Here is a 72089-nt window from a genome sequence, read left to right as displayed (position 1 = left end):
TTTTACGGATCATATAAAAAAATAAATCAACAATGAAACGTTGTATTGAAAATCTTACAACGCTGACTTGTAGAACTCAAATAAAATAGTATATAAAAATAGTGGCAATGAGAAAGTGTTTTCTATTTTTGAAATCGACAAATTTCGAGTTTTCTGGCAGATCTTCGGTCATAATCGGAATTTTCTGGTTTTCTTTAAAGCATGACAAAGTATGCGGATGATATTCAGTTTCTGTTACTCATTCAGTCCAGACGCTATTGAAGACAACACCGGTAAGGTTTCAGAATATCGAAATAATATTTTTGATAGTGTTTCCACTAATCATCGATTAAGTGAATCCCACTAAATCCGGTGTATTGACATTTTGAGAGATAATTAAAACGAGAAATGTCTAAAGTAATAATACATCTAAAACTGAATCACATTTGCTTTCCAGTGCTCAAGGCTTAGGACTAATAAATTAAACAAATATAGCAAACGAGCTCCTGGGTAAGAATATAGCTTGGCATTGCGTATTATATGACTAAAGCTATGCTCATTTTGAATTTCATGCAATTCGGTTCATAATTAACGGATATGTCAAAAGGGCCGACATTACCAATTTACGAACTTCATTCTACCAGTTTGGTAAAGAACCTACGTGCAAAATTTCATTGTAATCGATCCATTCGTTTTCGAGATATCGTGTTAACGGACAGACGGACAGACATCGCAAAATTATGAACTCGCTAGGAGTTAATAATTAGATATACGAAATATACAGGGTGGTGCCTAGCGCAACGCAGCATAGGGATTTCAATGGTAATTTCTTTATAGTCAATTACTAGCTCCCCTAATTATTTTAGAGCAAAACTCTAAATACTTTTTTAGGGAAAAAAATACTGCATCTGTTCATATTATTACTTATAATTTTCCATTTTTCAAAACCGTAGAAATCGAGAAAATAAAAAATTACATTTTTATAAATCAGTGATGCTTTGGAATCTTTCAACAAAATAGAAACGCATCGCATCTAAATTATCGTTGTTTGACGTCGAATGATTTTCATATTTAATTCTGTTTCAAATAACCGACGCAATAAAAGGCATCTTGGGGTAATGTTTTTTTAGAGAATGTATACTGAATCTGCATCAGATACTATTTGTTTATCATTTTCCGAACCAGAGTACCTACATAAACGAAGAAAAAAACTGATTTGAAGAAGATTTGTTCTTATATTCGTATTTTCCGCTACTGCAGCCAAAACGTTGAATGTATTGTCGTTTTCCTGATGGTTTTGACGGACATTTTGAACGTTATTGTACTTGCAGTTCTTTAACTAATTTATAAACAAGTATAAATTTAATATACGTCAAAGGTAAATAATGAAACGTGATCGCTGTTTTTTTAGGAAATTCCAAGGCATATTTGATTTATTGTAAAATGAACCTTTTTAATTTGTCGATTTCTACGGTTTTGAAAAACGGAAAATTCTAAGTAATAGTATAAACAGATGCAGTATTTTTTTCTCTAAAAAAATCATATTTACACTTTTGCTCTAAAATAACTAGGGGAGCTACTAATTGACTATAAAGAAATTAGTATTGAAATCCCTATGCTGCGTCGCGCTAGGCACCACCCGGTATATCAATATACGTGCAAAAATCTTACTTTATTTACCACTTACAATAAAGGGTCGAAACTCGCTTAAGTTTTGAAATTCTGAACTCCGCTAGACCAAATCTTTTTACAAGTTTACTTTTTTGGTGGTGTTTAGTTACTGCAGATTTTTCCGCTGGGCAACAAAAAGAAAACACTAAATGGTCATCAATGTATATTGCAAGTGAAATTCAATTTTCAAATATTTTCCACACGCACTTTCGTATGGACATGAAATATTCTTACAAACAGCTATATTTATATTTACAGTAATTGAAACTGAAATGAGGTCCGTGAAGTTGGAGTGTCGACTTGAAAGGAATTAAGTTCCAAGTATCTCATAATTTTGTACTCATTTTGTGCTAATTTGTGCTGCCAATTTAAAATTTTGTGCTCATCAGGTTAATGAGTAATTCAACTTTCTTCTGATGACACTACAACTTCACGCTTGAGTGTCAACATCGATATTTTCAAAATTTTCTTTTACTATAATTTTGTGCTCATTTTGTGCTAATTTGTGCTGCTAATTTAAAATTTTGTGCTCATCAGGTTAATGAGTAATTCAACTTTCTCTGATGACACTCCAACTTCAAGTGTCAACATCGATATTTTACTACAATTTTGTGTGCTAATTTAAAATTTTGTGCTAATCAGGTTAATGAGTAATTCAACTTTCTCTGATGACACTCCAACTTCACGCTTGAGTGTCAACATCGATATTTTCAAAATTTTCTTTTACTATAATTTTGTGCTCATTTTGTGCTAATTTGTGCTGCTAATTTAAAATTTTGTGCTCATCAGGTTAATGAGTAATTCAAATTTTTCTGAAGATACTCACTGTAGTGTCAGTTAGTTGGATATTGCCATCGCCGTTTTTTTGGAAAAAATTTCATCAAATGTCGACATTTTAGATCATTTTAAGCAACTTCTAAATAATAAATTTTTTCTGCCTGTGGGTACGTACCGTACGTACTATGTACAGTGTGGTCCAATTTCGATGGGATTAAGTGGGTAATTTTCTTATTAGCGCAGATAAACGAAAACGGTTTTAGTACTCGTGTCCTTATTTTTTATGCTTATTCCATTACCTTTGCCGGAAATAAGCTGCCGTCTTTTGTTTTTTCACTAGAGAGAAAAAGTGAAAAATGTTGAAGCTAGAACAAAATGGCTTTAGCATTATTCAATCAGTTTTTAATGTAGATAACCAATGTCGTCAGTCGTTTGTTTCTAGACCTTTTAATAACCAACTTTTTATTTATTTATTATTGTCTTTATTTTATAGTGGGCGGAGTGTTAGCTAATTAGCTACTCTTTCCACAAAAAAACTTTTGTTATTATCTTTCAGGCAAGATGTATTAATAAGCAAAATTTATTGTAAAAAGCTTATTCTTGAAAATAAGTATGATGTATTATACATTTTAGGAAAGCTCGTAAAGCAATAAATTTTTTTAAACCATGGTAAATTGTAACTTCAATTAAAAAAAATCAACTTTGAGTTACAACGCAGTTACTAAAAGAATTAGAAACAAACAAATCGTACAAAAGAAATAGGGCTGAATTTGTGTTTATGAACTTATAACATTAATCCGAATTATAATGGAATTTTGTGATAAAATGGTTACCCAATTTTCGTGTATAATTAGTCGTAATGACAATTATCAGGCTGAAGAACGGAATGAAGCCTGTGAATGCGGTATCTGTTTGCACAGCTTGCAATCTGTTTTATTTTAATAGATTTACTATTCTTAAATGTTTTCTATTTTTTTAATGGTAGAACCTAGATTTTAGCGCATTTTTAAACTTATGTTGGAAGGCGCAATTATGACCACTTTCTCCGTCCGTCCATGCGAGGGCGCCACTGCTCCTACAGTTTTCAATATATTTAGTTCGTTCTCCTTGAATTCGGTAGCTCTGTTACCTCATGACGATAAATGTGCGCATGCGCAATATCAATTTTCTTATTTATTAATATATTTTGCTGAAATTTTCACCACCTTTATAGTAAAGGCAAACATATCGCATATGGTAAAAATCAGGTGTGCGCATGCGCAGACTGCACAATGCCCGCATCCTTTTTTTATAGATATTTTTTGGAAAATTTAACCACATTCTAGTAAAGGCAAACGTCCCATATTAGATATGCGCATGCGCAAACCGCCCAATACTAACTTCCTTATTTTTAATTATAGATGCTTCTAATAACGAAAAACATAGGTCACATAACAATGGACTATGGAAGTCCCGAATAATGCATGAAAAATGCTCGCAATTTACTCGCCTTAGGCCCAAACCTCTTTACTTTTAACTTTTATGTCCACAGTAAGGTGCCTTTTGCGGCTTCGCTCTTTTTTTTTATTACTCTCCCTTGAGCTACATCCAGGGGTGTATTTCCCACAAGGCGGACTAGTTGCGCGCCTAGAGCGGCAAATTCTAGGGGTGGTAAATTTTGGAGGAAACATTTTGAGTATTCACCAGTTTTGGTTTTGTTTAGCAAGAAGCATGAAGCGTAGAGACCACAAATTTAAATATCTGATTGTTTGTTGATGAGCGGTAAATACGGCAACCAGGAATAAAACAAGGAAAGGAGTATGTAGCGTTCTTTTCTTACCAATTGATATTCCAAATTTATATTCCTTATATACTTCGAATTTTACTCGTTGATTGTTGAGTGAGAAATAGCAAAGAGGCGCAACTATAATGTAAAATTGCGATACATATTCCCGAAGCTTCCCGTGCCCACAGTCCACAGTGGGAGGGGTGTGAGTGTGTTAGACGTGCGACTCTGATGCTTAAAGGCCACCCAACAACACAAACCGATTGAAAACCAATGAAAGAGCGTTGGACTATAATTCCGGAGGTCGGGTGTTCGAACCTGGATTGAGGTGAATTTTTCATCTGTGGCAGATACCTTAGACCAGTTGCGAGCATTCTGCCGGCTACTCTGAATGACGTTTTTCTGCAGTTTTCCTAATTCGTAAGGTAAATACCGGAGTAGTATAAAACAACTTAATACCTTCTCTGCAGAGGCACCTCTAAAAAGCACTATGCGGGTCACTCTGTAATTGGGCGTAAGCCTGTTGAGGGCCCAGAATAAGAGAGGAATAGTAAATAAATAAATAAACGCTGCTACATCTGCGGAAATCGATTATTCTTTACCAAATTGCCGATGTACTGAAGCATCTTGCAATAAGCCTCATCTAAATTAATCGAGTTGCACCTCTCTATATTTCTCACCCCATCTAGGTATTCCCTCTGTAAACCCGTTTAGTTTAGATGCCAGTCATTTCTATAGTATATTTGTTATTACCATAGTTCTTTGGTTCGCCACTAGAGGTCGTGATCTTCTTTTTTTTCTACATACGCATGTCCTATACTTCTTCCTTTCAGAGACGATCTGGATCTGGGTTAATTGCGTGCAAATTTTTCTCGATACGCCATTACTTTTTACTTGACTTTGTGTCAATCTGTTTTGGCTGTGAACATATTTCTATTGAGTGTTTTTTCTCTATTTCTGATGTGCTGTGGCTGTGCTCCATTGAATACGCTTTGCAAGTAATTAGTGTGAGGTATGTACTTCAGCATTTTTCTTAATACGTTTTTTAGGGTTTTATCTTCCCTCAAGGTTCGCTCAAACTTCTCTCTTAACTTCTTATCATTTTCTCTTCTGGATTACTTTTACGTTATTCTCTACCTGGATATTTCTTACGCAGAACCTGGATGACATCGCAATTTTACCCATAGAACAACAATTTACCTGGACCCGCCATCTTAGCGAAATTGACATTGACAACGTCACGTGAGACGACATTGCATAACCTACTTCGAAAATATTTACACCTGGAGATGTACCTAATTGTTCATTACTAACTGCAAGTATTTGCGAAACCTTTTGGAGAATATTAGCTTTCTATCTTTACACCATCATATTCTTTTTCTATGAATATCTTTACATTCTTTCGGTGTCTAGAATATTATGGGTTTCCAACTTAGACAATACAGTACATGGACTGCTAATTAGCAGTACAAATTAGCACAAAATGAGCACAAAATTATAGTAAAAAAAAATTTTGAAAATATCGATGTTGACACTCAAGCGTGAAGTTGGAGTGTCATCAGAGAAAGTTGAATTACTCATTAACCTGATGAGCACAAAATTTTAAATTAGAAGCACAAATTAGCACAAAATGAGCACAAAATTATAGTAAAAGAAAATTTTGAAAATATCAATGTTGACACTCCAGCGTGAAGTTGGAGTGTCATCAGAAAAAGTTGAATTACTCATTAAGCTGATGAGCACAAAATTTTAAATTAGCAGCACAAATTAGCACAAAATGAGCACAAAATTATGAGATACATGGGACTTAATTCCTTTCAAGTCGACACTCCAACTTCACGGACCCACTGAAATGGCCATCTCATTTTGCATTTTTATTAACTTCAATTCTCATATTTGAACAGTCTTTACAGGGTGGTGACTTGCGTAACGCATCATAGGGATTTCAATGTAAAATTCACAACATGCGATTATTAGCTTAGCTCCCCAAATTATTTTAGAGCAAAAATGTATTAAGGTTTTTGTAGAAATTTTTTTTACGCCATTCAACCGTATTAGTTTTCAATTTTTTTCATATAAAGATGGAAAATTGGAAAAATAAAACCCGCATCTTTTTCAATAATCTGCGATGCCATGGAATTTTCTAAAACAAAAAGATATCCAGTTATCAATTAGCAGCAGTTCGAAATGGATCGACTTGGTTACTGTCTTGCAGTTAATGGTGACTTATTCGAACATTTATTGTAAATTGTTATATTAGGAAACCGTTTTTAGTAATTTGGTCTTTCTTTATGTTGAATTCGCTGTTCTAAATATAATAATTTTTGATAGAATTTGATTGGTTTTATAGCAAACATTCCATGGCATGACGGATATTGGCGTAGTTTTTGTATTATAAAATTCCATGGCATCACAGATTATTGAAAAAGATGGGGTTTTATTTTTCCAATTTTCCGTCTTTATTATGCAAAAAATTGAAAACTAATACGGTTGATTGACGTAAAAAATTTTTTTCTACAAAAAAACCTTAATACATTTTTGCTCTAAAATAATTTGGGAAGCCAATAATCGCATGTTATGAATTTTACATTGAAATCCCTATCATGATGCGTGACGCAAGTCACCACCCTGTATACATACTTAAACACCTTAAAGATTTCACATTCTTTTATCAGGTAAAATCAGCAAGAAAATGAACCTTTGAATTTAAGTCGATATTATGTTACTTGGAATAATGCTTATTGCAGCCACGCACAATCTACATCTTCTTAGGATCGAATTTACTTTTAGAAAGGGGTCGATATTATGATTAAATGATATTAAAAAATTTGAAATGTCGATCATGATATTGAACTCTGCAAATTCGATTCCAAGAAGTGGTAGATTGTGCGTGGCTGCGGATGGTGGGCAAATGTGTCTAATTTCCTACACAAAAACTATAACAAGTGATATACATTTAGAAGTAGACATAGGGATTTCCTATGTCTGACAAAAACTCTTCTGAAAGACGCCTAATTTTATGCAACCAAAATAACTTCTTAAAACAAATGAAGATTTTGGTCTCATATTAATTAATTGGAATATTCCGAATATTATTGTTTTGGCTTCCGTATTTTTATTTTTGTTCGTGTGCAATTGAAGGAAAAATTTATATTTGCAATTGGTATAGTACCGGTAATAGTTTATGGAGCGTAAGAGACTTATTTTCTGTGTTATTTAAATGCGATCCACATAAAACACCGTTAACAACCCTCAATTTTAACGGAGGATATGAAACCTAATGTTTTAATTTTTGTGGAAGAGAATCCCATAAGAAACTGAAGGGAAATAGCGGCCGAATTTAATATCTCTTCATCATAACCTAAAAACATACATACTATTTACTCTCGTTTTTATTAAAATCTAGACTGACAGTGCAAAATGCATGCGAATGTAATTTCGGTTGCATAAAATTAGGCGTCTTTCAGAAGTGTTTTTGTCATTTAAGACTACTTCTAAATGAATAGCACTATACGTATAATCACAAAATTTGCTTCAACGCGCAGCATTGCATTTGATTGGGTATTAGCAATCCCCTCTCTTCCATACTCCTGGGTGAGTCCGTGAGTTCCACCACGATCAACCATTATTTTGTTTTCTGATATTTTAAATATTAGTGAAAATGGAAGGAGACAAGTTGTGTGATGTGTTTTGTTTGTAATGGGGAGGTTCAGAAGGGTGGAGGAGATAAAGTGAATGTTGGTGTGAAGGGGCTAAAAGGTTTAAAAGAGGCTAGTCCGGGTAGGAAATATAGAAAAACAAACAAACTAGCAGGGTAGACTACTTTGGTTATGCATGTCTCCTGCAAAAAGCACTACACAAGGAAGACCTCAATTGAGGCATACCTGAAGAAAAGAGATGAAACATCGGTACCGGACTCATTTGATTTTAAGCACGTCATATGCTTTTGTAGTTGTGAACCAATGCATTTCTCCTAAAACAACGGAAGAGAGAGTCTCGAGTGTAAAGTTCGGGCAATGGGTATGAAAACTCAATCGGCAAACTCAAAGTACCACCCATCATGTTCATCAAGTCAACCCCAACCTTCATTCCGAGAGACCGTTTTTCTATTTTTGGCATTGTATGGAGCGCCCCCATGACGTCAATACACGCCTGGTTCCAGGACGCAGCCAGGATAATCAAACCAGACGTTGCTTCCTTACTACCAACTAAAGATGCAGTGATGCAGCAAGCTAAGAAGGTTTACCACTCTCTGTATCCAAACAAATAAGTGTGGAAAGACGTGTCATTAGCGCTGGAACCGGTCTGCACCGTAAACCCTGCCGCACCTGACTCTATATTGAACAGGGCATTTGATCCTCCAAACCAAGGTTGTGGCTGTCGGAAGACTCGGTCGCCTGCTCTGAATGCAATGAGATATGCCTAGTGCCTCTCGTAACGGATTTTGTCAAAATACGAGCTTGATGGATGAAGTGTGTATTTATATTTCGGTTTTGCTTTTATGTTTAAGTTATTTCAGTATGTTTAGTTATTATTCATTTATCGAATTATTTTCGGTATTTGTTCAATTTCACATTTCATGTTTTACTTCCCTTCCCCCTACCCCTCTACATACACAGCAGTAATTGATCATAAAGGTAATAGACATTGATGAAGACACTGGAACTAAGAAAAATCTTTAGAAGCGTTTTTCATCTTTCAGAAAGTATACTTCCTGGACTTTTTCTGCTTATACATCTATGTATCTCCCAAACTAGCAAAATCTTTTAGTGTCTTTTATCAATCCACTTATTCACTATCACCCCGTTTTAAGTCGTTATAAGATGGATAGCTATACCAATTAGCAAAATCTTGTTATACGTTTTTTTGTAGGAAATTTAATGTGCTTAGGTACATGTTGTACTGTACATATAAGTGGTTATATGAAAAAGTTGATAGCGGCCAGAAAAAAGTGACATAACATTCAAAATTGCGAACTGTTGCGCCCTCCTACAAATGGGGTTTTTGGATCTGCTGTATAGTGTAGAGGAAGGTCCAAAGAACATTTGTGACCAAATTTCAAAATTATAAGGTTTTTTATTTATATATTTAACCTAGATTGACTGGGGCTAATAGGTACATAAATTGTAAAGGTGGTAATTATTATCTAATTTAAATTTCGTATAAAATTTATAAAATCGTTCAACATCAATCAGAAGCTAACGGTACCTTTTCACTCATCTGAAAAATATACCTACAACCAGGAAGTCTAAATGGCTTATTAATAAATATTTACGGCATTCTAAGTATATTAAAACGGAATAAAAGGAAGAAATTTTAATTGTAGCTAAATCGATTAGATTAGATCTAATAGGTCCAAACGCCTAGGAGACCGTTTGCTTCTTATCGCCCTAAAATCGTTAGCGTTTTTTTTATTAAAGAAAAAATAAACTGTTGTTCGTTTTAAAATACATTAATTAGTCATGATTTTTAAATGGCTATCAAAACTATTAATTCGAAGAGCAGGTGTGCATGCGTTTAGGTGTAGTTTGATGTACTGATTACTTTCGGCCGGCGTAGGTATCTAGTTTACGCATTTGAAAATTTAAATATCTGCCGACTAACACATTTTTCCGAGGGGAAATTTTTTGCTTTAATTGCCCACTGTTTTGTACGATGATATCGTGCGTTCTGATCGCGCACTAATCGCCTAATTTATATCATTTTCACTCGTATCGGCGTAATTAAAATATTTCTAAACACGATGGATATGCTAATGTTTAGCCTAGTTATAGGAATAACTGTTTACGCATCGTGTCTACGTTACACAATGAAACGAAAACGATTTGTTCGCGTTCTTTAGGTGAAATGCCGTCACAGAAGCTGGCGGGCTTTACACTTTCCGATAATCGTTTAAGCCGTTTCACACAATGAGTAGTTGTTGGTAAACCATGCGTAACTAAAAGATCGTTAGTTAGCAAAACAGACCTATTGTCACCTTTTGTGCCAACAATAGGGTCTTAAGTACACCTTTATAATGTGACCACTACGTTCTTAGGATGAGCCAGTCCGTCCGTCGTCATTTCAACACCTTTGATTGCAATTCTAAATTCCCAAACGAAGAAAACATTATTCAACTCGTTGATAACTAAGATATAATCAAAGCCAGAAAAGTCCGTAGATGCAATTCGAAGTGTGCAGAAGTATATTATTCTGAGGGTCGTCCCGTATTTCACACTTCGTTGATAATCTTCTGTAAATGTTGACAAATACGGGCGTTTATTGGCGTTATGCGTCTTCGCCATAAGGTCGATTTCGGGCGCATTTACTAATAATTGAGAGGCACTTAAGGTGCTATAAGAGCTTATGAAGCAGATTAGAGTTAAGTACCCCTCGAAGTGCAAACGCGCATTCAAAAGTGGTTCGAACCGAAAGTGAAGTGGAGTAGGTATTCAAGGGATTTTAAGACGATTTGTGAAATGAAAAGCCGTTTTTAGTTTTTGGTTTTCAAAGCGTTTGGCGTCTTTGTATAATTCGGAGTGGTATCGCATATGCAACATTCCAAGTTAAAGCCGTCTATCGTGCCGATTACAACAGGGGCACTTTAGAAAAGGTATTGCATACGTGAAAGATAAACGTAATTTTTAATTGTTTTTATGGTAATATTTTTGACACTATTTACTTTGCTGATCATGCCAATTTTGAACATTTATAAAGATCCGCTGTAATTCGTTATTTCACGAAATACTTAAATAATTATTTTTACCACTTCTTTGGTAAGCGAGAGGAAGTTTAATGCAGGTATAGTTTCGGCATCCCTGGCTAAATCACACTTGGGAACGATTATATGCAACCTCCATCGAGATCCAAGTAATCACAATAGAAGGTGTTGGTTTTAGCAGAATAGTCCAAAAGCGTCCCCTGGACGCAGAGAAACAGTGTTTCTTTCCACTATAGGACTGTGGCTTAGGGCTTGCTAGTCGTAGAGGTTGCAGCGTCGCTTTAAAAAAGAAATGTTTCAGATTTAAACCCTTTGAAAGTAAGTGTCTCAATTTCAATTCTACCCCGTACCTCTACCGGCTACAAGATTCTTTAGATGCCACAGCGGTTCAAAAATACCAACCTACTGATCGGTTATCCTTGATAACTCACTTCGAATACTATACGAAATAGTATATATTAAGTATGGAGAACGGTAAGGGATTTTTACCGTTCGAAGACAATTGTTTGGAGGAGGAGCGAAGCGACGACTCCAATTATTGTCTGAGAACGGTAACCCTTAACGTTCGACGTGCTTATAACATTTTTTGCGGGATCGAAATTAAAATTATCCAACCAATATAACTATGCACTAAGAAATTAACGAGCAGAATAAATCGAAATGATCGAAGTGATATGGCGTACATCACTAGGCAACCAGTTTAAATGTCAAAATTGAAATTAATAATTTCATAAAAATGTGCATGTGTCTGATGTAGTTTACTAGCTTTGCACTTCCTTTATGACTTTATGAGCGTCTTATAGGAAACAACAGCACAAATTGTACGTTTAATGTACCTAACAATAATTAAAGATTAAATGTAATGTAAGACTGTTGATTTTTAAAAAGGCGTCAGTAAGTATTTTTGCTGTTCTGTTTTTAGATCGGTAAGTAATTTTGGCGTCGTCGTAATCATAGCAACTGGTAAATTCTACGTACTGTCATGGAAACACCCATGGTAGGTAAATAGTCAGAAATGACCGATCGCGCAAAAAGGAAGTTTACACAGTAACGAAATGACATTTTCAAACTCTTCAAGGTTCGCTAATTCGAATGCAAAATGAACTGAATTGAAAAGCAAAGTTAGACTCCAGTTCATCCTTAGATCAAAATGTGCACCCATCATTTCCCGTTTTTTACCGTTTGCAAATTTCCTAAAGGTTGTTGTAAACGTTTCCCTCATTTATTTCTAGATCTATACAAGACAAGAACAAGGCTGCAATTTGTGCATAAGTGCCTACCAATATACATCAGATTTAAAAAAAAACTTACCAGTAAATTTTGAACTGAAAATAAACTCGTTCGTATTGTAAATTATTAAACCTCTCGGTTCTTACTATACCTACAATAGCTGTGGTTAGAAGTAAAATCTGTGCCACATAGTATAGTGCAACATATCCAGGTTGTATAACCATTGAGTATCTATGTCAAAAAAATTGAGTGTTGCAGAATTTTTTTCCAAATAGAAGTTCCAAAATTGTTTTGGAGCCGCGCAAATTCTCAACATTTCTCAAGCAGTAACGGAAGCACCAGTTAATTACCGGTATTGACGGGGAAACGAAATTCATGAACCCCCTTTTATAACCTTAACGGAAAGGAAAGTATCAAACGCTGTTGGGTATGTATAAATTTATTATCCGAACTTTGTCGGGGTACACACTTAACTATGTACACTAATATAGATATATATACACCTAACCTAAAAGAGTTTGATTTCCAGCACTATAAAAGCGCTGTTGGGTTATCTCACGTATTACGCACACACACACGCACAATGCACGGGTGGTCGGATCAACTACACGCTCGATGTACAAGGCGTTACCCGTGACTAAGTTCTAGCTTGCGCTTGATGCAGAGCACTGGTGTTGATTGATTGTTCTGGTGCGTGGGTGGATTCTTAACCCCCTACCGTAGAGTACGACAGATGAGTATCTCTCGTAGCGCCACCTTTGCGGTGCGCGTCGCGAGTTACGTTTTGGCGCGTGTTTGAGGTGGTCCTTCGTGCGATGTAAGGGATGACGCCGTGTAATGTGGGTTGTGGTAGGAAGGGGTTTGTGCGTACGTTACACTCCCCCTCTGGCTCTAGCGGCGTCTCGACGCGTGAGGCAGGATTTTGTTCTTTGGTGGTCTTCCTCTCTTTCTTAAGGGTCGGATGGGATCCATCTGTTTGTCCCCTTGGTATGGTCTCAGGGCGGATACGTGGTATTTCCCGAGGGAGGTACCTGGGTTGTTTGGGTCTTCGATGTCGTATGAGGTTGGAGATGTTTGGTGCAGAACGGTGTAGGGCCCGTCTCTCCTGGGGTTGAGTTTACTACTTTCTCCTTTGGCAGCGTTGCTCAGCGTGTGTGAGTTGACGAGGACTTGGTCTCCTGGTTGGAACTGCGGTCCCTTTTGGCGGCTCTGGTCTGCATATCGCTTCTGTCTGTCCTGTTGCTCCTCTTGGACTAGTTTAGTTTGGCGGATGGTGTCCGTTAACTGGATCAGCTGCGGGGTTATTTCCGGGATAAAGTTTTCACTTTGGATGATGCTCCTTTGATCCCGTTGTACGTCGTCTGTTGTGGGAAGTTCTCGACCGAAGGTAAGGAATGCGGCCGTTTGTCCCGTTGATTGGCACCTGGCTGAGTTCATTGCGAACCTGATTGGGGGAAGTTTGGCGGGCCAGTTTGAATGTTCGTCCCTTACTAGGATTGCTAGCTGGGTCTTCATGTCTCGGTTTTTGCGTTCTACCGGGTTGGCTTGCGGGTGGTAGACTGGATTGAGGACTTGTTTAATGTCGAGGCAGTGGGTCACGTGCTGCATCACTGCGCTGACGAATTGAGTACCATTATCGCTGATTAGCCTTCGTGGCGTCCCGAACCGTAGGAAGACTTCATTGATCAGGATGGTGGCGCATGCGGCGGCGTCGGCTTTCGGTAGTGCAAATAGTTCCACCCATCGGGATGCTGTGTCTTCGGCTATGAGAATCCATCTCTCTTGATTGGGTCCAGGCGGGAGAGGTCCGAATAGGTCTACGGCTATAACCTCAAATCTTTGGGCCATGACTGGGGTCTGGAGTAACCCTGCGGGCCTCATATTGTTTGCCTTGAACCTTTGGCAATCTGGGCAGTTCTTGACGTAGTCGTTGACGTCCTTCCTCATGCCTACCCAGAAGTACCGGGATGCGATCCTTGTATGGGTGCGATCTCCTCCGTAGTGTCCTGCAGTGGGCGTGTCGTGGTATTCTCGTAGCACGTCCTGTCTTTCATCGAGTGGGACCACTTGCTGAGCGGTCTCGGCGTCGGAGTCGGGGTTGTACCGATACAAAATCCCATTGGACATTAGGTATCCACGTGCGGTCCACCGTGCATAATCAGTGGGCGAGTCTTTGGGTTTCTCGAAACAGTCTATTATCTTCTTGACGTCTTCGTCCTTTTGCTGTGCTTCCCGTATGTCGTGTGCTGGTCTCGTGGGTAGGTCGATTACGATCGTGCATACCTCGCAGGTAGCAGCGGGATGGGGGGCACATGGCGGTCTTGAGAGCGTGTCGGCGACTACGTTCGCCTTTCCTGGGGTGTATTCTATTGAGAGGTTGAAGGGCTGGAGCGTTAAGGCCCATCTGGCGAGTCGTCCGCTGGGCGACTTTAGAGACATCAGCCATTTTAGAGGTTGGTGGTCGGTGGCCAGAGTGACGGTTTGTCCTTCGATGTAGCCCCGAAACTTGGTTACCGCCCATACGGCAGCGAGGGCTTCCCTTTCGGTTGTCGAGTAGTTCCGCTCCGAGGGTGTCAGCAGTCGGCTGGCGTACTCGACGGGTCGGAGGTTGGATGCTTCTCCTTGCGAGAGGACCGCTCCTAGGGCGTAGTTGCTGGCATCTGTGTGTAGCGTAAATGGTTGGTAAGGGTCGGCCTGTAGTAGGATGGGAGCCGTAGTCAGTAGCTTCCGTAGCTGGTCATGAGCTTGCTGCTGGGGCGTGGTCCATTGCCACGGCGCGTCCTTTTTGAGTAAGCTGGTGAGGGGTTTGGTGATTCCAGCGAATCCGGGGACGAACCTCCGATACCAGGAACACGTTTGCAGAAACGTCATCAACTGTTTGACGTTGTTGGGCGCGGCCATGTTGCTGATCGCTTGTGTCTTCGCGGGGTCCACCGATATCCCTTGGGGGGTGATGAGGTGTCCAAGGTACTTTACTTGGCGACACGCGAAGTGACATTTGGGTCGTCGGGCACGGAGCTTGAATTGTTCCAGTCGGGCAAGTACCTGTTGTAAGTCCTGGATGTGGGTCTCCACGTCGGGTGAGAGCACAATAATATCGTCCAGGTAAGCGAGTACCGTGGTGCGGGGAAGGCCGGATCTGAATCGGTCGATCAACCTCTGAAAGGTTGCGGGTGCGTTTTTTAAGCCGAAGGGCATTCGTAGAAATCTATATAGTCCAAACGGGGTTACAAACGCGGTTTTATCGCGATCCTCGCGGCGCACTAGGATTTGCCAGTAACCAGCACGTAAGTCGAGGGTGCTGATTATGTGAGCGCGGGCTGCGTGAAGCAGGTCGTCCATACGTGGTAGGGGATAGCAGTCTGTCACGGTCACACTGTTTAGCTTCCGATAATCTACGCACACGCGAGTGGTTCCGTCCGGTTTCGGAACTAGGATTACGGGCGCGGCCCATGCGGCGTCGCACTCTTCGATGATGCGTTCCGCGAGCATTTGGGTGAGCTCGGCCTTCAGGACATCTTGTTTAGCTGGGGACAGCCGATACGGGGGTGCGGATTGCGGGCGTGCTCCCTCCTGAAGCACAATGGAATGTTCGCCGAACGGAGTGGGCGTGTCAATTTCGCCGAAGGTTCTCGCATTGGCCTCGAGAAGGCGGTTCAGGCGGTTGCGTTCGGTGGCGGAGAGTTGATGTCCCTCATCGGGGCGCAAATCTAGGGAGGCGATGTCGGCGCGGGGCAAACCCTGGGTTCGTCCCTTCTTCTTCCTCGGGGAGTGGGGAAAGAGTTCGGTTGTCCGGACGCCGTCCATGCTGGCGTACAGGAGCGCGAATTCGGCGTCGTAAACGGACTCCTCTGGCGTAGGCGAAGCAATTTCGCGAGGCGGTGACGCATGGGGGGATCCGAACAGGTGTGCCGTTTTGGTGGCGGTCCAACGAGGTCTGCGTGCGGAGCGCGTGGCAGCATCCTCGTAGGGAATGGACAGCTCCATAGGCAGTAACGGTAATGAAGCGGCGAAAGGTAGATTTGGCTCGCTGGCGAGTGGATATACCTTTCCGGGGTCGCTGGCGAGGCTGTAGTGGCGGGTTTGGAAGTTCAGGATGAGACCTGCATCCTCGATGAAATCCATGCCAAGTAACGTTTTGTTCTGAGCGTCCGGGAGGATCACGAAAGCGGTCCGGATCACTCGGTGGTGGAACCATATTTCCACGCTGGTGGTGAGCACGTCACGGGGTCGGTGCTGTCCGTCGGCGAGCACAAGGTTAACTCTCTGGGCGTAGAATGGATAACCTCGGCTCTGTAAAAGATTGTAAAGAGAAGAGCTGGCGAGACTCTGCCTAGCTCCGGTGTCGAGGTAAGCACTTCCACGGGTGTGTTCTATCTCGATTTCCAGGATGGGTCGGGATCTGCGCGCAGAGTTGAGCGGCGCTGGATCCGCGAGAAACATCCGCACCTCTTCGCGGGGACTGGAGGTGGGCGTCGTACACTTCCGGCATTGACTCCCGGTTTCCTGCATCCGTAGCAGGTGATGCCGGAGTTTCGTGTCGGTGCCGTGGTTGTTGGCTTGGGCGAGGCGAGCGCGGGCGTGGTGTTGTCCGCTTGCCTTGAAGGTTGCGTCGTTTCTTCTCGCTTCCGTTTGCGGCACTCGTCCCTTGTGTGGCCGGGGAATTGGCAATAGGTGCAGCGAGATGATTTCTTGGTGGCGGGTTTGGAGCTACTGGGTGTGCTGGGTTCCACCCGTGTGCACTCCTCCATTTTCCGGATCTCCTGGGTGAGTTCCAAGAAGGTGGCGACTTTTGTACGGGGTACCACTTCGCGGATTTTGTGGTGGAGCAGGCCGTACACCATACTCACTTGAAAATCCTCGTTAGGTCGGGATTCCTGCGGGATTTTGGCTATCAGGGCGCGCTTGCCGCTGATGAACAACTCGGTTGGCTCCTTCTCCCCCTGCTCCGTCTCGAAGAACTTGCGTAGGAGGCGGTGGGTTGGAATGGTGGGGCCGAAATTTTCTTTGAGGAGAGTGACTGCGTCGTTCCATGAGGTGACGGTGTCCTTCACGCCTTGCCACCAGGTCCCTGCTTCCCCTTGCAGGAGCATCGTGAGACCCTTCAGGGCATTGTTCTCGGTGACGCACTCGCACTCCTTGTAGACGGTGATGGCGTCGAGGAAGGCGTGGACGTCTTCTCCACTTCCCTTAAACTTAGATTGGCATTTGGAAAACGAACCTCTTGGCGTCTTGACGGAAGTCCCCTTCAGCTGCTCGATCAGGACTTGGAGTTGCTCCATGGTCATGGAGATCTGTGCTGGGGTGTCTGCCATCTGGTTCCTTGTTTTCGATCGGGTGTGTGGTGAAATCTTGAGGCCGTTGGGTTGGGCGCCAGTTGTTGGGTATGTATAAATTTATTATCCGAACTTTGTCGGGGTACACACTTAACTATGTACACTAATATAGATATATATACACCTAACCTAAAAGAGTTTGATTTCCAGCACTATAAAAGCGCTGTTGGGTTATCTCACGTATTACGCACACACACACACGCACAATGCACGGGTGGTCGGATCAACTGCACGCTCGATGTACAAGGCGTTACCCGTGACTAAGTTCTAGCTTGCGCTTGATGCAGAGCACTGGTGTTGATTGATTGTTCTGGTGCGTGGGTGGATTCTTAAACCCCTACCGTAGAGTACGACAGATGAGTATCTCTCGTAGCGCCACCTTTGCGGTGCGCGTCGCGAGTTACGTTTTGGCGCGTGTTTGAGGTGGTCCTTCGTGCGATGTAAGGGATGATGCCGTGTAATGTGGGTTGTGGTAGGAAGGGGTTTGTGCGTACGTTACAACGCTTATCTTTGCGCTATGCAAAACGACGAAATATCGAAAGCTCCCCCCTAAATCATGGTGTTACCTTATATAGAAATCTCAAAAAATGTGGAAATGGAACTCTAATTTCCCAGGCAAGCGGGTGATAACGTCAAAAAACTAAAACTTCTTTATTTAATATCCAAGCTCCCTGGCGTCCTACAAATCTTGAAATTCAAGTTGATTAAGCGCGTTTTATTTGAGACTAGACAAAATCTAATCAGACGAGGTTTGCTGCAACACAACTGATTAGCTACCGGTATTTATGCTTACTCATGCCGGGATGAATTTTCCCAGCAACCAAGTAATCCCCATTGTTACCTGAAATTTCGGGCCAATGGCCAAAAGTTCTGCGATAATGAAATAAACTGCACGGCCCAGTGGCGGAACTACCGGTGTTCAATGTGTGCGAAGTACACGGGCCCGGGCTCAAAAGGGGCCCGGGACCCGAGGTTGTCATACTCAAAAATAATACCATTGAATTTATAAATACACTGTTCACGGAAAAACAGAAACACGGTAAATGGAACCTATTGCAGCATACCTCTAGCACGGCGTGAGGCCAACTGCAGACTGCAGCCAACGATTGAGTAATTTTTAGCGCATTTTTTAAGAATTAAACAAAATTAATTTTATCTCTCATTGTATTCTAATTAAAGGTCTCAACTAAAGGAACCGTTTTTTTTCCAACTATTGCCGTCCTTTGTTATCAAAGTACGGGCTAGAGGGTGGGGGGGGGGGGTGAAACTAGTTTTATCCTTCATGGTACTCTAATGAAAGGTCTCAACGAAAGGAATTAATTTCTACCAACCATAGCCTTCTTCGACTTCTTATCGTGGTCTGGTATATTCCCTTACACCCTCAAGAACGGATTGTCGGAAGAGGGTACTCACAAAGGGCGATTGAAACTTCTGCAAGAAATATATCTATTGGTGATGTCAAAACAAAAGCTATTTCGGTTAAAAAAATGGCTTTATCTGCACAAGACCTGTGCACAATTTATACTTGTTTAAATTGTACTGAAAATGAAATGTCAATGAAAATGTACTGAATTTAATTTTTTTTGTACTAAAATACGCAGCATAACTTCAAGGGTACAAAAAAGTTAGCTATAAATTGCCATGAGTCATGAGAAAACACTATAACCATTGAATAAAAACACTATTTTTATTCAATGCTATAACCGAACGAATGACTTTCTGAATAGTAAAAGTTAACTGAGAAAGTAAGATTCAATTTTCTAAATCGTGGGGAAATGATAAGCGTAAACGCTGAATCCGCGCTCTGGCTGGTTACCACATATTTTTCCTCATATTTTTCTATGTTAGGAACATAAATACTTATCAATTGGTTTTTTTTTAGCCAAAATTCATACCTAAATTAATATTGTTATCAATACGTCGTATCATAATGGGGGCCCAGCAAAAAATTTCGCACACAGGCCCGTGGCTACGTTGTTCCGCCACTGGCACGGCCTTGCAACTTTTATGCTCGTTTCCGCTTAACATTGGGACACTTAATGAATGAAGCTAACTGCTTTCTCATGACGTGGACTGTCGGATGCTAAAATAAAACATATCTCTACGGGAACAATTAGAAACAGCAGCTGTTTCTCTTATCAGCGGTTAAACGGCTCTAAAAGTTGAAAACATTACTTTTACCTTCTATTTCTCCTAGAAGAAATATATAAATCTAGAAGCTACGGTTTCTTAGTAACTTAGTGCCCCAAATTTATACCACGTTTCGATGCCGTGCGTTCATGTACCGGGTGCTCATCAAAGCTGGTAGGCAGGAAACAGGTGTTCGTTACATAATACGTATGGATTTCTGCGGCGTTTATGTGCTTTTGTGCCGTAATAGTGTGAAAGCAAAAACATTTTTAATAGTGCATAATATTCGGGATTATGTGCCATGGTTTAATGCCACATTTGTTCCGATTTTTGTCGTAAAGGTCTAACTGCTAGAAACAGTTTTGGAATTGCTTATTTTTTGGTGTCTGGGAGATGTGGTTACTAATAGTTAGTGCTGGTTCCTGCCGAAAAAAATTTGACAGAAAAGCATTTAAAATTGGAGATTTTTTACATACTTAGTTTAAATTCCTCTGCTCAAACAAACTGTGGGCACAATTTTAACGCTTGAACGATGTCGTCTATTAAACTCAATAGGTACAAGACTGGCCTTCAATTCTACTTTAAACCTTAATTTATCTTGTGATAGCTAGACGTGCAACTGTAAAGACATTTGGCTTACGGCTCAAACTGGCACAAAACCTGACAACTCCTCTCGAAATTTTTGCCCGATAAGATGTGCTAGGTGTGCCTTTAGCAGAATGAAATCAATCCCATCATGTAACTTCTACTACTTCCTCCGTTCTACTCCTTTCCCCTGTTTTCTTCTGCATCTTCGTTAGGTCAATCCTGGTTCGTTCCCCTTCTTATTAATAGCCTTTTCATTAATGTTCTTCATGTGCCTTCCTCATGCCGTCGTCGTTTAATATTTCTTATTTCTGTTCTCTTATCAAAAAACGAAGCGGGGGGGGGGGCTAGTTTTATCCTTCATGGTACTCTAATGAAAGGTGTCTCAACGAAAGGAAAACCAACCATAGCCCTCCTCCTCGACCTCTTATCGTGATCGGGTATATTCCCTTATACCCCAAGAACGTATTGTCGGAAGAGGGTACTCACAAAGGGCTATTGAGACGTCTGCAAGAAATATATCCATTGGTGATGTCAAAACAAAAGCTATTTCGCTTTAAAAAAATGCGCTTTATCTGCACAAGAGTTGTGCACAATTTATACTTATTTCTTTCTCTCATTAATCAGCGCATCCTTAAACATCTCTAAATTGTTATTTGTAATTAATTAATTGTGATTATTGTTGATCCATCAAATTGATCCACCATTGATTTTAAATAAATGACATTTGATATGTTACCAACTTTATAAATGTATAGTTTTCGGGAAATTCAAACTGTTCGCAGCCATTTTGGATCATCCGGTAGAATGGGAATATAATAATAATAATAATGGCCTTTATTATCTTACTTGCTATAAGATAACCTGAGGGCGCAGTTCAATCTCCAGAGATTGTTCTTCCACTGAACCCTGATGTATATATAGCCTACAATCATTTATGCACTCGTCTATGACGTTTGGGGTGTAAGATAAGTTATACCATTGTATTCATAAGGCATATTAGAGGAATAATAAATTTTATATTGTTCTCATTAGTAAATAAAAGCACCGGATAAATTGGAGACACCTAATTGCTGTAAATTAATAACCTGTGCGATTCTATTATTTTTAATGGGAGAATGTCTTGATACCATCAGTCGTGACCTCTCTTTGAAATTCAATAGTAATCAAATTATAATTACAACAAAAATACTGTGTAAAGGTAAGTATGCATTATCAGTAATAAATTCGGAAATTTAAAAAAATCCTGACTTACCAAAGTTACAAATATTATAGGATAGTGAAATAAATAGGCAATTTGAAATTCCTTGTTTGTTTTGTTATACCCAATTGATATTTATAACGAGGAATAGCAAGAACTACAAGACTATCACAATGAAAAAATAGAAAAGCAAGTAAGTACATGCTGCTAGCCGATAAAACTAGGTGTTGCAATATGCTAGTATGTGCCATATACCTTTCTATTAGATAAACAGACTTAATCCTTATATCTCATATAGCACGCATTGTCCACTGTACATACATTTTTGTTCCATCATACGTACGTATGACGTCTAATGTACGTACGAATAAGTACGTACTTTGCCTGTACAAAGTAGTGCAAATAACGTACCATGTACGTGAAATGTACATCCGTAAATCCATCGCTGTACGTGCTATGTATTTGCAATGTACGTACTTGTGTTATTTGGGATATGACTTACAACTTCGGGTTTCATTTATTGTTACAAGCTTAACCACAATATTATTGTACGTGCTCTTTCATTTTATTATGGTGTGTTCGTGTCATTTAGGAAGGTATGTTTTAAAAATTATCTCAAGAAACACAGAGGCTGAAATTGCACATTTGCTTAAAATTGACGTTTCTGATTGAAGGTTCCAGTAACGTGCTAACTTTTAATTATGTTACTCGTCCATTTTATAGGAAGCTATGAAGCTTGGTTGGTGACACCATTTATATGGACCAAACTAGTACTTATTACGTGTGCTATTGCGAGCTTACATGGTATACCTACGTTATTCTTACATGTTTAAGCATGTGGTCTATTCATCGCCTTGTTTTTGTTTAATTATGACCTAGAGTAACTGTATGTATCTTCTGTAATATCGACAACAAAATTAAAGTACGCGTTAAATAGAAGAAGAAAACGGTGCCAAATTATTGACAGCTTCCTATAACTCAAACCATTTATTTAAAAAAAACGTTTTTGAAAGTTTTATGTCTAATATACACTGCCAAAATTTTAACGGTTTTTTTTTGTAATAAAACCTGGCACAATTCTTATAGGTTGTACACATGAAAATAATGTCTAAAAATTTAATAAGAATTTATGCGTTGCTATTTGTTCGTTCCGTAAGCCTAATATACATATCCAAAATTTAAACCGAACCGTTATCTTGGAAAATTGTCAACGTACAGTCATTGACAGAAGTAATAAAAGGTATCACGTCGGGCTCCACCGGTTTCTTCTAGGAGGAGATACCTTGTTTTGTTGATTCGCATTTCCAAGTTGCCAATACATTCAAATGTTGGTTGCGTATGCTGCAAGATTTACCTATCCGGTGATCACTTTTGTTACACGTACCCAAGATACTTAAGTACGTAGTATGTATGTACGTACATGCATACAGACTGAAACTAAATGTTATTCCTTGAATGTTGCTTACAATAATGCAAAATATCGACATTTCATGAAATTTTGACATGTCCAAAAAACGATAATTGCAATAGTCACCTATCTCAAGCTAGGAAGCAAATAAATGTGTTCGAGCAGAGCCATACTTATAGTTATAGTAGGCTCTGGTTCGAGCCATTGTTTATTATTGCAATATACTAGCTACTCAAATACCTAGAAATTAATTGGATGCGATTTAGATTGAAATCTAAGTTTATTCAGAATTCGTGTATAATCTATAACTTAATGAACGCGTTAATCTGAAGTTTAGCAACCCAGCCGCGATAATAATCAGCTTTATTAATTGAAGGAATGATAAATAAAATATTTAAATAGTACACCAAACGGATTTACCGCACGACGAGTTTATTATGGCTTTCTAATTTGAATTTATTAAAGGGTGGTCGTTACGTTGTTAGTTTTATTTAAAAAATCCAATTTGGGTTGCCGTATGTAAGCAATTTATTTAGCATGTGAAGTTATAACGGAAATTCTTTATAAACAGCAACTCGTTTATAACTAAACTTCCTTTAATTCGATCGTATACAATTGACGAGACCTTAAAAAACTACCTACCTACGTAATAAATTTCAGAGCAACTGTACATTATAAAAAAAATACTCCGACGAGGCAGTAAATCATAAACGATATCATCACCGGATGAGAAGGAAAGGCATCATAATATGTAAACAACCCTTAGCTATAGCGATTTATCGCTCACTATACTGATCATTCCACTTCACAAAGACGTCAAATTTACAGACATCAAGTACCAAATATCGACTTGAAAACCTCAGCCACGATTGGAGGGTGGCATTTCAGATTTGTTAGGGGTAGTTTATGAAGCCGCTCATTGGCTATACCCCTACAGTGGGGGAAAATACCGGAAAATGAAATGCCGAGTAAAGGATTTTACCCTTTTAGAGTTTATTATATGTAAATAATTGAACTGTTACCGTCTCATTTTCAAAAGTGTACCAGTTCCATGCAGGGCTAATTAAGTTTAATCCGGCACTAATCACATTTATGGTGCATAAGTATAAAGCATGCCTAAGTGTTACTAAATAGAGTCATTTGTGCAGGGTGTGCAAAGAAAAAGTAAATTTAGAAGGTGATGACATCCAGGACGACAAAGAAATTACAACTAAATAGGAAAGAGAACGCGCACTACAAAATTGCAGCTTGAAAAGCGTGTAACGTATAAAACGAAAAGATAACCGTTAGTGGAAAATCCAAAGGTGTAAGTGAGAAAACCTTATGGGGAAAACTAATGGTCTGCATGAGAAAGAGCAACAACAGGGGTGTTTCTGTCACAACGGGGAGTGTCCCGAATTTTGCCGCCCTCGTTATGAAGTTTGGTGTAAACATGTTCCACTATAGTATTTGGTCATCGTACTAACCGCAGTTTTCAGAACAATCATATTGTCGGTTTTCTTATTACGTTCACCGCTTATTGAAAAACACTTATCGACGTCATTAAACTACCTAAACTTATAACCGTGCAGTGTTCTTCGCAGTGATTTTAAATCATCGACGGATAATGCTTTGCTAAATTCGCAAATAATGTCTTCAGAATCCGACTTACGTGAAATTGAAGTAAACGTCGTGTCGAGTCCGGAATGTTCGAGCCGCAACGCATCTCCGGAACCCGAAAGTTACCGCATTATAAATCGCATGTCCACCCCTAATAAAACATGTTTTCCGGTGATCAAAACTAACGAAGATGAAAGTGCGAACACTAAAGACGTCTCTAAGGCGACCACTACACAGAAAACTTCAGGATCGTCGACGAACTTTTCAATTTCTAGTATCTTAAGTAGAAATGAGCCATCGAATAAGAAGAACGGATATCCTACTTCACCAACTGGAAATATTTTAGATTCCGCTATTAATTCTAGTCCAGATAGTGCTATGTTATCAAGGTAGATATACTTTTTTATCTTTAATTTAGTAGCCCCGACACCCGTTTGATAAATTAGAAAATTTCCTCGTGGATGCTAAAAATGTTGTCTGTTACCGAAGGATTTAAACGGATCAGGCGATTAGCAACAGCCTCTGGTGCTTATCTTCTCAGATGTCTTCTTATCTCAATCTTATATTTTCCGCAACATTTCCCGGCTTTTCGAGTGTTGTTAATCTTACGTTTGCAATTCTCATTCCATTCGTCAATTAATTAATACGCACTTATCGGGTGTAATTCAGACGTTCACAAGCAGATTAACTGTAACGGTTTTAGGCCGATGTACGGCTGCCTTAAATCTATTTGAAATGCGACGTGGTTTCGCACAAATATATCTAATTCGAAAAGCTGTAACGCAATATCAAAATCTATTTAGGCTTGAAGGCTGTTTGGTGCTGATAATTCGTTTAAATGAACGACGGTGTTCTCCCCGACGGACGAAGTTTTATGATTTCCTTTAAAATTTGTCGTGGACTGTTTGCGAATCGTATCTGAATCTGAAAATAATACATTTCCTACAAACCTCAGTAGGTATCTTTTTTTATATGAAGGCTCCAAGAAATTAGTCCTGTTGCTTTATTTTCCTTTTTGTTGAATGCATTCAGTAGCCCCAAATTAATTGCAATAAATTTCAACAAGGGTTGTCTTGATAGGAGCTTTGACTCATAATATCTATTTGCTTTAGTTTATTTATGTTGCTTTTGAAAATGCTTTCCGCTCTCTAGAAAATATAGCAATCTAAATCTTGCAAAATGATCAGAAAGGGCGAAAATTTAGTTACCCTCAACTATTTCGCCGTTTATGCCGTTGCGTACCGTATGGTTTATAATATTAGCACAACCACCATTACTAAAATTACCTAAGCATATTTATGTCAAAATTTATAAAAACGAACGGAAAAACTTAAAATGGTTCTGAGAATAAGGCCTGTTTTTATAAAGCTAAGAGGTCGTTTCAACCCTGTCAATAATTAAATTAAAACATTAGTAAAACTATTAATACGTATCCGGAAATACTACCCTTAAACATTTTTTAGCGTTTGAAGACAAATGACAATCACTCTCAAAAAGCGCATATGCGTATATCATTTTTATTAAATTCATTTTTTAATTATCATGATAATTTCTTTTTTATTTAATTAAAAATACTTAAAATTAATCAATTAAATTCATTATGAACGTGCCCCCCGTGGTTATTTACTACAGCAATTGACAACTTGTTAGTCGAACTGCTACTTCTTGCAAGTACGTTATTGTACCTACTTCTGGGAGTATGGGATGGCACGCCATCTTGTTGAAAGGATAAGTCGTAATTAACAGATATGTTCAATATCAAAAAGCATGCGTCTACAACATAAATTTTTGCATTGGTACCTACCTACTGCTAGTGAAATCACCACTGAGGCAAATGATGACTCCTTTTTTAACTAAAATTACCCTATTGTTTTGACGTTCATTTGAACACAGTGAAAAACCCTTTTCATCTGAAAACTAGATTTTTTCAATAACTTGTCTGCTTCTGCACCTCCCTAATCTACAAATAGTTTTTGACAAAAATCGTTTTGCCCAATGTTTTATCAAGAATCTCCCTTACCGTCTACCGTAACAATATTTTCATATGACTTACCATATTCGTTCTTCCCCGCCCTGATTTCATTGTAATAGAACCATCCCTCAAATGTTTTAAGAAGTAACTAACTGTGCTCATGTTCTGTTGAAACATTTTTATTTCGATTTTTTTACAATCCTTTAGCGCCTAATTTTTTTTTTACTTGGGGACTTCAATTTTATCTTCAGTGGACAGATAAGCCATTTTTAATAATCATATAACACATCAAAACTAAACACATTAATGTCTGATGACTGTTGTTATGACTGAACCGACGAACACTGGCAGAAGTCTCGAAAGCATTGCGTTGGCAAGGGACATTTTTGGAAATGTTGAGCAAAATGATATTACATACCTATTAGTTAAAAAAAGATCAAAAATAACGAACACATACAATAAAGAATAAAATACTTAGAGGAAATAGGTTCCGAGACAGAAAAAGTCTAGTTTTCAGATGAATAGTAGATTATTTTATATATAGAGGAGCAGTAATTATAATTGTTTAAAATTCGATTGTTATAAAATCATGGCCGACTATAACCTATAACAGATGACGGATTATAGTGTCACTAGATTTGTTTAAAATTCGATTGTTATAAAATCATGGCCGACTACTAAAAAGAAAATCCGAAAAAAATGGTATAAATTCAATGAAATGGGAATCAGTCAGAAAATGTTAAAGATAGCTATAGGAATATCAAAATATGCCAATTTCGATTCTCTATCATATTATGGAATAGTAATTCCATTAAAAAAAACTGAGTTTTTAGTCTTTGAAGTTTCTTAAATAACAATCGAATTTTACACAAATCTAGTGACACTAATCCGGCAACTGTTATAGGTTAACATAAGTTTTTCAATGGGTGACTAGCTACTTCCGGTATTTCCGAAAGTACGACCATCTTGAAAATATTTTGCATCGATTCGGCTTTCAGAGTAACTCGTATGTACAAATTTTCAAAAACCTACTTATTTCCCTTTCCCAAAAACGTTTAACTAACGCTCCAAAAAAGAACACCCTGTAGCGTAATGGCATCATTTACCGACGATGGTACTTTGGCGGTTATTGGTTGGCTTATAGTGAAAAAGTTCACTGAAACTCGTGAAAAAAGCTTATTAAGAAAATTGCCTGGATAAAGAAATGGTTAGAGAAGAGAAGCAAATATTCCCGTGTAAATCTCCTTTTTGAATTAAAGGTTGTTCCTTGGATTGCCACAACTATTTGAGAATGGACGAGCAGAGCTACTTAAACTTATTATCATTGATCACCTTCATTAAGGAAAAAGACCAATTAATGCGGCAAGCAATTTCTCCCATGAGAGGTTTACAGCGACATTAAGATTTGGCTACTGACAGAAGCTGCGAAGACCTGAAATATTCAACAATAATTCCTCCTTAGGCTCTTGGCTATATAATACAATAATTATTAACTAATTACATTAGTTACATTACAAATTGGGTGTTGCTAGCATAGATACAACCCGCACATCTGCGCATGTGCAATTTTTCCCAAAAGCTTTTCAGCTCTTCTTTATGTGTCTAACAATATGTGTACCAAATTTGGTTATAATCAGTTCAGCCGTTTAGCTGGATATCAGAGTACAGACAGACGGATAGACCGACCGACATCGAGATTTCGTTTGATTCGGATTCCTGAAACTTCAAAACGTGTATTTCCGCTAAAAAAGTGAGAGGGGGGGGGGTCATTTTTTACCCCAATGCAATACTTGCCTTACTAACGTGCGGGTGGTATTATACATGACAGATACGTCTATATCTCTTTTTCTGGGCAAACCTGAATCCTTGAATATTACTCATACCTTACTATTTAGACAGGGAAATAAGTACTGATAGAAGGAACAAAAATTCGTTAAGCCGCTTGTGAGCAAGAGGCAAAAAGTGCACTTTCAAATTTGTTTTTTCGATTTTAATAGCCTTTATGGACATTTCATGCTTTAACGAGAATACAACCATGAAATAATTTTTAATTTCTGATCGAATGACACCAATACCAAGTCTGTAAGTGGTGTAATTCCGGAGATGTTGTGACTCAGACAGAGACAGACAGACAGACAGACATCAAGAGCGCAAAAATGCACTTTTTATTTCTTGAAAGTGAAAGAGTGCACTAAAAACTGATGTAAACATAATAAACAAGGACAGTTTAATGCAGATCCACAAGCACCCGCCGCACCGCGCGGGCGCGGAACTCAGTTAGTTTACAGTTTACTTTTTCATGTGCGGACAATAAAAAACATTTTTTCGTTTTAAACGGTAAAAATTGTATTGATTTATACATGCCGTTAATTTTCTAAATTCTAATAAGAAGTATTGAATTGAATTTGTGGACTGTACAGTGCACCGGCAGTCTCAAGCTCAAGGTTTACAGCACACACAGTGAGGAAAGTGTCAGGGGCCAGGGAGTGCGCAGTTCAAACCTTGAGGAAAAACTGTAGGTCTGTGTCTACTTGTAGGGACAATTTAGTTGTTTCCATAACAACACTTTTCACTCCGGAGATAGGAAAAGGAAAAGTAAAATCCGCACGAGCGATAATGGGTGCGTTCACCAGGTGAACCGCTTCACGAGCGCTGCGTAAAACCGGGAATAGACTACGCTATTGTATACGCGAAATGAAGGAATATTGGCACGAATCCTTTAACGTGTTTATTGATTAAAAATACAAAATAAATTGATTTTAAATTTTAACTTGGCGTTCGATACGATACATGTATTGTTGTTGTTTCGAATTCGGTCTTTTGAGAAGAACGCGCAAATAAACAAACCAAAGCGATTGACGAAGATAAGATGGCGATGGAGGTTACGTAGCCTTTTGTGGTAGCGGCGTTCCTAGTTATGGCTGGTTAAACTACAGTTTCGACGAAGGCGATTATGGCAAATATGTTGTACGGTGACATCTTGATTCTTGTTCGAGTGTTCTTCGTTGAATGTGTACATGCAGGTTTAAGGTTTGGATACACAGAAAGCGGTCTGTCGCGGCGGGGAGCGATCTCAGCCTAAGGCAATCGCTAGGTCTAGTTATATTACACCGTGGTGCAACAGAACACCGCCCGCTAGTCGCAACGGTCTGCTTGTACAAAATTACAGATTTTAATATGACCGCCTTGTCGCTTTCAAAGAAATTGGGTGGACAAACCGAAGTTTTTATAGAAAATGTATGTAAATATAGATTTTTGTTTGATAATTCATACGAACATTAGTAAACATGTTTTTAAACAGTTTTAAGCATAGAATCAGCTAGCTCAAGAACTCAGTATGACAAGTAGGTAGGTAAATATCATTTTATTAGGATAATTTCATGCACCCAACACCGTCTTTTCTGATTTTTGCTTTGCACAGCTAATCGCAGAAGCAGTTTTTCTTCGTCCGAGTGCATACATAAAATCAACACACGAAGAATCGCATACGATTTTCAGTAGGGGATTTTTTTGCCACTCAGCTCGCGTTCAGAAGCACAACTTTTAATACGGCTCATATTCAATAGGACCGATGCCTAAACTTGTAGAAACCGGTTGGCGAAGGTTTGGCATCGTTGTTGCTTTTCGTTTTCGAGTTAGATGTCGAACAGACTGACAGACGGACATAACCCTTGCATAAGGGGAATTTTTTTCTTTCGAAAAATTCCCCTAAAATATGAAAACGCACTCTACTGAGAGCGACAAGACTAGACCGTTCGCACAAAGAAATCGCGTCCTATGTGACGTCCCCATATCATAGACCGTCGCGACAGACCGCTCTATGTGTCCAAGCCTCCAAGCCTCTAATTCTAACCTCGGCGGCTCATGTGCCGCACAGAACAAGTGGGAATATATACAGAAACAGGTGAAATAGTTATATACAGGGCGTACTAGGATATTCTCTTTGACGGAGCTTTCAAAGGAATAACCAAAGGATAAATAGTTCTAGTTTGGGGACGTAGATAACATCAATTTTGCCTCTTGAAATGTGTTCTTTTTAAGTTGTTCATACTCCCGGGTTTTGTTTAATATTAAAGAAAACAAGGAATTTTTAATTTAAGATTATGCAGGGCATTCGACGTTGGGTGCACCGCAACAGAGGTTGCACAGGTTTGCTCTTTTTGGAGTCCAGCGGTAGGGGAGGTTTTGTTGTTTATTTGGGGATGCCTCCTTCTTACCAATCACAAAATCACTAGAAACCAATTTGGCAGGCATTCATCTAATCGCTGTGGACTGATAATACTGCGAATTTGGCAGTTCCCAAGTCCAATAGCGTCATGATAACGAACGCATCTGCATCATCAATAAACTAAACAAATATAGAGAAAACGAGCTCCTGGATTTGGCATTAGCATGTGCAAAACCAAATTTTAAACCTGATGTTAGTTTCTTTTAATTGCTTCCATAAATAAGAAAGTTGGCACTGCGCATGCGCAAAACGAAATTTTGACACTGGAGTTAAGTTTGGTTTTATTCCAAGTGACAATGTATCAAACTTCATTTAAATACCCTCATAAATAAGAAAGTTTGCAATCCGGTTTGTAAATGGTCGAGATGCGAAAAGGGCACTGTGACTGTTGATGATTAGGCTTAATTTTTGGAATTGCGTTTTATATGGCTAAAACTATACGCATATCGGTTCATAACTCACGGAGATGTCAAAAGGGCCTTCCATATTTTTTGGGCTACATTGCCAATTCACGAACTCCGATCTACAAATTTGATAAAGAATCCACCTGCAAAATTTCATCATAATCGGTCCATTCGTTTCTAGGAGCTCGTTAATAATGTTTGCTGCGATCAGCTTTGTGACCCAATTAAACGACCATTGTCGCATCCGGAAACCACTGACTTAAAAAACAATAGAGCAACCAATTTATTGATAGAGCAATAAAATTTTGAAGAAACCTGCCCTATAATGAAGCCACTCTGTGCACCATATAATACTCAATACGAATAACAGCGTAACCCTTACACATTTCAACTCTAAACCCTTAATTTAAGGAAACCACTCTTACAACCATTGTAACTATCAAAGTCTAATTAAAATAGCCCCTACACCCATGGCCCTAATTATAAATCTAGGAGATTTTAAGAAAAGTCTAAAAAATCTAAATCTTCTCGCCGGCTTTCGTTTTCGTTACAGATCTCACCAACTATTCAAGTTGGAATTTCTTTTCGAATTTTTAAATTTGATTCGTTACTTTCATACGAAATTTCCTCGAGATCAGAAGTTTCTTCGTACCACCGTTTAGGGGATAGCTAAAGCTCCAAGTTCCATTTTCTATCTGTTATGATTGGTGAGAACGAAGAAGAGAAGGGAGAAACGTAAATTTTGGGACTTCTGGGGGCATAGGACATTTAGGTCGTTCTGTTTATTTAGCCAAATGCTTGTTTTAGTTACATATACCACCTAATTTCTTTTATATACCTACTTAATTGTTACACCCTGCATGAAGACTAAACTTTTAATAATATTATACTTTAAAATATTAATGTTATTCCGATCTATAAACCGTAGCCATCATTTTCTAGGATCGCCCACTGTAAGTGAAATGCAGCAGAAATCATATAAGGAAATTATTTTTTGTGTAGGAATCTAGGAATTAACCGAGCGACGCCGACGTGCCATTTTATCCATGTGTAACGTTCTATTACACTGCTGTAAATGTAAATGTCTGGTTGGCGTGCAATTAAATATGTATAGAGCGTTGCGACAATAAATGTGTGAATTACCATGTACCTCCGATAATGTTACTAAAATAATGAGTTTTACGAAACTTCTATATAGACGCTTTTCAATAAAGCTTTGGCATAAGAACTTACTTAAAATTTTTATACCTGTTCAGGTTGTACAATTTAAAGTGAAAGTCGATAGTTACAAAAATAATTGAATAAGTAAGTTTCGATATTCGTGTTATTTAGACTTAAGTGATAGTTCGTGTATTCACATAGGAATTTGTCTATGGGACAAGTTTAGCTGCATTAATGAAACATCAAAAACAAGTCGTACCTAAGTGTAATTTTCTATTTTATTATTCCATAAATGTTTCATAAATTAAATTTGCTTATTATCTAGCTTACCTATTAGTTTTATTACTGGGAAATCGGGTTTCACGGTTAGAAAAAGATTTCAATACTCATTCTGTTGCGAAAGCTTCCTCGAAGATTTTACGTTCTTTCGTGTCTCAAAATCTTTTTGATGGAATTATGTTTAAAGCCCTTATTTGAACGCTACTTAGTGAGTTTTTTTCGTTATTTTCGTATAAGAATTTCCTTCCAGATTATCGCGCTGGTCGACCAGTAACAAAATTTAGTAAAAATATCCGTGGGAATTAAGATGGGAACCTTTAAAACTTTGACAGAAACCGTGAGATCATTTTGCGCATTTTCCAACTCATGTTGGAAGGCGCTTTTATGCCCACTATCTTCGTCCATCCGCCTCACGCCTTAACTACTACAGTTTTCAAGATATTTAGTTTGTTCGTTTTGCTTTCGGTTGCTTATAGCTCTGGCACCTCAACGATGAAAAATCTTGAGGATTAATGTACGCATGCGCAATGTCAACCTCCTTATTTATAGAAATGTTTTTGAAATAGTAACCAAATATTTTTCTAGTAAATCTGCAAAAATCAGATATAACTCTCGCCAGGAAAGATTGTCGGTCACAGAACACTTGATCCCGATCTACAAATCCCTGCTTTTCGTAAGGTGCTCGCGACTTCCGGGATAGTATCGTGTCAATGTTGAACGAAAAGACTTTTTGTTCAATATTACCACGATCCTATTCCAGAAGTCGCTCGCATCTTAATAAAAACAAAGTTTGTAAATCGACACAAGGTGTGCTGTGACCGGCAATCTTTCCTGGCGAGAGTTATATGCTCAAACTTTCTAAATATTGAATCACGAATTTCTCCATTTTTTTGTATCAACCATATGCATATTTTATGTTGTCGTACAGAAAATTGATTGCTCTTTTTAAATATGTTTAAAAAACATAGGCATTGCAACTGTCTCGACTGTGATAATAGCCAATTTAGATGTTGCTTGCTAAATGTTTGTGCTTGTTACTGACGTGTCCAATACATTTTTATATGTACACAGGAAATAAAGATTATTATTATTGGAAAAACAAAAGTTGCCCCAATTTTAACCAAACCGAAAGTGATACCGGAAGTTTCAATATGCCATCGGAGTGATCGTAATGTCACATACAAAATTATATTTGACAAGTTTCTCGTACCTCGCCAATTAAAAGAGATATTGAGGTGACAATATCATCTTTAGCACACTGTATATGGTAAATAACAAATACATTTTAAGAAATTTCAAACATGCAACTAGTATCGATATATATAGTTAACGAACCTCGTAACGAACAATATAATGTAATAAACCATTTTAAAACACGATCGGAAACAAAAAAACCAACTCGGCAACGTTTAAAAATGGCCACCCAAATGACTATTCCCTCCAAAACTAAACAAGAACCCGCTTAAATTTGAAAAGTGGCACGTGATGAAACATCTAAGGCAGGGTCCCTTATGTTAGTTGTAGACCACGCTATCACCTGAAGCAAAGTAGGGAAGGACCGTTAAATAAAACACTGAAATTGTGAAAAGTTTGTTTAATAATCATCGTAATTATTAAGATTGTGAAAGCCCGGAAATGTAGTTGATGTACATTCATATAAACAAAGCAAGCAAAGCGAAAAAGTGTCGTACTCTCGCAAAAGTAACTGCTAAAGGTAAAACGAGTACGACGTAAGAAAAACCTCGCAGTTTGATTATTACAATCCAAAAGTTAATTAACAAAATATTTTGTAAAAGTTTAAGCAGTAGTAAGTAAGATAGTAAATGCATATATACAATGTTGGTTACAATCAAGGTTAAAGGCAGGTTTTTGGGAACAATGGGTCAGATAGTAGCAGGTACTTAAATTGTGAGAAAGGGTTAAGAGTACAGGATGTGACTCATCTTTGGTGCAATAAAGTCCTTTTGTTAAAAGCAAGATGGAAAATTACATGGCCTTGTAGGCAAATTTAACTAAAAACAAGATATGTGGAAATTATTGAATCGCCACTCATTTATCGCACATAGATTCTAAACTGAAGAGCTTTGATTAGCGTAATCCCGCTCCTGCAAGATGGGTAACCCGGCCCTGGTTTCGGGATTTCGAGCCTACAGTTGGATGTCGAAGACCATCACGGAATTAGGTGTCTTACTACAATTTTGACTACAGATTTTTTCCACCCCCGTGACTGCTTCATTCAGTCAGTACATACATAAAACAAATCGGTAATTTCCACATATTAAAATAAAATGATCAAAACTTATATGAAACTTCAGGGACAAGACCAAGTAATCAACATCAATAAACATAAATTAAGCAAACATTACACCAAAAATGTAAACAATTACAAACAATAGCATAACGGTATCACACATATGATTCTGCATTGCGGTTAAATCAAGTAAATTTCAAAAACAGAGATTCAAACACACAACAAATATAAAATGCGGCATACAAAACACAAATACGATGTAAAGAAATGCAAAGATTACTACCTGCATTGAAAAACACAAAATAACAACAAACATTTATGGAGGGACGCGTTCACAACCGCTATTCAAGACAAGATGCCAAAAGTAACCCCCGTTTGTGCTTTCTAGATGGCGCAAGTAGCTTTTTCCCACCTAGAAATTGTATGGTTGCCAACTCTCTCAAATGTATGTATCGTCGTAAGTTGTATATACAGAGTGGAACCTTTCAGTGTACATATTGCAATTTTGCAAGAAACATTGAACATATTCTCTTAAAACACAAGTCTTCAAAGGGTTTAAAATGTGCACACAGTGTGATTATACAACGAACTAAATGTTGTGAATTGGACATCTATCAAAGTAGTTGTAAAAAACAAAAGTAGTGGAATGCGCATTTTTGTGAAGTTATGTCAATTTAATTATTGTATCGTGAAAAAGTAAAGAACCCACAAGAGAACGGGTAGTTCTGAGCAACCTTTGTTGTACCCGGCACGTAAGAAGGAGAAAGATCACGCATCCCCACTATTCATATTCGTTCGTACTGCAGACTCTAAATTAGTCATCTGCGGTTCTGCGCATAGCCCGCTTTCTTACGTGCCGCTATCTGTACAAAGCAAAGTTTAGTCGGCATAGTTAACTCGCAATACTTCTTGTGCACAGTGTGATTTTGCAACGCATAAGTCAAGGACCAATTCCAATTGAAAACGGTCGAACACGAAAACATGTGAAAGCAGGGTCGCTATTAAAGGTGGACCCAAAGGTTTTAAGGTTAAAAAATATGAAATCCCAGTAACCGCCATATTTGGTCCTTCGAACCGGATGGTACATTTGATCCTTTGAATGAACTGGTGCCGCGTTACCACAATTGTTCCGGTCCCAGTGAAATGCTACATTTTGAAGTGGCTACAATATGGAGAGAAGCTGACCACGAAGCGGTTCGAGCTCGCAACGTTCAGACAATGCTAGTCACACAATAAGCACCAGGACATGATTACTATGCCAAGAAGTTCTACAAGCGCCAGATTCCTTCATGGCTGGAACCAACTCACATTCCAATTGATGCCGCGAAAATGCTGGATACTCTGAGCGAGAAATCTAATCCCCCTGGAAAGCAGAATCTGTAAACTCTGTCTGTGATTCAACCACAGCACGGCGCAACAGTTAAGGGGAAATCTCCCACCAGTGCAATGCATAACTCCAAGGAAGTAAACTGCAAAGACAATAAAACAATACACATTGTTGGCAAGGTTGATTTATAAGTATTTCCCGCATATTAACGTAATTAACCTAAAGACGTAATATCTGTGATATAAATGGCATGTACAAGCTTACGTTAAAACTGTCGGTAAACGTACCCGGTTTTGAAATATACAATAATCCCCGACCGAATTTTATCCCGTGTAACATTTGCTGGGATGAGCATTAGGGTTTGCAATCCCAACGCTGCTTTTCCGACACATGGTTTTTGAGCGCGACCGCCATCTTGAAATTTTGAAATAGCAACATATGTCATGTGATACGTTGTTAGAAATCTTATTTTTTCTCTTTCTTACTATCTTAATCATGAATTTGGTGTTAAATTAGAAACGGTGGATATTTCACGTAATACAATCGTTGTAAGGAGGAAAACCATACATAAGTACTGTGTTTTTGTCACTTATTAAACATCTGCTCATTGCTTTTTTATTTGTTAATTTTAAGGTATCTAAATTTGAAGTGCACTACATTAGCCAGCCAAGAACATGGCAAGGCAGGGCGATACAACCTTGTTGTTAGAGATAAACAAATCGTAAATCTTCAATCTTTAACAGAATTTTATTATAACATTTAAGCGGTTATTTGATGCTTTTAGAAAAGAAAAATAAAATAAACTTTCTGTAAAATTAAGGAAAATTAGATTTTTAGGTTCACATTATGGAAAACACAGCCGCAGATTTGATACGAAGACATTCTATGTGGTGCTAAATGTTCCAGAAACATTAATGCTAACTATTTGTTAACTCGGTTCAGTTCCAACAAAAATCCGTATGTTACTTTAAATTTCTACTGACTTTTCATTTCCTTTTTGTTTACCCTGTAACCTACACGCATTAAAACTTACCTACCTTCACAATGCTCAATGGCTACATCTACATACTGTGTTATTGATATTTGTCTACATTTTATTACATTCATGTGTCTTGAGTAATGCCATAGCAATTCCTTGCAATCTGTTATGTTAATGAAGTTATACATGCATTTTGGGAGTGATTCGAGAGTAAAAATGGCGGTAAGATTTGAATAACTACTTACCAATCCGCCCCTAAACGCACAGTAAAGGCTATCTTCTTATTTAATAATAAATTTCCCATTAAAATGAAAACGAAAGTTAATAATAATTTAATCAAGGAAACTTTATACGATACGTAAACGTCAGTATTTTCTAACTTTACTTGAAGCCGTAAGTATCAAAATTCCATCAACCAAGAGCGAAGTGCAGGTTCTGTTTATCGATCATGTCGCGATATCGAGGCACTTAAAGCAAAGCATAAGCTTCTTAGGGAATTCTGAGGAAGTCTTCTTCCGCTTTCTGACTTCGGACCAAGTCTTTAAGGAATACACTCTGAGAGAACACTTAACTTGATGCAAATTTAATGCGAGATAGACTTAGTTTTGAGATTGCCACAGGGATTACGTAATATCGATTCACAACACCCGGTCTTTAATTTTTAACTTATGATTTACTACCAACTTTTAGGCTTTTAGAGAGAAGATATTTTCGGTTAAATTGTTTATTTTGTAGATTAATTCTGTGATACCCTTTACTTTAGCGTAGAGTTTGGGTTTTATTTTTGTACGAAACCGGCTATACATTTTAATTGAAGTTATACTAATGCCGTTTAAAGGAATTTTCACTTAATTGCTTTTGTTTGTTTTAACTTTGCATATCCGAATGTACCCAGGTATAATGTGTTTTATACAGATGTTTTATTTACAATCATGGGTCATACTTTCCTAAATTCAAGTCGGCGCTCTTCCCGTTAGTCCGATTGAGACTGTTGTAAATTAAGAATTATGATGTTTTTACTTTATGTTGATGAGTTTGAAGGGATAGTGAAAGTAAATGATTTAAAATTGGGTTTTTCCGGTAACTACGGTTGTATTTAAAAAAAATACTACGGATTTTAGATCTGTGGTATGTGCCCATGTACTGCAAATTGTGTTTCTTTTTTTTGCACATATTCGGTACAAAAGATATTACAAAACATTTTCATTGATAGCGTTTCTATAAAAGTTAGTATTACCCTGCAATTTACTATTGTAAGTTCTTATAACACATAAGTTTTTCATAAATTTACGAAAGAAACTATTTTATGCAATGTTAAAAATGTTTTAATATTTCAAGGATTAAGTATAGCAAGCATCAGTAGATTCAAAATTAATTCGATTTTTGTTTCAGGTTAGGTCTAATGTCACATTTTGGGGCGTTGGCGGCAGCTAGTAGTAGATATGCAGCTTTATGTGGACCAGGTGATCCTAGGAGTTTGCCATGGTATTGGAGCCGTTTACAACCACATGTACCTCATGATAGATCTAGTCCAAATGGTAAGTGACATCCATCCGATTTACTACTTGAAGTATTAAAACAAAAAATACTAGTGCAATTGCAGATTGCTAAGGGAGTTGAAATACAAAAACTTCCATCATATCATTTCACTAAACAAATATAGAACTGTACTCCCCGAAATTTAGTTGAGATACTATACTGTAACGTAAATTTAATTACGTCGTTTATTTATAACAATTAAATTTATAAGTCTGGAATTTATTTATACCAGTAAAATAATTTATAACTTACAATTTGATCGAAATAAGTACTGAACTCGAAACACAATTCGATTTGCTTATATAGTAAACGATATTTTTCTCATGGTTACAATGATAAAATCACTATCAACATCCATCAAAAATCGCATTGATTTTTAACTGATATAAAATTAGAAAGGTTATGGCAGTTCTACCAACCAAAAAAACTTCAAAAATTCAAAAAACTGTCGATTCGATTGAGCTAAGTCTCGGACGATGCAACTTTCCGCAAAGATTGCGTTACAGATGGTTTCGTCAAAATTCGAAGCCTACTTCAAAAGTTGCAAAAAAAATCAAAATTGTTAAAATATCCACATAGGTAGTAGCATTATTTTGCAAAAACCGAAGAGAGGAATTGTCAAAACTTGTAACTTTTTTTGTCATTTTATACATTTGGCAATGGGGATTTTTTCTATTTTGGCCGTACATGTTAATTTTCGTTTTTCGAATTTTGCATATCTTTACAAAAAAATTAATAATTTTCGCACGATTGGCACGGCGATCGAAAGAGGAAGCATATGTGGCTATCGTATTCCACTTTGTGCGCAAAAAAATTCGAATGCGTCTCCGCAAAACGACACCAAAGTGAAAATAAAAAAAGTAATCAAAACGGGCGCACAATGGGCACTTGCCAGTTGCCAGTTAAATTCTTTGACCTTTTTCTACTTAACGATTACTTCAAGGGCCACCTCTGTAATATATGCTTCTCATTTCGACAGAACGGTCATAAGTGCGTTAAATCTGAAACAATATGATAACGCCGATTGATACTTGATACTTCGACATATGCCTGGTGTCATCGCCTCTCCCAGGATTTAGTGAACTGTCGTGGGGATGCGTTCCTGGTAGGCACTCCCCTTTTTATTCTTGTCCTCCCCCTGGTCTTTGTTCCTCCTGTATGTCCCCAGTATCTCATCTGCCTCATCTTCAGTCTCCTGGTGATCGTCTTTCCTCTTAGTAATTCCCTTATCTGCTTTCTTGGGAGGTTGCTGTGCAGTGAGTGCCTTCCGCTCCGCCCTCCTCAATGTTCGTCTATTGCTCCTTGTTAGCGCTGGACTGTTAACTCCGTATAAGAATTTTGGTGCTGTGATCGTGTTGTAAATCATCATTTTCAATTTTCAAAAATGTATAAATTCTGGTTCTTTATCAAATCGACGAGATTAGGTTATGCAATAGTTTTGTGGAGATTTGAGGTCCATAAGTGACCTTTTGTGAGACCTCGCACATTCTTCACAACATTGATATTAGGTAAAAATCGCATTAATTTTTAAATGAACGGAAATTGAAGGCAGTTTGACGCAAATAATACATCTTGACCCAGCGAATACATAATTTTTGTCGGGTGCTGGTTTGGGCCTGCGTTTCAAATGCTATTTAAAGTGCTAAAGGTAAGAACTAATAATTTAAAATACTTCATTTGTTGCAAAATACTCACTCTAGAGGAGTTTTAAAATGCCAAGCCTTTTTACCAACCTATACGATGATATAAATATATTGGTGCTTTTTTGAGCCGAATCTCGAAAGCGAAAAAACTTACAAGAGAAGATGGTGGAGTGAAGCATTCGTTACCGAGATACCGTCATTTAGTACAATGAAAAGGCCACTCAACAGAATTAAAAGTACTACCCATTGATTCATAGGTGATCTTTCGTGTAACTGGAGCCCGTTAATAGATTTTATTCGATTTGAATTTTACTTCAATTTAAATATATGGTGCTGACTTTTTTAACGCGTGTCAGTGACTCGTAGGAGATGGCGTTGTAGCTTCCGTTTACGGGAAAGATTTTGTTTATTTTGCAGTCGTGGCGATCAAGGCTACTATACGTTACGTGGGTATTGCTAACTCAGCGGGAATTCACGTAACATTGATTTAATTTATTACTCACGTGATTGGATTGAACGATAAAGTTGGTTTTTATTGGTGGAAACGGTTTGAGTTACTAGATAAGTGACAATCAAACAGTAAAGTAGTGGGAAGTTGGTTGTTCGGAGGAAACGCAGGGATAATTCCCGGGAAGCGGTCAGCAAAGTAAAGTCGATCACCTGTAAATCTCCGTGGGGTGGTTTTTATTTTTGTGTGAAATTCTAGTTGAGATCCGAGCGAAGTGAAGTCAACCACCTGTAATTCATCGCAGGGTGTTTTATATATATTGGTGCAAGAACTCCAATAATCAAGAGTGTGCATTACTTGCGGAACAACTTGTAGCGAGAGTTGATTACGTGTAAAACAAATGCATAAAGTTGAAAAAGGCGGCAATTTGAGCGTTTAGTAACCCTCATTCACAAGAGGTTTAGAAAGTATCACTATAAATACGAACAATAGTGGAAGTTTTAACCCACAAAGAATTAAAGTCGTGTGAGCTTAAACAAGGTTATTTGGCGAGTACGACCAACACCGTAAACCCAAAACACAGCGTAATATTTCAATGGTGAATGGATACAAATACATAACGTATTTCCATTGAATTTATTAGATAACCAGAATCCTCCAACTGAGTTCAATTTATACTTCATTTCTCACTTGGTCCACCTAGAGAACATTTTTCGGTAACACCAACATTTCTAGCGCCTTCCCAAGTGTTCAAGTCTCACTTCCATACAACAAAACGCTCCATATAAATGTTGTTCCGATGTTTCCTAAGGTGCAAGTCAGTATTGTTGGAGGTAAACATTATTTCTGTTTTGATCTCCCATCCCCGCCCAGGGTTGCAGTCGTAAAATTAGCAGAGGGTATACTGTGCACGCATCGAAATGATCAGAAGGTTTACTCTATAAAAACGGCTGTATAATTTTATCGTGTGGTATTTGTAGGTATTTGCTGCAAATGCATTTTGGGATGCCACAAAAATGTCGTAACTTTTAGGTAATAACCAACGTAATTCATAAAAGTTAAATTTCGTTTCGTTTATTTCAGGACTAATCTTGTGGACTTTCTTTTTCTAAGAAGGTATACGCTAATCCGTCGATTACAACCAGAAGGTATACGCCGTATACCCCCGACTGCAGCCCTGTATACGAGTATACCTCAAACATAGTTTTAAAAAATTGCAACAAATTTTAATGTATTAGGGGGCTCCCGTTGCAATATAGGTGTTTCATTTGTGAGATGCAGGGTGAGATGTAACGAAAGTATTATCTGGCAGTGTGTATGAATCCCAATGACTTTTTTAATTTTCTAAAAATCAAGAAAGAGTTGGGTGGAGAGCGATTCCAGTTGCCAAAAGAAGCAGTTTCGTATTACAAACGTAACGTAGCTATAATCTCTGGATAGATTGTATAATAGCAAAAACTACGACATAGAAACGAATCGATGGTAGCGCCGCATTTTATCCTAATGTCCATCTCCCTTTTCTGTATGCACGTTTATCAGCCCCGACCGTTTGAGCATGTGTTAAATGTCAGTGGGACAATGGTATTAGTACCTACCACATAAAACAAAATATTGTATATACAATATACATGACGCATTTTCCATTTCATATTTTAAAAAATCCATCCTGCTTTCCACCCGCTAAATCAAATTACAGCAAAAATCAATAGCAGCTTTTTTTCGGTAATTCGATACTAATGTTTTTGGATTCAACTGTGATCATTATAATCGAACTGAATTTAGGCTACAAACGCACTGCCATTTCCATCAACAATACATAAAACGTGGCTTTCATTTAAATTACCACGTACATTTAGACCCCGTATGCCGGAGGCAAAATTGAGTTGATTAACTGTTGACTACTAAAACCGATACAGACAATATATGGACGCAATTCATTATAAAATGGAACGGATAATTCGTATCAATTTGTATAGAGTTTTGAAACATCGATATGATATTTCAATGAAGTTGGTAGATATGCTAAAATTCTACCCGAATCGTGCATGGGGTAATTTTGTTGTTACTAAAGATATCAAAAACCCCTAAATCGTTGTCGCTTACACTTTATTATTTTATAGCGAGCCTATTGAAAGGAAAAGTATCGAGTGTCATCTGTAGGTATTGGTTTTCAGATAATTTCGCTTGACGAAGGGTTTTTCATGGCTTCATTTAAGTGAAAGCAAAATGCATTCCTTAAAGCCGGATAGATTGGCTTTTATTATAGTACACATTTCGTTTAGGCTACGAAGCCACCCGCGGGATATTATGTGTAGCTGTAGACTGAGGAACCGAATCGTCTGCCCTACTCAGTTGGAATTAATAAATTAAATTTCGACCTGTCACATTAGCGCCCACTTGTTAAGCATCAACAATTTAATTATAATAGATACATTAGTTGTGCTTGATTGGGATTTTCCTATATGGTTAACGCTCTATCCACTTTATGTACCCTCCATTTTTATCATGTGAGTTTGAATTTTGTCGAGCGAGATGCAAAATATTTGCGAAATAAGCGGCATTTGTGGTCGTCCTCGTCCCCTTTCGGGTAAGTGGTCGATTATTCCTCTTTTCCGGTTGCCTATGATTAACGAGCGACAAAAAGCGAGTTTATGATTTTGGACTTTCTGTCCGTTCGTCTGTGTACACTATAACTCGCTAACGGTTTCAAGGGACTAATTGATTAAATTTTGATCAATATTCGTCAACCGAAAATGACTTTGTCGCTCGTATACAGGGTGATTCCTATAGTACCTGCCACCGTTTGGGAGCGTATAGGGGGTGCCTAGGGGAGTATTTTGATATAGGACACTTGGGGTCGGAAATCTAAAATAAGGGCGCCAGAACCAAATTTATCTTCTGGAATTTCACGCCTGTATGTAGGCACCCCAACCGACCGACGTTTCGCGCGGAGCGATGCAGAGCGAGTTAGCGCGAGGAAGCGACATGGGAGGGAAGGAGGGAAAACGACAGTCAAAGCAATAACGTTTACAAGTGTTCAACGTGGCCACCGTTGTTCTCAAATCTCAATGCACTTCCTACATCTAGCCAACTATTATTATACTATTGCCATAGTGTTTATTCACTTGATACGCGTCGTTGCAGACGGGATTTCGTGGGTTTAAACAAAATTCTGATCAAGTGTCAGCCACACATCGCCGCCTGAGATCGCTCCGTGTGCACCGCCGGCCGGTTGGGTTGCCTACCTACAGGCGCGAAATTCCAGAAGGTAAATTTGGCTCTGGCACCCTTATTTTGGATTTCCGACCCCAAGTGTCCTATATCAAAATACTCCCCTACGCACCACCTACACGCTCCCAAACGGTGGCAGGTACTATAGGAATCACCCTGTATATTGGTGCAGTTTATTCGACATTGTATCAGCCATCTTGTGTCAAAGAAGAAACTGTTTTGGATTCTCAGGCATTTTGCACCTAACCTAATGGTGTAATGGTTTCATTTAGTAATGTACCTATAATATTGTAACGTAAATTTAATTACATGATTTGTTTATTTACAATTAATTAAGAATGCATTTATAACAGTGTTTATAAATGAATTAATTTATAACAGTTAATTATACTCACTATCTATAACGAAACGCGCTTATATAACAAATGGGTAGGTTCTAGAACGTTCTCGGACATTCTCGAGAATTCCGAATACGTCCGAAGTCGGTTTATCGTATTTTTTTGTTTAAAATATATCGTTTTTGTAATTTATTCAATGTAGATCAGGTTTCAGAAGTAAGACACATCTGGTCGTTTGCGAGGTTTTATTATCATGCGAAAATTAATTATCGCACGTGTTTTTGCTGATAACGTAGAGATAAGGTGTTAAGAAGAATTGCGCGCTTCATATTGATGAAGTTTGGACATTTGATGCGTTTCGGCGTTGATTAGCGATTTATTTCATTCAAATTCAATTCCGATTCATAAAGAAGGAGTTTTACGGTTTGTTGTTCCCGTAAATACTGGAGACAACGAGAGAACGCTGCTAGTTTCGGGTCGGTTAAAACCGCATGCATTTGTTTACACAATTTATGGGCAGTCAGTCTATTTATGTGAAGAAGCGGTTCGTCATTTTTTATAATAAATTTACGCAGAAGCAAGTAACCAACGTGGCATGAGAAGTTTAACGCGTGTTTGTTTGATTACGGGAGTACACTTAAGGTTTTCTTCCTATTGAAAGTTAAAAGTTCCATTCGATTTATTATTTTATTTGTCAACCGCATGCGTGCGGGGTAATATGTCCAAACAATCTTGGTGAGCTTTTTTTTTCTTTTAGGGAGTTTGTTTTAATTTTGTTTCATTATTTTTCAGAATAAATTGTCAATCAATTAGATCCATTGTGCGACCCAGATACAGTTTTTATGTCAAACTTTTTCTACTCGTGCCAAAATTATTTCACGTGTTAAAGTTGTGTAATAAATTCTTTGACATTTTTGAAAGTTTATTGGGGCCACCGAGTCTGTCAAATTGTAGTAAAGTCAATATTAGGATTTCTCTTTTATCAGACGCCGAAGAGGAGAGATTATAAAATTCTAAGCTTTGATTTGTTTTGAACTAGCTATAACTATTAGGCTAAATATTATAAATATGATATGCCGACCTTCGCGACGTTTGCTTTTTGTTTGCTATATAAATAAATTGAATTGTGTTTAATCTTAGTCTTAACATCTATGCAACTAAGTGATATGCACTGTGTCCAAGATAAAAATGTTTATCATGGGAATCTCGGAAACCATAGAAGATACGACGATAGTCAAATTAGGGCAGTGTTGCGCAATTAAAGGGCTATCAATATTCAGTCAATAAAACCTGAAAATTTCGATTATTTCCGAAAATATGCGAGAAAAACCGAAATTTGTCGATTTTGTTATTTTTTCTAATGCTATTTGAACATATATACAGAAAAATTAGAAACAATTTCTCATTGCCACTCTTTGAGCTCTACAAGACAGCGTTGAGAGATTTTCAATACATTTCTTTTTTGGAAAAATATCGCCAAGTTTATTTTTTTATATGGCACGGTACGAAAAAAACAAAAGTTGAAAACTGTTGGTTTCAACAGGATGGCGTACCCGCGCACAACGCCCTAATAGTGTGCGAATATCTATCGTATAAATACCCTGGAAAATAGAAAAATTTATTCAATATGTATTTTCGCACGATTATAGCGTTGTGCGCGGGAGCACCATGTTGTTGAAACCGACAGTTTTTTAGCGCATTTTTGCAAAAAATTTTTTTTGTAAAAAGTAGCTTTTAATCTCACTTTGGCTGGCTGGCTGGCTGGCTGGCTGGCTGGCTGGCTGGCTGGCTGGCAGTAAATGCGCGCCCGTAGAAAAACGCTTGTAAAAAGACAAGGAGTGTACATGTAACTATCGGGGCCGTGTAATTAAGAACGTTAGGGATGGGGCTACAAGATTTGGAGTCGACGACATCTGGACGCCATCCCCGAGCGTATTATACTAACCTGGAGATTTTTCAGTTTTTATCTTTCTTCTTCTACAGTTTTTCTCCGATTGTTTTCAAATTGGTGTAGTCGGGAAGATCTTGTCAACGCGCACAACTCCTGCGTGGCGGAATTTTGTTTTTTTTTCCTAGGGGCGAAATAAACCACCTTTTGCGCGGCGCGCTTCGAGGGGTAGTCGACTTTGGGCGCCCAAAAGTTTCTTACAGCGCGAATCGCGGTCTCTCTTTTTCGTGTCACTAATAGAAGGTCGAGCTATGTGAAGTACCCAAAAGTTGAATACGATTTTATGCCGGGATTTTAGCGAAATCTACCAAAATGTGAATTACGAATGAACGGGACGTCGGAACTGTGTATCGACAAAGGGAATGTGGTAACCCCCAAAGGATTTTACTGATGGTGGAGTCAAAACTTCAAACGCGAATTGCAAGTGCACGGTAAGTGAGAAAATGGTACCGACAAAGTGAACGTGGTAGCTTTCGGCAAGATCTTATTGATGGTGGAGTCAATATTGGCTAATAAAACACTGATCTGCCACACAAAAATGCGCTGAAGTCCCTTCGATCTCACACGAGGACTTTGATCATTTTTTTTTGTAGAGTACAGCGTTGTATTCGTAATAAGAAATGCTATTCGACACAGTATCTACTTTTTTTGCGGGCCATATAAGAAGCTTAATTTGATGATTTCTGCGAAACGGTACGTTAACTGTTCGGTCGGTCGGTCGGTCGGCTGCATATAACTGTCGAAGAATCATCGTAGAATGATCGGGTTTGGACGCATCGAGTACTTTTCAACTTGTTTTATAACCTGAAGTGTGTGGTGATCTTAGGGGTTCCAGATCCGGCACTGCAATTTTGACTTACCCTGTACTAACAGTTGACAACTCTCGGGAAAATTACAAGCAGTGAGATCTTACTTCTATGTCGGAATGACAGATCTTTCGCGCCACCTTTTCAACATCTCAAATTTAATGAGAGATCAGGTATTGAAGGTAAAAAAGTTAAACAATATAACGGTTGGCAGGGTTGGCGCTGCATTTCCTCAAACCCGGCTAACTAGCTCAGGGTTAAAACACAAAAAAAGAGCTTGAAATCTTCCACAGCGGCAGTTAGTTCTGCGCATATGACCGTCTTAATTTTGTTGCACAAATAAAAAATGAAATTGTTTCCACAATTGGATAACATATAGCGCAAATACATAATATTCCCCCAAGTATTCAAAATTATAACTTACGCTACTCACAGCTCTTAGTAACTTTACTGTGCAACTGAAATTTCTAGAAAACTCCCAATTAGCTTCCCCCAAAAGAATAAATCCCAAGTCAATAATGATCGATTAAACTGATTACTGAATCTTAAAGCAACTTTCCACAAATAAATTGCTATTGGCCAACTCCTTGAGAAGGAAGTGGTGGTCTCCAACAACGCTCGCGTTTAAAACTCGATCATAACTTAACCGAGATGACAAAGATACTGAGTAGGTACCTACTGATGCTCACAAATTACTTAAATGTAATCGCATATAACCCTGAAGAGGCAAAATAGTTATCAACTAAGACGCTAGAGTTACAGAAGTTGTCCCTTAGGAGAGTCGATCCTTGATATTAAAATCTTCTTCGAATCGTGCTAATCGTAAATGAAGCAACAATTGTAGATGGAAATTGCAGTACAACAAATTACAACCGAAACCTAAAAAAGGTACACTCTAAATAAACGAAATACACATGGCCGTAGTGAAAATAAAAGACGTAGAACGCAAATGTATATCCCCAATAGGAGCATAGACGAATCCTGTCCAATCTATTACTTCGGAAATTTCCAAGTTATAATCCAATCGGCAGATATCAATATATTGGGAATATGGCAATTAGAATTCGATGCGTTCTACCTCACGCTTTCAGCTGTTTGTTTAATTAACATGTACCTCAATACGGCTTACGAAGAAAAAAAGAAAGATGAGAATCGAAATCCAAAAATCAAGGCGTTGCCAATCTGCGCGGCAAAATTGGGTGGTTAAATTCCATCAATAGATACCGTAAACAATAATAATGTTTCGAAATGGAGAAAATTACAACAAATTAATAAAAACAAAATATAAATGACACCATAAATGCAAAATGAAGAGCAAGAGTGGCCAACATAATTTAATGGGAAATTAAAGGCACTATGGTTAAATTAATGCAAAAACATCTCAAAACTAGTAATAAATCGCATGTATTTTAAAAAACATCAAAATACCCATGCCTCTTTGCTCCAGAGTCACGGCACCGGGCTGCAGCTGGTAAGCGACTGCACGACTCAAAACCAAAAATCAAATCTCCCGCCAAAACTAACTGAAACTCATGGAGCATGATCGTCAAGTAACAAACCTGTCTAGTGGTAGGACCGAGTCACTCGGAGGATCGGCCAACATAAATATAACGCAAGAAATGGGGAGAGTGAAATGTAATAAAAATTAAAACAAAAACAATCAAATCCAAATTCAAATCAGGGTTGCCCTCTCTTAATTACACGAGAGTAGCTCTAGGGACTTCTTTGAAAACCTTCCAGGAAATGTACTCAGTCTCTTTCTTACTTTTTTACCATTTGCTGTTTACAATTTCACATTACAATAGGTTTCAGCCTGTACGACGACATCGGGAAAAAAGAACATTATTATGGCAATTTGAACACATTTTTACATAGAAAATTGACCCAACAAGTTCTTTTGAGACAAATTAGCTAATATTAAGAGTAAATATAAAATATGGTCTGATATTAAGGGTAACATGCAAATATAGCACTGATTCATTTGAAAATAATCAAAACGTATTTGGTTTCATTACACTTTGAGTTGTATTTGCAAAACATTTTAAAAACGAAAGCTTTTTACTGATTGAATAAAACATTTTTGCAAAAATATTTACAGCGCGACGCCTAAGGGCGTTTAATTATACATGAAACAAAATGCATGTAAAATGCAAACGTTAATTAGTTTTCAGCTTCTAATAAGTACTTTACCTAACCAAAAGATTCTCGCCGACTCTTTGTACGCGATGCATTCTTTATTATTTTAAAATAAGTGAAAACTAATTCATTAAACTAAGGATTATGTCCCTAACATTATTGCCGTATTTAAAAGCATTTAACAAGCACCAACGTGGTTTCAGAAGCCATACTGTAAAGATTAAGCTAATCGATGTAAGCCTTATAAGGGCGGATTGAACAGTGCTGACAGCGACACGAAACACAAATCGTTGGAAACAATAAAAATACTTTTTCTTTCATCTTCTTTACCGGGATTTAACTTCATTGGTTTCCTTCTTATAAAAGAGCGAAGTTTGGTAAAGCCACTTTAGGGCGCTTTAAAATTATTTAATTAACGGCGATTTCCTTTTAATTACAGGTGCCGTTAATAATGAAGATCAATCACCTCCTCTATCACCGCGCGATCCTCACAATACTCAATCTTCCGACTCGGCACGTTCGCCACGTCCGACTTCCCCAATGGAAAGTCACAGATCCCCCAGAAGCAGTCCGCACCATTCGAACGTGATAACATCGACACATCCGGTCTTTTTAGATCAAACGTACTTAAATATAACGCACGCGAAAAGTCCCTACAGAGAGAGTGAAAATATGACAATAGACGAGGAAATCGAAGAGGAAGAAAGCGACTACGATAACGATAAAGATAAAAAAATACAAAACTCGAGCAGTTTAAGTCCGGGAAATTCCCTGGCGAATAAACGTAAAAAGAAAACGCGAACGGTGTTTTCGCGATCGCAAGTATTTCAGCTGGAATCAACGTTTGATATGAAAAGGTACTTATCATCGTCGGAACGTGCGGGGCTCGCCGCAAGCCTGCACCTAACCGAAACGCAAGTAAAGATATGGTTTCAAAATCGGCGAAATAAGTGGAAGCGTCAACTGGCGGCAGAACTGGAGGCGGCAAATATGGCTCATGCCGCCCAACGACTTGTACGCGTTCCGATTTTGTACCACGAGTCCGCGAATGCGTCGATGCGACATCCGTTTGAGCAAAACCACGCTTTGGCATTGCACCATCCGCTCGAAGGTTCCAGAGACGCGGCGAGTTCGGCGGCGAATTCCGTCGTCAGTTCACCAACTGGTTACCCCGGTTCGCTGTATTACCATCACCAGGCTGCCGTAGCAGCAGCGGCCGTCCATAGTTTACCATCCAGTCCGGTCAATCGTCCTCCGATGTCGGGACTTGTATGAGATCAATAAATAACGCGACGAAACAAAGTACGGCTCAACCTAATTTTTGGTGCAATATTTTAAATTTCCTTTTAAGGAGCTGTACGTCACGCTGCTGTAAATATGTAATGCATTACTGTAGTTAGATTAATTTATGTATCATTGTAAATATGAATGTAAAAATTTGTAAAACAAAAAGATCTCTCAGTACTATCACGTTTAGGACGTGTATATGTGTAGCAAAGTTGCGAGAATTTGTTGTTACTGTGAATAAATGGTATATTATAAAGCATCTCTTGCTGTTGTATTGACTTTTCCATTATAAAACGGACACAAATTCGCCCACAAAAGCTAAATATTGTCAACCAATTGATGTTATCGTGCACTTATCAAATCTTTAAAATGATCGAGGATAGCTTTTAATGTGAGTTTAACTTTAATCACGGCCCTTTAGAACATCTGGTACCTTTAGAATACAATACTAGACTGAAAGGATGGGCGTTTTGCACCAGTCATTTTAATAAGGGTTGAGTCGAATTACACATACAACCCCTCTCGAAGGGCTCCCTTTTTTGTCCTGAAAACATTTTCATTGTATTCAGATTTTATGTAGATCAAAATGCCTATCAAGATTTTATTGTACATAATGAAAATTGCCTTTTTGCTATTATTTGAGTTCTTAAGTGAGAGCGCAAATGTTATCCGATAAGTGTGTCTTCAACGTGCAGTTAATATGAAAGTAATTTTTAAAAAATCATCAAAGTAATTTAATCATATTAATTTACAAGCCGAAAAACACTATGTTTATCAAATTCAGAATTCGTCTAGCGCACACTTTTGCTGTAACACACCGTGTCAAGTCAAACTCGAAAGAGTACAAAATTTAGATTCCGAGTTTTTGTGCACTAGCGTAATTTGTTTTGCAATTTTCACAACAAAATTGATTCATAAACGAGTTTGGACGTCATTTCGAAGTTGTTCTTCTGCGTTTTTTCTTGCTACAGGAATGAGTCACCCACCAAATGAGACTTTTACAGCCTTTTTACGGCTTTCCAGTAAGTTTTTTGCACAGACTAACAGATTGACCAAACAGGAAAAATTTAATACATAGTTGAACAACAAATCTAAAAGATGAAAAAAATTCTGGCATGCAAACAAGTAATTTAGTGTATAATCCATAATCCATCGCTATGGGCTCCAATTATGCTTTAATTAGAAGTACCTATTGATAAAAGTTTCATCAATATAGCAACACCACCACGAAGGAGGACTGCATCCAATTCTAGACAAAGGCAGAAGGGTAAAATTTCAGTAAAATGTCTTGACATTTCAATTGATCCTATGCATTCTGCGCATGCACGCATTGACGTCAACATGGACGTTATGCCTTTACTGGGCGAACTTATGGGGAATGTGGATTCTGTGCGCCCTCAGCATGCGTAAGGTAAATTTGTCACTTCATTCTTGCCTTTACTAGAAGCATTCATAGCTAAAATTCCCCAGAAAGTGTTTTCACCAGTAGGAGAGTTGATCCTTGTAACGGCTTAGTTACATTTACAGAGGTTAGAAGCCCCACTCGTAGAAATTGAATTTTAATTTCTACGACACTGGCAAAATTTTATCGTTACAATTAATTTCTTGTAATGAAATACTAATACCACGGCTAGCTCAGTAATAAATAAAGTTTTAATGATTCTTACCTTACGGAAAACTGGGCCTTAAATATTAATGTAATTCATTCAACGAATATAATTTAAAATTTCAGGTCTATCACGTTTTATCCAGTTTTTTTTCTATTTTTAACTACAGCCGGTACATTTTAACCCAAACAAATCAATGGTACCAATGACCTTAAAAATTCTTCACAATTAATGATCCTTTTGAAAGGACATTCAGAAAATTGGATGGTGGAAAGTTTGTCCAATACAATCGGACCTTTGTATTGCCTTGTTCGTTGAAAATGCATCCGGAACAAACTTTAATATGGGAACTTTTTTATTCATTGGAATAATTGACCAATGTTCCGGAGTAGGAAAATGTCCAAAAAAAATTTCCCTTATAACTTACCTAAGGTTTAACGTTAGCCAAAGCACGAGTTGTCTTTAAGTTCACCGGTTACCGTTTAAGGTAAAATCTATGAACACCCCGTACACATAAGAAACCTGTTTTTAGCGCATTTCCACAAAAATAAAAAAAATGCGCTATTGTGGTCACTTTGTCAGTCCGTCCATCCGTCCGTCCGCTCGTTTTGCGACGCTACTAGTTCTTTATCTTAAGAGCTATTGTTCTACTTCTTTCGCTATTTGGTTCGTTATGGTATCGAGTCTTGTACCAAGGAAGGAATTTTTTCTGTACCGCTTACAAAAAAAGTTATTGTAAAAAAACAAAAAACCGTTTTTTACATGTTCCATAATTTTACCCTTTTGCCGTTTATTAACGATCCTAGAGATCGTTTATAATTTTGCATTGCTATCTGTCGCCTGCCGGTTGGTCTCTCCGTCTGTTCCTTTGTCTGCCTGTCCATCTATCTGTCCGTGTGAACGATAACTTTGTTTAGAAATGTTCGATCGCTTTTACATCTCCGTTAGTTATGAACTGAATTGCATGAAATTCAATATGGGCATAGCCTTAGCCATATAATACGCAATGCCAAAAGTTGAATCGAATCGATTCAAAATTCACAGTGCCCTTTTCGCATCTCGACCATTTATAAACCGAATTACAAACTTTTTTACTTATAAAAGCATTTGAATGAAATTTGATACATAGGCACTTGGAATAAAGGAAAATCAAACTCCAATTTCAAAACTTGGTTTTGAACATGCGCAGTGCCAACTTTTTTATTTATGGAAGAATTTAAACGAAATTTGATACATAGGCACGTGGGATAAAGGAAAATCAAACGCAAATTTTAAAATTTGGTTTTGCGCATGCGCAGTGCCAACTTTTTTATTTATGGAAGAATTTAAATAAAATTTGATACATAGGCACATGGAATAAAGGAAAATAACGCCCGTTTTAAAATTTGGTTTTGCGCATGCGCAGTGCCAACTTTTTTATTTATGGAAGAATTTAAACGAAATTTGATAGGCACTTGGGATAAAGGAAAATCAAACGCCAGTTTTAAAATCTGGTTTTGCGTATGCGCAGTGCAAACTTTTTTATTTATGGAAGAATTTAAATGAAATGTGATACATAGGCACTTGGATTAAAGGAAAATCTAGCGCCAGTTTCAAAATTTTATTTTGCGCATGCGCAGTGCCAACTTTTTTATCTATGGAAGCATTTAAGTGAAATTTGATATTTAGGCGCTTGGAACAAGGAAAATCTAACATTAGTTTCAAAATTTAGGTTTGCGCATGCGCAGTTCCAACTTTCTTATTTAGAAAAGCATTGAAATGAAATTCTTCTCATAAACTGAAATTGAAGTAGCACGTCAAAAATGGATTCCCATGTTGAACGCTATCTTTCATATTTGTGGCCGGATTTTTACGATTTTAACAGAAGTTGCATCTTATAAATGGGAAATGAATGCAAGTGGAAATGCGCTTTATGTAAATCGTTTACGATTACTTTTTAACTTGTTAATAGTAGTCCAGGTTATATAATATTTTGTGACAAAAAAAATTAGTTACCGGGTGAAACCGGGTTTTTCAGGCAGGTGAAATGAATAGAAATTGGGAAAAAATAATTAAAACAGCTGAATTTTTCCGCGGTTCAAATCACGGGGGTTGAAAGGGGTGGAAAGTGGTGTTTTGCAAATTGTGGCAAAACTATTAATTTTAGCCGAAAATGTTAAATGTAAAAGTTATAGAGATTAAAAAACTGAGCAACTTTTGTGTCTGCACTATTTTCACATAACCTCCAATTTTCCTAGAAAAACCGGAAAAACTGTTTTTTTCGTTTTTTATTCTTATTTTTGCGAAAAAAGCAAACATATCTTGTTTTATGATAAAAAAGAAGATAATTTTTTGGGCCTGTAAAGTTGAACCGTTTCCAAGATCTCACGATTTCTGAAAAAAACCACCTCTTTTTCAAGGGCATGAAAAATCTATTTTTTTCATCGTACAGAGGTGCGCGTGGTAGCAAAAATTTCGGAAAGACTTATATTTTAATAAACAAAAATTAAAAAATATTATTCCTATAGCAAAAATTCGAGAAAATCGCCAAAAACTGGAAAAACAGTTTTAAGATGTACCTACGAGTACACGATTTTTGACATGATAAACCAACAATCTTTAATATTTGCTTAAATATTCTCTTTTGTTATCTTATGCTCAACTGTTTTAGTTAAAACATCTTTATTTTTTATTTTTTCTACATTTTTACCGCAATAAAAGCAATTCGAAATAAAATCCGATTATCTTGCTTCCTGATTCCTGAGCAATTTCTTTGTGTTCACTGACTCTTCTTCCTGCCTGTTTTATAGCTGATGCAATTGCGTTGGGCCTGTTGAAAACTTGCAAAATATAAGAAATATAAGAACGTTAGTTTTACCGGCCATTGACCAAAGCAAATGATTTGAGATGTAAAACTTGGAATAAACTTTATGATGATTCTATTCATCATTTCTGTAAAACGATCAACAGGGCCAGCTTAATCCCATCAGCTGTAAAACAGACAGGAATAAGAGTTTTTGAACAAAAACAAATTGTTCAGGAAGCAAAAGAATTCGATTTTACTTCGAATTTTTTTTTTATTTTATTCGTTTCTTGAATTTGATCGTTGTGGGATAAGTCATTACAATAGTAAACACAATAACAAAAGAAATAGAACATACAAATTCCAATTGGTTTATAATCTGTCATCAAAATATTCCTTAAGGGTATAATAACTTTTTTCAATTAGCATCTTTGTCACCGAGTTTTTAAAATGTGAAGCTGATAGAATGTTTTTAATGTTTCTAGGCAATTTATTACACTTTTATAGGCATGATATAACAATTTTTTGCCGACAAGGTGTATTTAATGAATTGCTTTTATTGCGGCAAAAATGCAGAAAAAAGAAATAATAAAGATGTTTTAATTAAGGCAGTTGGGCACTGGGAAATAAAAGAACATATTTTAGCAACATTAGAGAGGGGAGAGAAGACAGATTTCAAAAACTTTTTATTAGCGCGGATCCAATACGTTAATTTATTTGCAAAAAAGCTATTTACCTACTGTCAAAAACGGTATACCTTAAAACTTTTCCCTCAGTTATTGCCGCTTTTCTTAAAATTTTTCTATTGGAATAATATTTTTTATTTTTGACTATTAAAATTTAAGTCGTTACGAAAATTTTGCTACCCCGCGCACCTCTGTACGATGAAAAAAAATAGATTTTTCATCCCCTTGAAAAATAGGTGTTTTTTATTCAGAAATCATGAGATCTTGGAAACGGTTCAACTTTACAGGCCCAAAAAATTATCTTCTTTTTTATCATAAAACAAGATATGTTTGCTCCAGATTTCAAACCCCTAGGACATTTTTTTGCAAAAATAGGAATAAAAAACGAAAAAAACAGGAAAATTGGAGGTTATGTGAAAATAGTGTAGATACAAAAGTTGCTCATTTTTGAATCTCTATAACTTTTATATTTAACAGTTTCGTCTAAAATTAATAGTTTTGCCACAATTTGCAAAACTCCACTTTCCACCCCTTTGAACCCCCGTGATTTCACCCGCGGAAAAATTCAGCTGTTTTAATGATTTTTTCCCAATTTCTATTCATTTCACCTGTCTGAAAAACCCGGTAACTAATTTTTTTTGAAAATAAATTATTTTAGAACTATTTAGCCTGGACTATAGTGTAATTACTCTCAATATAGACACAATGAATCTTCTTTTGCTCTATTGTGGCCACTTTGTCTGTCCATCACAGGTCGTGCGTCACTATCACTTTGAGTTGACTTTATCGTCAGAGTTATTGTTATTGTGCTACTATACCTTTTTTCACTGTTTAGTTCGTGTCGGTGCCGAGGCTTGCACTAAGAAAGGAATTATTTCTGTGCCACTTCAACGTTATATCAAAGAATCTATTTCTTTCACAACAACATTTACCATTTATTGTGCTTGATTTTGTGGTTGTGAGTTAAATTTTATTTAGCATCCAGACGCGTGTAAATTATGTCATGACCTACTTTATGTAAGAGACTTCGGAATGTTATTCTTCACAAATGGGGGAGGAGTGGAGTTGCTTTGAAATATGTTTGAACTGTATGTTGTATTAAATTAACGTCAGATTTAAAATATTCAAGTTCTAGGAGAACATGGGATGTCTTTGGCTTTAAATGCATTCTGTCTAAATTTTTAAGAACTCTTTCGGCACTGTGATTCATTTTACACTTGTGTTCAATATTATACAATAAACTTTCTTTTGCTTTTCAAATTCCTTCCTTCCGATAGTAAGCTTCGGTACGAGTGAGCGCGACTTGGTTTTTAACAACGTAAGGAATCCGGCCATTATTGAGTGCGAGGTTTGTATTACTACTTATTGTTAGCGCGGCAGTTGTCGATTTTGGTACATCACAGTGTGTATGAACCCAGTAAATTTAAAGTCTCTTGCAATTTGGGCAAGCCAATTGGTTACTTTTAAAGTGAAAGTTCAAAATTGTTACTGTGCCCGTTTGAAGTCATTTTCAGTCACGAACAGTGGGGCGAACAGTCCCATATTTTTATTTTTAAGTAGTAGCCCTGAAATTCTGCGTGAAATTTTTGTGTAGGTCATACTGGGCAAACAGGTGGGTCACAGAGCAATATTAAGGAAACCTGACTAAAGATAATCTTTTTTTACAACGTTGTGGTAAGGTCAATATCTACCGCAGAAATAATTTCCCATTGTCTTACTTATAGCGGATCACTACCACCACCCCCAACAGAGCCAATTTTATTGTTGTTTATCAATGCATTTAACTGCTTGCTTAATCAAATTTTGAGTTTCTTTGATCCAAAATGATCGCTAAAATAGAGAAAGTGTCATGTTTCAGTTTTGGCAAATCAAAACTCAAAATGCAACCAACGTAAAAAATTTATAAGCACAATAAACGGCAAAAGTGTAAAATTATGAGAATCGAAAAAATAGATTTTTGCTATAACTGTCTTTGTAAGAGGCACAGAAAATCCCTTCCTTGTTGCAAACGTTGACACCATAACGAACCAAATAGCAAACAAGTTAAAAAGTAATCGTAAACGATTTACATAAAGCGCATTTCCACTTGCATTCATTTCCCATTTGTAAGATGCAACTTCTGTTAAAATGGTAAAAATCCGGCCACAAATATGAAAGATAGCGTTGCCCATGGGCAATCCATTTTTGACGTGCTACTTCCATTTCAGTTTATAAGAAGAATTTCATTTCAATGCTTTTCTAAATAAGAAAATTGGAACTGCGCATGCGCAAACCTAAATTTTGAAACTAATGTTAGATTTTCCTTTGTTCCAAGCGCCTAAGTATCAAATTTCACTTAAATGCTTCCATAGATAAAAAAGTTGACACTGCGCATGCGCAAAACCAAATTTTGAAATTGGCGTTAGATTTCATTCAAATACTTTTATAAAAAAAAAAGTTTGCAATTCGGTTTATAAATGGTCGCGATGCGTAACGGGCACTGTGAATTTTGAATCGATTCGACTCAACTTTTGGTGTTGCGTATTATATGGCTAAGGCTATGCCCATATTGAATTTCATGCAATTCAGTTCAGAACTAACGGAGATGTAAAAGCGATCGGACATTTCTAAACAAAGTTATCGTTCACACGGACAGATAGACGGACAGACAGGCAGAGGAACAGACGGACAGACCAACAGACAGACAACAATTCAAAATTATAAATGATCTCTAGGATCGTTAATAAACGGCAAAAGTGTAAAATTATGGAACATGTAAAAAACGGTTTGTTGGTTTTTTTACAATAACTTTGTTTAGCAATAAACGCAGAAAAATTGCTTTCTTGGTGCAAGCCTCGACACCATAACGAACCAAATAGCGAAAAAAGTAGAACAATAGCTCTTAAGATAAAGAACTAGTAGCGTCTCAACGAACGAGCGGACACACGGACGGACGGACGGACGAACGGACAAAGTGGCTACAATAGCGCATTTTTTTTATTTTGGAAATGCGCTAAAAAGATAACGATCTAAAAGCGACACAGCAGCAGAGACGAACATACCTACCACTGCCAGCGTAAGCAACAATTTGGCGAGATCTACCTAATTGACGAGTTTGTTTAATTAAAGGCGTCACAAAAGCATACCTACTGGGCACAATTATACGCATTGTGCAATTATACCTTCCTCAAATAAATAAATATTGAACTATTAATCCTACCAATGAACACACCTAAACATTAGAATAAATGCAATTGGCAATGCTGTAGTATGGTTTTATTAAATTCGAAACCCGGAAATGATGACGATTTTACAAAATTACGATCTATCGTCTTTCGCGACTTCACGTGCAAAATAACTACATTAATTAAGGGGTCGTCGCATGTCACGAACCTTTACTGGAATAATCGTTGCCTTTTCTCTATCGATTCTTTACAACCTACGCCTATTTCAAACAATCTCAACGCTCTCACCTTCGCAGACATTTATAGACCAATTATAAGATAACTGCTCGCCTCGCTTGTTTACTTCATCCTTATTTCTGTACTCAACAGTCAACGGTGTATTTCGAGTTATTAGGGGACAGAAAATGTTCCACCCGAACGAATATATTGTTTAAAGGGCAGTAGAAGGTAACTTTATTTTTTGAAACAACAGGGCTCACACTAAAGGCGTGGGCCAAAAATAATGTAGAGGTAACGATGTATACTTATACAGGCTGTTTGCCTGTTTCACGCAAACCGTTCCATAAAAGACTCCCATTAATAATTTAAATCGGAAAATTTGCATACCAACATAGTTTTTCATGATCTATCGAAAGAAAATATTACCATGATCGTTTCACTTTCGGTTTTACCGGATGTGGATAGCACTTTGTTATTTTAAATAGAACCCCCCCCCCCCCTATATTTTATAACATTTTCGAAATCTACCACATTTTCCTATACCCAGCATCACAGGTGTTCAAGTTTTTCAAGATTTTTCAAAATTGTTGACGTTTGACTGCTTTTCTGTAGCGCCCTGTACCTACCTATGGCTCTTGACTTAAATTTCAAGAAGTCATCCAAAATCAACAATACTGACGTGATGCTACATGCGAATGATTTAAATTTGATTGATTTATTTATTTATTTCTTTATCTATTTATTTATTTATCAATTTATTTATTTATTATCCCTCTCTTGTTCTGGGTCCTCAACAGGCTTGCGCCCAATTACAGAGTGACCCGCATAATGCTTTTTTAAAGGTGACTCTGCAGAAGCCCAATGCTCTTCTACCATTGAACGACAAAATTGCCCTTCTACATGGTGTTTTAAAATTAATGGTCAACTTTAATAACTTCAAACCTTAATTAAACAGTTGATTTTTTCAAATAAAACCTGCTTCATTTTTTGCACTTTCAAATGTCGAAAAAAACTCTACATCGATCAATTATCATATTGCCTATACCTCGGCCTATACCTATCTAGTATGGTTTTTGTTTTATTTAAGATTGTCTAAAATTCTGACCGTTGCATTGCATGCATAATTTTCTCAGGAGACCTTGAAATAAACGCGTTATAGACCGGGAGGCAGCGTACATAGTAACTAAACCATAAGCGACAAAAAATTCGACAATACAGGCTGAAAGTACGTTGAAAACTAATAATAAAATCACTAGTCTGCCAGTCGTAAGTGGCAGCATTAACTTGGGGCGGCGCTGAATAGGTGACTTCTTTAGGGGATCAACTAAATTCCCAAACTATTACGGTCACGGAAAAGATTGTATCAAGAAATCCCATTTTTTCCATAGTTTTCAAATATGCTATGACAGATGATTTCAAGTGCAGCGTTGGTAGCGAAAGACGCCCTTCAATGTAGGGAAAAACACCCCTGAACTAAACCATGAGGACCGTATAAAAATTATACATAAAAAATTCCTCTTTTTGTCACTACTTTAAAATATATCCTGGCAGACGATATTAAGTGTAGCTTTAATAGTGGCAGACGTCTTAGAAGTTAAAAAATTTAGGTATAGTAAATCCCAGCGAGTGCGAGCGTGTGAGAGATAAGCGCGCGAAAGCATAACCAACAGAGATAGCGATGGGATACTGACTACTGAGATCTTTCAAACCATTTGATTCTAAACTTCTGATTCACATAGTTCCATCCACTTCAATCAAACGGACTGTAGAAACTCAGACATTTTTCGGTGGCATTCGCCCAAATTGCGATGAACTAAACCATGAGGACCATACACAAGTCATACATCCGGTAAATGCGTGGAAGCCGGTAACGCGTTACCCTGCGCGTTACACACATCAACACCCACATTCACGAACATCTCACGAAGATTTATGAATTTCTGTGTTATTGGAAAAGAGACCTACTTCCATCTATACCTTGATGGTAGCGTCAATTTTACATTTCCCAAAGCAATAACAGCAATATCCATATCGGAAGCGCTAATAATGACTTTGCTACTTGTTGGTAGTTTACCAAGATCGTAAATTATTCGAGAATCTGCCTCTTAGTGACTGCAGCACAATTCAGTTTTTACCACATCATCTTCCCTTGCCACAAATTTATAGCACTTATCTTCATATGTGGCAAACACAACTTTCCTTCCAAGTAAAGCGCAATAGGTCTTTTTTGCCTATGAACGGTATAAGTAATCTATAAGAGAGGCTTTGAGCTATCATTGCGAAGTGGTTTTATGAAATTTGCAGGTTGCTTCTGAGTGGAAACAGAAATTGAGTAGGATTGTAATCTTTCCTTATTTTGATCCCAACGATGATGTTCTGCGTGCTTCATGGAAGGGGTAACTATCTGTCAAAAGTAAGATGTACTTCTCTCGCTGACACAGCACAAATCTTGCCGAGGATGTGTTCAGAAAATCGCTCAAAGGTTTACCGGAGATCTTTTAAAAGATGCAAAAAAAATAATCCATCGATTAAAGCAACATCTACAACTGGCGATGGACTAGGAGCACTTGAAGAAATCATACTTCCGAAAAAGTTTCAGCAAAACAAACTTGTCGATTTTAATCATCGATCCATCAATGTTGCATAGAGACAACGAAACTGGAGTCAGAGGATAGTTTAGAACGAGCTGAAGATCTATCTTCTTTTCTCTTCAAGTTTTCTGTTTCTCAGTCTGAGAAGAATTCAAGAAATACCGACAATCTTATCGCGAAATAAACAATTTATTATTTTCCCTAATTTAATTCGTTTGGTAACTCCAAGCGGTGAGTAAATCTATAGCTATCTCTGTTCGTTGTGCTCTCGCGCGCTTATCTCTCACACGCTCGCACTCGTTGGGATTTACTATACCTAAATTCTTCTAAGACGTCTGCCACTATTAAAGCTACACTTAATATCGTCTGCCAGGATATATTTTAAAGTAATGACAAAAAGAGGAATTTTTTATGAATAATTTTTATACAGTCCTCATGGTTTAGTTCAGGGGTGTTTTTCCCTACATTGGAGGGCGTCTTTCGCTACCAACGCTGCACTTGAAATCGTCTGCCATAGCATATTTGAAAACTATGGAAAAAATGGGATTTCTTGATACAAATCTTTCCCGTGACCCTTATAGTTTGGTAATTTAGTTGAATGCACCAGAAGCAGTGTTTTTCAACCTGTGGGTCGCGACCCCTAGGGGGGTCGCGAAACTTTATTAGGGGGGTCGCCGACAAAAGGAAAAAAGCAAGGTTCTACACTACAATAGAAACACAATTTCAGTGAGAAGGTTGGGATTGTTTATTTTCCAAAAGTTTTTCAAATCGTGGTGCTATTTTAGAAACATTAATAATCAAATCATTTTCTAATTGAAGTCTATTTCTCTTTTTAGTTTTAATGTCCACCATTGAAGAGAATGTCAGTTCGCATAGGTATGAAGTGGCAAATGGTATTAATAATTTTAGAGCTTCCCTTGCCAACTCAGGATATTCTTGTTTTCTTTTCATCCAAAACACGTCGACACTTTGCGAAAGAAATTCCATTTTAAGCATACCGTCAGCGGCTAAATCTATAAGATTTTCTTTAAGATTTGTGTTGAGATCAGCCAGTTCTATTGACTTATCCAAGAATGGATTTAGAACCCATCTATGCCCATTGTCAGCTTCAGAGTGCAAGTCTGGAAAGTATGTTGATAGTTTCTCTCGCAAATTATGCAAGCTTTGTGTCATGCAAGGAATGTGAGCCCTTACCACAGATTGATCTGTTGCATTATCTTCAACAATCTTCTGAATACATGGAAAAGACTCAAATGTATTGTTTTGCAGAGAGGTTGACCAGAAATGAAGTTTTGCATGAAATGCTTTGACTTTATCTTTAGCGGTTAGAATATTTTCTTCTCTGCCTTGGAGATTCTTGTTTAAATTATTAAGGTGGCTAAAAAGATCTGCCAGAAATGCTAACTTCAAGAGCCAAACAGGATCAGAAAAATGATCAGCATATTCGGATTTAGCATCTTGTAAGAACATTAACAATTCAGCTTTCAGTTCTAGAACTCTTGTCAATACTTTTCCTTTGGATAGCCATCTAACCTCTGTGTGATAAAGGAGATTGCGATGAAGCGAATCCATATCTTCACAAACGATTCTGAACAGCCGGGTTTGCAAGGCTTTACCTTTGATAGAATTCACAATTTTTATTACCTCCTTAAGCACGTCATTTAAATCAGAAGGTAAAACCTTAGCTGCTAGAGCTTGTCGATGAAGAAAACAGTGTGTCCATGATACGTTTGGCATTATTGATTTTAATTTCGCAACGAGGCCGCTATTTTTTCCAGTCATGGCTTTAGCGCCATCGCTACAAACAGCGATACATTTTTTCCAATCAATGTCGTAGTTGCAAGTACTTTCTAAAAACATATCGTACAAACACTGGCCAGTAGTGTTTGCAGCAAGGGCTGCACAAAATAAAATTTCTTCCATGATACTGTCATCGGCTTCAAAGCGCACAAATACTACAAACTGAGCACAGTCGGAAACATCTGTCGATTCGTCAAACTGCAAAGCAAAATGTGGGCTCTTGTTTAATTTTTCGACTACTTGCTCTCGAATATCATTGGCCATATCGTTTATTCTGCGTGAAATAGTATTATCAGAAAGTGGTATGCTTTTTAACTTATTTGCCTCCGGTTGGCCGACCATAATTTCAACCATATCTAGAGCTGCTGGCAAAATAAGATTTTCTGCAATTGTGTGCGGCTTTCCTGCTTTAGCGACTCGATATGCAACTTTGTAGCTAGCTAATAATGTTGATTTGTTGACAGTGGATACCTAAAATCAAACAAAAGAATATAAAAATAAGTAGGTAGACTTGGGTTGAACTTGAGCGTTTTTCAACACTACATGGAAACTAGTACATTATTTTATTACCTGAATCATAGTATTTTGCTGCTGACTAAGAACTTTCAACTTTCGTTCAAAGAAATCCAACGGCTTATTAGCTTCTTTTTGATGCTTGGTTGTGAGATGCCTCTTAAGTTTTGATGGTTTCATACTCTCACTTGATAAAACATCGCCGCAAATTACACATTGAGGTTTATTATTTATGGCTGTAAACCCGTATTTCAAGTAATTGTCGTCATAATGTCTCTTTTTTTTCGGTTTTGATGCACCTCCGCCACTGGCACTCATATCAGATGTTGACTGGGACCTTTTGAGAAACTTATCCATTTTGCAAGCGAAAAAACAAAACAATCACGTCCGTACTCAACGGAAACGCGCACGCAATTAGGAGTTGAGACAAAGAAAAATTCTGCGCTAGCGCGTTCGGCGCCGCTCGACCGCGGCGACAAATTTACCTGGTACTGCCTTTCATCGTTCTCGCGGCTTCTTACAGAGTGTAGGTCTTAATAACAAATACGGGTACCAAATTAGAGAAAATCATACGAAGTCTTTTTTTTAAATTACTAACATTTTGTCGGTCCATGGCTCAAGGGGGTCGCTAGAAATTTTCAACCTGTAAAGGGGTCTCGTTTACAAAAAGGTTGAAAAACACTGACTAAAGAAGTCACCTATTCAGCGCCGCCCCAAGTTAATGCTGCTACTTACGACTGGCAGACGAGTGATTTTATTATTAGTTTTCAACGTACTTTCAGCCTGTATTTTCGAATTTTTTGTCGCTTATGGTTTAGTTACTATGTACACTGCCTCCCGGTCTATTAGTAGATGTCATTGTACCTTCCTTGGAAACATTACGTGGGGAAAAGTACTCAACCGTCTCACTATACCCGCCATTATGCTTATAAGTGTTTGAACATGTTTGAAGACAGGTGGACTATACTCTATGACTAGGCGTATAGATCCGCACTGTACTATTGATCTTCTAGATCTCCAGATATAGTGCCACTGGACTTTTATGTGTGGGGTCTTATAAAAAAACAAAGTTACAGCATCCAATGGTTTCTAGTGAAGAACTGGAAAGTTAGGGTGAGTTGAAATGGAGTAGGAATTCTAGAGACTACCAACGGAGTTCATCAGAGGATGCCATTGTGAATTGAAAAAAATTATCAAAGTCCTCGTGTGAGCTCGAAGAAACTTCAACGCATTTTTGTGTGGCCGAACAGTGTTTTATTAGCCAGTGTTGACTCCACCATCAATAAGCTCTTCTCGAAGGCTACCACATTCACTTTGTCGGTACCCGCTCCCCACTTGCCGTGCACCTAGGAAAAAAAACAAAATTCCACCACGCAGAAGTTGTGCGCGTTGACAAGGTCTTTCCGACGACGCCAATTGGAAAACAATCGGAGAAAAACTGTAGAAGATAGAAAAAAACTGAAAAATCTCCAGGTTAGTAAAATATGCTCGGGGATGTCGCCCAGATGTCGCCGACCCCACATCTTGTCCCGTCATTAACGTTGCTAATTACACGGCCCCGGCGATAGGTATATATACAATCCTCGTCTTTTTACAAGCGTTCTTCTACTGGCTCGCATTTACTGCCGACCAGCAAGCCAGCCAGCCAAAGTGAGATTAAAAGCTACCTTTTTGCAAATAAATTTGCAAAAAAGCGCTAAAAATGGTGGATACGTAGAACAAAACCTCAATTGATGTTTGTTTTTAGCGTATTTTCCTCAAAGTGAAAAATCGCTATTGGCTGCACTTTTATGTCCATCCGTCCGTCCGTCTGTCCGTCACACGTACTCCTAAACCACTGAACCAATTTTGGCGATATAGGACTCATTTAAAAGGGCTTTGTGCAAAGATTCCGTGCATATTTTTTGGTTTAACGCATGGGCGACTTTTCTATTTATGAAGATATTTAAATGAAACTTTATACAGGGTGGCAATTTGAAAACTTACCACCCCCCATGTCTTAGTAATTAAACGAGATATTTTAAAAAATCAAAATCCGTTTCGGTAATTCGGAGGGGGAATCACAATGACATAGTTGGCGACGCACCTCCTCCAACCCCCTGCGCCCCAGCCATCCCAACTTTTAAATCTTAAAATAGACCCTCCATGTTCGATACGTCGTTGGAAAGCTCTGAAAAAATGTTTTCCTACCATACCAAATAGCATTTCATTTATGTTAGTAATTGTCGTGCAAATCAAAAAATAAACTAATTTGATGAATATGATACATTTTAAATCTGTCGTATTTAAAACGCAACCGGCGAACATAGACGAACTAAGACAGAGAATAATTCAAGAATGTCGAAATATTGCAAAATATTTGAAAAGGTTCGACAAGAGTTTGAGAATAGATTATACTACTGTCTTACCAATAACGGAAACCATTTTGAACATTTATTGAAATAAAGCCAACTTTAGAAAATGTATCATATAGTTTATTTTTTTATTTACACGATAATTACTAACCTAAATATAATGCTATTTGGTATGGTTGGAAAGCATTTTTTTAGAGCTTTCCAACGACGTATCACGCATGGGGGGTCAGATTTAAAAGTTGGGGTGGCTGGGGCGCAGGCGGTTGGAGGAGGTGCGTCGCCATCTATGTCATTGTGGTTCCCCCTCAAAATTACCGAAACGGATTTTGATTTTTTTAAATATCTCCTTTATTTACTAAGATTTCAAAATGTTGTTTTGCGCATGTGCAATGCCAACTTTCTTATTTATGAAAGCATTTAAATGAAATTTTATACATAGGCATTTGGATTAAAGACAAATCTAAAAAATCAAACAATTTTGGTTTTGCGCATGCGCAATGCCGACTTACTTATTTACTAAAGCATTTAAATGAAATTTAATACATAGGCCCTTGGAATACAACCAAATCTAACACCAGTTTTAAAATTTGGTTTTGCGCATGCGCAATGGCAACTTTCTTATTTATAAAAGCAATTAAACGAAATATATGTAGACACCTTGAATGAAACTAAAACTAATACCGGTTTCAAAATTACAGCTAACGCCTGCTGGTATGTTTTATTTATGAAGGTATTCAATGAAATTTCTAATGTAGACAATGCGCAATTTACGCTATTTACGAAAGCACTTATAAAAAGTTCCATATGTAGACACTTCGAATAAAAGTAAAACTAATGCCCATTTCAAAATTTGTATGTAGGTATTTGTATACGGTCTACTATTTTTCATTAAACTGTAGGTATAGACTTCGACGATAGGCGGCACATTTGAAAGAGAATGGGGTAAGGATCTCGTGCCTACCGGTATTTTTCCCTGGTCCTAGCATTAATATTATTGGGAGGAAAATACGCTCTCGTCATTTATGTTTGCATAATGACTTTTTAAACTTGTTTATTTTGTCGTTTGTCATAGTGGCCTGTTTCTGTTTTTGATTTCACCTTTATTTAACTTTGTATTCGTTAAATATTTACATTATTAACGAATGATAACAATTATAACTCCAAAAAGATTTCTCTGAAATCTGCTAACTCCTAAGAAAATTATTAAAAGATAGGTAATGTAATAATTGATCGACGTAGAATTTTGTTCGACATTTGAAAGTGCAAAAAAATAAAGCAGGTTTCATTTGAAAAAATCAACTTTTTAAGGTTTAAGGTTATTAAGCTTGACCATTAAGTTTAAATCGTGTAGAAGGGCGATCAAAATTTAAGTCATTCTCATGTAGTAACACGTCAGTATTGTTGATTTTGGAAGACTTCTTGAAATTCAAGCCAACGGAGCCATAAATACAGGGCGTTACAGAAAAGAATTTGCTCAAATAATAAATGCTTGAACATTTTACATCACTAGTTGGACCTCAACAGCGTATATCTCCCAAAAGTGGGTACAAATGTTATCGGGAGGGTAGTGGGCAATCGTGACTTCTAAGAAAGTGAACAGTGGAGGCTGCGCATTTGAGGCTTTAAAATGTTAATTTTTATTTTGCCTTCATTTTTGAGTGGGCGGGGTTTCAGCCAAGGCTGCTCTACCAACCCAACCCACTATACATTTACAAATATCCATGCCCAAACCCGGATTCGAACCAGGAACCCTTAGCACCACAGTCCTGCTTTAACTGAACTGCGCCACGCGGACCGGCTGTACCTATATATTAAGGAATTCCAAAACGTACTTTCTTGTTCTTGTTAGCTTCAGCTAGGTTTTTGGGTTTAACCTTTAGAATTTTAAAGAAGAAACTAGTATTCCTGCACATCGAAAATAGGCATCATTTCTGAAGCATCAACTAAGAGCCTTTGGACGTTCTTCCACCGAAATGGAGCTGTAAGGAACGATTTTGACTTTTTTATCATGATGTTGGCAACACAACATAATGCGTATACGAAGTAGATACGGCACAGACAAAGAAAAAGACCGAGAAACTGGCTGCAATAGCGCACTCTACAAATGTGCAGTTATCTCGCATTTCAAAATCTAGGAATCTACTTAAAAACCTTTATAAGTCTTAAAAGATCTTTCACTCTTACAACCTTCATCAGTAACCAAATGTGGGCTTTCCTTGGTCTCCACTGCTTTTTAGGGGCTTTTAGATCGCATTTAGCAACACGTAGTACGAAACTGCACCCGTTGGAACACCGAAAAAGAGAAGGAATAGGAAAGTTCTACGTTTGCGTTTTATGTGTCCGTCCGCCTGTTATAACTTTTAAATGCGATAACCGATAACCAATTTTGCATACCCATACCTTGAGCGATTCCTTTTTGAGATCGGTGGATGACCGGTGTTGAGGGAGGGGGGAAGGGGAGTTGGTACGAAAAAGAACTAATTCCTACCAACCCCTTAGCGTAATCCAATATAATTCTCTACATCTCAAGAACACATTGTCGGAGGAGGGTACTCACAAAGGGCGATTAGGACGTCTGCAAAGAGCGGAAAGATCGTCTAGATGGGACACATCCACCGGAGATATAAAACTTAATTGTGAATATCTCGAAAATGTTGAAGGAAGGTACCTACAAGGCGACAATGCAATATTTCGGAAAATTTCTCTAAGGGCTTCATTCTTCCTGCATTAATTATATAGCGTAGATTTTGGGTATATGCCAGACGACTTTTAAACGTTTATGTGTTAAAGGTCCCCTCCTCATTAATCATCTACGAAGAAAGTAAATATCGGTAAATATAGCATAGTAGGTACCTACCACCTTGTAACCCATCCATTTACTAAGTTATTTCGGTTATTTGCACAAGAGTAGTGCGCAATTTACTAATACTTGTTTTGACTTAATGACATTTATTTGTACACCCCGCTTCCAATAATACGAATACATCACCACGAAGTTAACTATGAGTTTGCATTGCATTTACTCTAATTTAATAACTGATTTCTGACAAATAATGACTCTTCAACTAATTAAATACCAACTCAACTTTAGGTAGGTACATTACAGTGATTGAAAATGAAAAATGGTAGATCATTTATTTGCGATTAAGTCCTCCCTAATAAACGCGTGGTGACATTGCGATCACTACTGTTAACCTATATGATAGTAAAAGGCCACTAGATTGAAATTGACATTTAGCGATGAATATTTTTAAGGTTAGGTAAAACTTATTCTAAATGGAGCGAAGTACGTGGGCCGACCCCACCTAATTAGTAAAAGGTAGAAGAGATTATCAATTACCTATCCAATTTCGTCCTCATCAATAACGACATTTGGAACATTAAGGGAACCTTCGGCAATATACTATTTCCACCACCACCCACTTGAATATTGGCACGGGTCCCAGAAAACGTCCTAGATTTATCTGTAACATTCAGTGCTCCCTGTCTGACCATCTTCCATTCCATATGCAAATTCCTCACGCAATGTTTTGTACTTCCCGTTTTCATGCCAGTGGCTGAAATTTGTTTCTCTTCCAACAGTGTCATTTTCAAGATATGCATTTGAAGCTGTGATCCCAGGAACGGATACATTGGGTCCCTACCGTCAACTTTCCCTTTGTGAATGCCCTCTTCCAGCATGTAATTTTGGAGATTTATTTAAAGTTTTGACTCCAGGAAGTATTGGAAGTGCCCCGCCACATGCCACTCTCAACTATTGCCATTGATTGATAGTTCAGTTCTTGCGCCTTTGAGGTTCAACGTTATTCATGAAGGCGAGGTTGGCTTTTGCATGATAGAGACTTCCATTCGCATTCCCACACCTTGTACATCGGAAATGCATTAACGGTGTAGCTTTAAGACATCTACTTGATAACATTGAGCTATGGAGTTACCCCCTCTTATACTCCAAATCTGGAAAAAGGGGAGAAATCAATAGTAGAGATGGTGATAGGGACGAAATGAAGTGCGAGTACAAAATCCTCCATGTTTAATCCAAAAAAGTTTTTCCCACCGGCCAACTGTCAGATGTCTAAACGAAAAAGACATTTTTTTAATATAATTAGTTTTAACGTTATTAATAAAAAAAATATAATTGCAGTGTTGGGCTCTCATTCTAGATACAAGAATTTTGGGTTCGAACCCCGGGTAAGACATGGCTATGTGTGCTTATGTGTTTATACAGTAGGTTAAGTGGGAAAAGCAGCTATCAGCTAACATTACAAAATGACAAATAATGCACGTGCATGAAGAGACGTGAAACGGCCATGAAGCCGGCCCGTGTGGCGCAGTGGAGTGGAAACTCGACTGTGGTACTGAGGGTGCCTGGTTCGAATCCCAGCTTGGACATGGATATTTGCAAATGTATAGTAGGTTAGGTTGGTAGAGCAACCCTTTCTGAAACCCCGCCCACTTAAAAGCATAGGCTAAAAGTTAAAAAAATAAAATAAAACATTTGCTAATTACAAACCAAAACTGCTTGTCTTGTTTGACTTGTTTTATCTTAGTTATATTTTTCATTATAATACACGAGTAAAGCAATGAGCACGAAAAAGGTACCTATAGGTGGGAATTTTTTGATTAATGATATTCTTTGAAATCCACTCAGAGTTGGCAGTTTTAGGTTTGAGTAAGACATTTTATGATACAATTTTCCATTGCACGACACAGAATGTGACATTGTTAAAAAGTCCTTTCTTTCTTTAAATTGGGGCTGAACTCATGATTTAGGGCTTTTGTAACAATTTTTACATCAATTAGCACTCTAGATTCATTTGTAAGGTTAGGTACAGTTTTACATCTAAAAACACTTTAAGCGAATCACATACCTTATGAGATCGTAGATCCAAGCTATACGCGTCTTGATAAAGACGAGTTTGTGTAAAACTGGAGACGGAAACCGTAAAATAAAGCAAATACAAGAAGCACGGTGTAAACTAAACTAACGTCAAGCGTAAACTGTCAAAACGGTATAATTACTAATTATGACGCAAAATGTACCGCGTCGTTTTGGAGGCTTTCTATTGGCCAGCTTGAATCATTTCAAAATTAGTTCGCATATTTTCCGGGGCTTTTATGGGCGTAGTGGCACTGTACATACACTGTGTTAGTTAAAAATTGTAGATATATCTGAAGTGTAAAATAATATCAGGAAATGTTCAAAATTGTTTCAAGAAGCGGTAGATCGGATAAAAACAACATGCTATAGATTTAGGTGTTCTCGCACTTGAAAAATGTTGTCGTAATCGCACCATGTATAAATCGTAAATCATAATCTGACTATGTATGGTACGCCATTGGAGTTGTGTTTTTTTTTGTAAATGTTCACAATAATACATGATTGGGTATCGGAAGATATTTTTGAAATGTTTTTCAATAATGTAATTTTAAGGAGTGGTATATGCGGTTCGCTCATGTGCTATTTTTATGCCGCCAACCCTGTTCAGAAGGATTTTCGGTATTTCTGAATATTATTTTACGCTTGTGATATCTTCACTGGTGATTTTCAAAATTAGCACACTGTATATAAAATCTAACTTTTACTGCATTTCGCTGTTGATTATTTTGTTTCTTACACGCGAACATCATAATATTAAAACAAGCCTATGCAAATCTATAAGGAAGTAGCTAGAACATGCATTTTGTATTCCGTTGCTTCATGGTGGTCACTTCCAAGCATGACATATCTATGTACCAAGACCTCGGCTTTACATGCTAAAGAGCTTTGAGTTGTAGTGCGAACGTCCGGACGGACAGACAGGAAGCCGGACGTTCACATTTATTGACGTTATTAATAAAGTAGCTACTTAGGCTTGTAGTATCCAAAACTGATCGAAAATTCGTTGTTAAGTAGCATCTAAGGCTCCTCGGAGACCCTTAGAGCAAAACTGTACACAATATCCGTCGCCATGTGTCTAAAACATTTTTGATGGACAGTGGCGTATCAAACTTTGGTTTTTTTAAATTAAACACCCC

General features: G+C 37.7%; 2 protein-coding genes across 2 annotated transcripts; one reads left to right on the top strand and one right to left on the bottom strand.

The window, feature by feature from the left end:
- The first annotated feature begins 23892 nt into the window (after positions 1–23892).
- LOC116176813 (homeobox protein Hmx) lies at positions 23893–50568 on the top strand. The gene is made up of 3 exons (XM_031495599.1): positions 23893–24770; positions 38375–38520; positions 49511–50568. Exons 1-3 carry the CDS (start codon positions 24412–24414, stop codon positions 50344–50346), a joined length of 1341 nt encoding a protein of 446 aa, XP_031351459.1. The 5' UTR covers positions 23893–24411; the 3' UTR covers positions 50347–50568.
- Positions 50569–62027: 11459 nt separating this feature from the next.
- Positions 62028–64397, bottom strand: LOC116175331 (SCAN domain-containing protein 3-like). The gene is made up of 2 exons (XM_031493400.1): positions 63778–64397; positions 62028–63678 (listed from the first exon to the last, which is right to left on the bottom strand). Exons 1-2 carry the CDS (start codon positions 64075–64077, stop codon positions 62131–62133), a joined length of 1848 nt encoding a protein of 615 aa, XP_031349260.1. The 5' UTR covers positions 64078–64397; the 3' UTR covers positions 62028–62130.
- Positions 64398–72089: the final 7692 nt, after the last annotated feature.

This window comes from Photinus pyralis, unplaced genomic scaffold (assembly GCF_008802855.1).
Source record: "Photinus pyralis isolate 1611_PpyrPB1 unplaced genomic scaffold, Ppyr1.3 Ppyr1.4_LG7, whole genome shotgun sequence".
In the NCBI taxonomy this organism is placed as follows: domain Eukaryota; kingdom Metazoa; phylum Arthropoda; class Insecta; order Coleoptera; family Lampyridae; genus Photinus; species Photinus pyralis.
Note: the sequence above shows the minus strand (reverse complement) of the source record. Positions and strands in the feature narration are given on the sequence as shown.

Excerpts from the sequence above, each read along its gene's own strand:
- LOC116176813 (XM_031495599.1), top strand. The coding sequence starts at position 24,412 with ATGTCTTCAGAATCCGACTTACGTGAAATTGAAGTAAACGTCGTGTCG. Across the intron at positions 24,771-38,374 it reads GATAGTGCTATGTTATCAAG|GTTAGGTCTAATGTCACATT; the intron begins GTAGATATACTT and ends TTTTTGTTTCAG. Across the intron at positions 38,521-49,510 it reads TGATAGATCTAGTCCAAATG|GTGCCGTTAATAATGAAGAT; the intron begins GTAAGTGACATC and ends TTTTAATTACAG.
- LOC116175331 (XM_031493400.1), bottom strand. The coding sequence starts at position 64,077 with ATGGATAAGTTTCTCAAAAGGTCCCAGTCAACATCTGATATGAGTGCC. Across the intron at positions 63,679-63,777 it reads AGCAAAATACTATGATTCAG|GTATCCACTGTCAACAAATC; the intron begins GTAATAAAATAA and ends GTTTGATTTTAG.